This window comes from Mixophyes fleayi, chromosome 1, assembly GCF_038048845.1.
Source record: "Mixophyes fleayi isolate aMixFle1 chromosome 1, aMixFle1.hap1, whole genome shotgun sequence".
Lineage (NCBI taxonomy): Eukaryota > Metazoa > Chordata > Amphibia > Anura > Limnodynastidae > Mixophyes > Mixophyes fleayi.
The window spans coordinates 454,777,546-454,849,634 of record NC_134402.1 but is presented as its reverse complement, the minus strand read 5'-3'; the positions used below and the strand labels follow the sequence as shown (position 1 = coordinate 454,849,634).

Genomic DNA, 72,089 nt, shown 5'->3' with positions numbered 1-72,089 from the left:
TTAGATGGGCCAAGTCTCTTTGCTTCCGCTCTTGTTATTGTACAGTCCTGTGCTTGGTGTCCCATTTTAGTGCATCTAAAACACTTTCTCAACTCATGTTGTTTCTCTTCTTTTTTACAATCTCTCCTAATGTGTCCTTCTTCTCTGCAATTGTAACATCTCACTATTCTGGGTTTCCTGTTATGTGGGTTGTATGCTGGTGGTCGGGTGTGCAGTCCCTCTAGTGCTGGGATACTTACTATCATTACCCTATCACTTAGTGTCTCTTTCTGTTTGTTTATACTTTTATCATGTTCTATAGATGACTCCCTGAAAGCACTTACAGTGGTTACTTTCCAGTATGGTAATGAAGTTTGCACCCTTCTTTTCAAGTTTTCCCTGAGGCCATCCATTAGAACTTTAACAGCAACCTCTCTGTAATATGGATTATCTTTTATGTCTGGTACCCCAGTATATTTGACCATCTCCATCAGAGCCCTGCAAAAGTAGTCTGTTGCCTTTTCACTATCTTTTTGCTGGATACTAAAAATTTTACTCCAGTCCACTATCACCGGGAAATATGTGGCCAACCGTGTGATTATTTGTTTAATATTGTCCTGATTATCATCCTCGGTTAAGGATTCATCCTCCTCCAACATACAATCCTTAATGAACTTTTGTATATCAGTATTGAGAGGAAGACAAGCCTTCAATAATACTCGCCAATCGTTATTAGTTGGCTCATACACATTACCATAATATCTAATAAACTGCTGACATTTGGTCAAATCTTTCCTAGGATCAGGGAAATCAGACAAAATTGAAAATGTTTCAGACCTAGTGCATGGATCATGCTTTGCTACATGTTTTAAGGGAACATCACTATTCCTGTCTGCTTTCCCATTGGGAACTGCTGCTGTGCAGACAGGATGTAAGTCTACCAAATCACTAAAACTAGTTGCTGAAATTGCTGCTGCAGTACAATGGATGTCTCCCTCTGTGTTAACCTTTTCATTATTCTCACCACTTTCAGCAGCTGCCCCTGCTGGTGGGACCGTTCCTCTTCTTTGTCCTGAAACATTACTTTTAACGTTACTTAAAACAACATACAACTTACTAGTTATAGTTTTTACATTTTTGGTATTGGCTGTACTTCCTGCCCCGACCGAATTTATCGGGGGCGTGTTTGCGCTCAGTTCGCCACGCTTTGCAACGCACACTTCCGGAATGCTTGTTTCCGGTACGCTTACTTCCGCTGAACACGTGTTTTTCCTTACACTCACTTCCGCTGTGCGTTCGCTGCTCTGCCACGTGTTACCTTCCATTTGCCACGATTTTAAACAATGATTATGTGCATTTCTCACTTTCGTTGACTTAATCAACCGTACTTTATCTTTTACGGTATTTAGCACCTCTGCATTAAAACTCCCTGTTGTTGGGAAAGGCCTATCACAATCTTTGGTCATTTCGACCCACGTGTCACAATACACAGTTGCGTATGCACCATATTTTGCACACATGAGAAATCTCGCTGACTCAATAAGACCTTCCTTAGGCAGTAAATTGGCAATCTCTAGCGTATACCTAGCACCCATGTTGAACAATATACTTTCTACCCGGAACACAGACACACCGCAATGCTCTGTTCCTTCCGGCCAAATGTGAAATACAGACACACCGCAATGCTCTGTTCTTTCCACCAAATAATTTCAACTCTGTTGCTATACTCACCACTAGAGATCTATAATGCTCGGTGAACGTATTTCCTTTAGCCGCGTTCACTCGCTTTGCTCGCACCAGGCGAGGATCCCTAATACAGAAATATCACTGTGGGCCCCAAGGGCTATCAGCTCCTCGATACCCTGGCTCAACCACAAAAATCTGCTGAGTTTATTATCGCTGGGAGCGCAAGTTGATACAATCAACCTACCTTTCCAGTATAATTCCTCCTAGCTGCTTCACCAATTCGCACTAACGGTGCGATTGGATCGCACTGCCTACCAATACTAATTATTAGCAAACCTTGCGATCTATTGGTAGCGCTTTTGCGAAAACTTCGTTTTCGCATTCGGTATACCTGCCCTGTATACCGTCCTTCAGTTGGGCAATCCACCTCGTCAGACAGCAACTGAGCACCTGAACAATAAACAGTGTATCTACGTTACAAAATCACACACTATACACCTTTTCTGCGCAGAAAATCAAAAGTTCCCAACAATAGTAATAATGTCTCAGAGGCTTTCACAACTAATTATATTATGCATATAATAACTATCAAAACGATTGTTCAACCACGTGGCAAATCTACTGGAAGTTTGCGTACGCACAGCAGGAAATACACATACGCTATGCAATGCAATACACTTTAAACGTAAAACGACAATAAAAAGAAACATTTTTCTTTCTTGTCCCTAGATTCTAATTAGCGTTCCTTCAGTCTATGCAACAACGGACATTCGGTTTCGCAACACACAGTGAACCACAGGTCTTGAACACATTACATTCTTTCCTGCTTTATGCGACGCGTCCGTCAATCCACCCTTTGTTGAGGAACCGAATATCATAAGCGTTGCATACCTGCCCGTAACGTAACTCCTAACTCACGAGCCCCCAAATTATTAAAGTAATTCTATCGTTTTAAAATAAGCATTGCCCAATCAATTGAATGTGTGTCCAAAGCACAAAGTGATTTATTTTAGCAGATGTAAATAGTCAACAATTTCAATACATTATTATATTATGAAAAAGTACAGTACAGCACAGCCAATACCAAAAGATAAGTACATACCAATGCAATTGCTTGCGCACGCTGCGCACCCACGGGACCCGATGGACAATATTCTGTATAGAATATTGTGTCAGAGTTGACTGAGGCCCCAGTGAGATGCAGCTAATATATATACAGTCAGTGTTTCATTGTGAACAATAGAGATAACGTAGATTGTTTCTAAAGGTCCAGACGTTGGGTGGGTCCAGGCCAGACAGGTAATAGGTTGATTCAATCTAAGGAATCCAAAGGTGGGGGTCTTCTCTCCAGGGGGTCTGCTCCTTTTCATAGCCAGTATCATACAAAGGTTTACTTTCTAATATCAATAACTAAAGTATGCAATGTGCGATCTCTTCGCCGACTGCACCGGACAGCTGCTGATGATTAGGGCTTCAATATGATATCAGGTATGACACCTTTCCTATTACCTAAACCTTTAATAACACTACAATGTACATATAATCACTATATATATATATATATATATATATATATATATATATATATATATATATATACATATATATATATATATAGACTAATAATAAACCGAATACTATCTGCTCCTGAATTACAGTGTAACAGAACCAATATGAAATTATATAAATAACTAACTGTTGTAATGCGAGTGTGTGCGTGCGTATTTTACCATGCGAACGCACCACGCCACGTAACACGTGGCGTAAGCTTCGCAATACGCACGGCAAACCAATATTAAACCAATATACTTTCGTTCATCCAATTATACGACTTCAACATCCTGGGTCAGTATCGTGTACAGCTATAACATGTGTCTGCAGTCAGGAGCAACTGTAACAATGTATTTTATGTACAGTAGACATTAAGGACAGACTAATAAATGTTTTTCAATGGGGAAAAAAAAAATTATAATTTATTTTTTTTATACGGTTTCCATTTCTAATCATAAATGACTATATTATTGACAGGTAACATTAATTGAGTAATTTTTTTTTTCTGTGCGTTCTTTTGAGATTTCATATTCCATATACGTATTGTACGCACCCTGCAGTGTCTGGTCTAGTACAGCAGAGTGAACCTACACCCGTAGTCATCACCACACGTATCTTGTGATCCGCTTCTTGCTGGGAGCATTCAGAGCCGATTTACGTGCCCTTGCGAACAACCGCACGATGAGCTCAGTATTTGTGCGTACAGTGACTCAGGCCCTACATGTTCAGTAAGGGTACATTCAGTAAACCTCTGAATGTGCCCTTACTGGACATGCCCCCCTACCATGTTCCACCTCTCTAAGCATACCCAGCAGAGACTGAAGGATGTGTCTGAGTCTGCACAGGGACATATGCGTCCGCATTTTTCGTACATGTGCGCACTATGGTAATGTGTATTTTATGACAAAAAAGACTTTCTGACTGATGCCTTAAAGACTTGTCCTAATCGTTGCACTCATCACATAAAGAAATGATTGAACCTCATAATAATGAGACTCCCTTCTCCATGGATCAGAGGCCCCTCCAGTGCGTGGGCCGCAGCGCCTCTCTGGTGCACTTTTGATTCTCAGTCTGGAAAGGCGCACATATTTATCTCATAACCTGCACTGAAATTAGGGCTGTGACTGGCTGTGTAATATATAGGGCGGCAATATGTGCAATGTATGGCTGGTAATGGTCATTCTTTCTAGCGATGACGAAAGCGGTACTACCGTCTAATTAATGACTGTAAATCGGTGGGGGTGGGGTCCTTCTATGCAATATATGGCTAGATATTTGTGAGTAATCTTCTATGCAATACATGACTGTCACTGGGGCGTACCTGTCTGTGCATGTCTTAGACACACTGGCTCCCACCACTAGGAAATCATCCAGGTAATGAGCGATACCTTGATGTCCCATCAACACACCAATGAAGGAATGAACTGAAGCATTAAAAAAATGCACATGAAATGGTGCATCCCAGGACAACATAGAACCCATCGTCCAACTTAAACCCCATGAACGGGAATGAATTGGGGGGCAATGGAAGTAGCAGACGGCAGATTCTATAACCATCTTTGCCAACCGGGCTCCTTGACCAAATCCTCTAAGCATCTCTAAAGTTGACTCAATGATTGATAAATCCCCCTACAAAATCTATCCTCGATGTCGTCATTAACAGACCCCAATCCTCAGAAATGAAAGGTGCTGAACTCTCCAGCCACTTTCTTAAGTAGAACCCCAATGGAGGCAATAACAAAATCCTTAAATGGCAGATCCAGGAATGGACGGCTCACACTCCTTAATAAGACCTCCTTGTTGACTTCTGAAGACACTACTTCTGTAAACACACAGACGAGGGGTGGGGATCAGCGCTCCATGTTTGTGTAGTAACTGACACAGTTACTGCCTTAGGGGACGGTAAGTGTTAAAGGGAAGTTCCAGCCCTTACATGGAATGTTAAAGAGGTAAATCCCCGGAGCTCAGTAGTATACAGTAAAATGATAAAGCTGAAATGCTAGGTTAGCAAGCACAACCAATAAGTGCAGTTTTATTGCTTAGATCTATAAAAAAACAATCTTAATAAGGGTTGCAACCTGTTATAGCAATATGGTAGATTTCCATTATTTCAAAAGATGTCCTCTATCATCATATTGTAAATCACCAATATTCCTGCTAATATTCCATTAAATCCAAGCAGCAGATAAATTAGTCCATGATACCTCAGTCTCTGAGTAGAGACAACTGTTGATGTATAGTCCAGAATGTGGTGGCCCCTTATTGTAAGGACTAATACATAAGTCCTCAATGTGAAACATATGATGATAAAGGTTTTACACAGTAGCAAGTCCAATAATTCAGAGCCAAGCTGGTACACAGCATAACAATATTAAGTAAACGAGACTAAAAGGGGTTAAACAGCAGCAAGTCCATAAATCCAAAAGCTAGATGAGAACATAGAATAACGATAGCATAAAATACAGAGGCTGGAGAAAGTTAATACAATTATGTAGTTGTGTTTGCATGGAGAAGGGCTTCTTATATATTATTCTGTCAGGTGCATCTTCATGACGTCAGCAGAAGTTCAGAGATTGAGATCGGAAAACTGCGTATGCGCAGAACCGCCGGATCAGGATGCCAGATAACGTAGGATGCCAGAGTGAGACTTCCGTCAAAGAGCCTGAGCTAGCCGGTACCGGAGGAGCGTCTTGCCCTGAGAGGTAAGTAGCGACGTGTCCGGAATGCAGACGAACATTCTGCTGCTGCAGTCCCTGCTGGCCATGACATAATGCCTAAAATAACTAAATGAACTGTCCTAGAGTGTGAATATGTCAAATAAATAAATAATAAATAAATAAAATCTACCTCATTTACTTTCATCAAGACAGTGTCAGGAGCCGCGTTGGCCGAGGGCACCGGCGCGACTCCACGCCCCTGGACTCTGGCATCCCGGCCATCACTATGATGACCAGGAGGTCACTTCTGGTCTGAGTCCCTAGGCAACAACCGGGACGCTTGCATCTTCCTGCCGCCGCGTCTGGCCAGCTGTCAAACAGCCGGGCGTGCGCACAGGGCTAGTTAGTTCAGCCTTGTAGGGCTGATTGGAGGCAGTCCTTGTTGCAGTCATCTGGCTCATTACTATGCAGCTGGGCACTGCTTCTACATTGGCGGCCAGGGCCATTAATTAATTAAGCTAATCCTAGGGATGCCTGCAGGGCTCAGTCCTGATTGGCTCTTAGCATTATTTAAGGCAGTGAGGACTGAGCCTCACTGTCAGTTATAGCATTCTGTTCTCAGTATTGCTGCCTGCTTCTGTGCTGTGTTGGTGTTAAACCTCAGACTGCTTTCTCAGTGTATGACCTCTGCCTGCTCCTGAATTCTAAACCATTGCCTGTGACCCTGACCTCCTGCCTGTACCCGGACTCTGAACCATTGCTTGTGACCCTGACCCTGCTGGTATCTGACATCTCCACCGGTGCTCTGTCCAGTCCGCAGATCTCTGCCCTGTCTCCACTCCGTGTATTCCTCCTGTACCTGTGCGACGCTGTGTGTGCATAAACATTTACTACACTGAGCTTATTTCCTAAGGGCATCCGGGTACCTGTGAGCATAACCAGCCTCTGGGGGAAAGGCGGCTGCTAAAGGTGAAGACCTCTTCTACTAAAGTTCTATAAGTTTATGCCTCACTGGTTGCCATAACAGACAAACAGTATGGGCCCACTTTTTCCAACAATGGTAACTTTAGACCGCTATATCGGTACTACATGTACTTTGCTGTTATTAGACCTGCATGAACAGGGGCACCCGTTTGCTAGTCTGTGGTGAGATCGCAGGGCCACCTACAAAGGGCAGGCAGGAGACATGTCATGCGCTCCATGATTTCTGGGGGCTCGTGGCTATTTTTGCAAAACCTTACATTGTGAGGAAACTTTTGATAAAGGATGTTACATTCTAACTCAACAATTGTTTCCTTTACATAACCTAAAATATAATAAAAGCATTCTTATTATATTAATGTTATTAATTTGATGCCGAGATAACATTTTTCAAACATAAGTGGGCCCAGGATCAAAAATAGTCATTTGGTCCATTCTTCTTATGGACGACCATGTGAGAGAGGCTGCTCTACAGTCATATGACCGAAGTGTGTTAGGTGTAATAGAGAATAAACCTACATCATCCACCAGGAGACCAACGGGCTGCGCACGTAATAAGGCACTTCTCTCTCTCATCATTGATGTAAGACATATATTAAGCTACGTTCCTGCTCAGTTGAAAAAGAGAAAAGTTATAATAAATGAAAGCGATGACCAGCTGGACTTTGATACGACCTTTCTAGTGCTCCGATCTTACCCATTTTCAGGATGATCCACCAACTGGCACATGTAGACACTGATTGCATTCACTGGTTTGGTCCCAAAGATAGGTAAGTGTACATGAAGAAGAATCGGGGCCCCACACTTTGAGCAGTTCAACGAATCCAATATAAAATTCTTCTACTAACATACAAGGTCGTCAACAAAATTGCACCGACATACATCTCCTTACTTGTCTCAAAATACCTCCCAACTCGACACCTCCATTCTGCACAAGATCTATGTCTCTCCTCCACTCTCATCACATCCTCCCATTCTCGGTTACAGGACTTTTTTTGGGCTGTGGAATTCCCTCCCTCGCACAGTAAGACTCTCCTCTAGTCTCCAAACCTTCAAGCGTTCTCTGAAAACCCACCTCTTCAGACAAGCTTATAATATTCCTCAACCACCATCTTAATCTCCCCTATTACCACCCTCTACACAACTAACACAAGACAACAACCCTCTGACCAACATTGGTACACACACAGCCCACTCAGTACTTTTACCTTCGCATTCTAGCTGGTCCAGTGTGCAATATGATGTAGCACATGCCCTTGTGTTTCAAACTCCCATTGTCCCATAGATTGTAAGCTTGCAAGCAGGGTTCTCTTACCTCTCTGTCTGTATGTATTACCCAGTATTGTTTAATTACTGTTTGTTACCAATTGTAAAGCGCTACGGAATTTGCTGGCGCTATATAAATAAATGATGATGATAATGATAAATGATCCAATTGGTGACAAAATACAGCATGTTGTCAGGTGACAGGAACAGGGAAATACAGGGATTAAACACGAAAACTAAAAGATCAGCAAGTTGATGGTAAAAAGTCAGCACACTCCAATACTTGTTTTTTTTATGCGTTAATGTAATCACAATTTATTTTTTTTCTGTTTATGTTCCACTTTGAGTGTATAAGTAAAATTATTTTGATGGGAGCGTGTGACACTCCCTGATACTGCAGGAATGTGCAGCGCTATGTGACACGATTAGCCTCTAGCTGTGACTCCGTCTTCAAGCTCTGTAGATAATATAACTAGTTGAGGGAAGTATCATTGAGATTTTTGCTTAATTCGAGTTTTGCAGTGGACAAGGCTGTTCTACAGAGAAGTGAAGTTCCAGTGAAACAATCATTAAGTTAAACTTTTGCTTCCCCAATGTGAGGAATGCAACGCTGCACAGCATTTGCAAATGAGTATTTTGCAAAATTTTTAGTCTATGAACAGTGCTGGGGTGATGCCAGTCAGTTGATTCCTCTGTGCAATGTGGTTAGGGCAGGATTGGGTACACTGAAGGTCAAATTCCGTCTGCGAAATGTGCAAACTTCACCACCCAATTCGGAAGGAGGCGAAATTTCCGCAGAGCAGTTTTGAAAAATGTCTCCAACCTCTAATTATACCAATGATTTAGACTGTAAGCTCCAATGAGGCAGGGACTGATGTGAATGAGTTCTCTTTATAGCGCAGCGGAATCAGTGGCGCTATATAAATAAATGATGATGATGATGATGATGAAAGATATAGAGCCACAATAATCTACATTTTTTTATGGATATTGAAGTGATGAAAGTCACCATTCATACATAAGTTTGTACATATCTAAATATAATTTGTGTATTTTATATGAAAATAAAACATTACATTATATATGTCTGTGTAATTACAAAGTACTTATCATTATCCAAGGCACTCATAGGATACAGAATAATAATAAAAATTAAGGGGCTGTTGCAGAGTGGTCTGTACGCCGGTTTGTGTAGCGCATCTTTTGTGAAATCACTCTGTGCATGCCTAGGATATGGGCAGACATGCTTCTATGAAGACTTGTGCGATTTTGCCACTTAAGCCCACCTGTTCCTGGAGAGGCGGGACGGGCAATGGAAGGGGCGTTCCAACATTGGCTGAATGCATTAAAGGCGGGATTATGCAAATATGGCTCATGCACACCTACAGAATACACAAATTTCTATTGCACCAGAACAGGGCAGGTGCAAATACTCGCTGATAATGATGACTTGTTGTAATCCCGGAGCATACGCTGCTGATGGCGGACGTATCTTAAGATGTGTACGACTGCATATAGGTGGAAATACGCATTTTTTCAGTAATTTACTCCCAGTTTGCGTCCATCGCTGCATCAAGCCCTATATACTGTGTTGTCACGCGCACTAGGAGTTCTACCCAGGATTCACCAGATGATAGTGCTTACCAGAGGGGCGGGATTTACACAGCAATCCTCTGGGCAGTAGGGTGAAAAGTGGGAACGTACCAGTCAGGTATTCACTGGAGCCCCTGATGGTGGGGACAGACTGGGCTGCAGACTGGCAGAGGGTCGTGAAGTGTGCACCGGCTAGGGAGAACCCAGGCCAGCAGAGTGGAGTCCAAGCAGAGGTCAGAGGCCGGCAGCAGACAGGGAGGTAAGTATTCAAGCCAGAGGTCAGGGTCACGAGATTCACAAGCACGGTCCAAATTCAAGTCAAGGGTCATACATGGGTAAGCAGTAACAGGGTCCAATAGACAGGAACAAGCAGGGAGCAGGCTAGCAGACTGGATACAGAACTATAACCGGCAATGAGGCAGCAGACCTCATTGCCTTAAATACCCAGCTGAACCAATCACAGGTTGAACACACTCCTGCAGGTTAATAAAGCAGTAACCAGCAGAGCCAATCAGGGCTTGCCCCTGGCCTGCACAGTTGCAGGCTAATGCCTGTAATTGCCTCCCATAATCAGCCCATATTAATTAGCCCACAGGCTGTAGAATGAACGCTGCGCCCGGCCTCCTCTTATTGCTGGGACTCAGCGCTGAAGCGTCTCCTAGTTGCCCCGGCAACGGCCGGGTTATGGCCAGAAGTGACGTCCTGGTCGCCATAGCAACGGCCGGGATGCGGGTGAGTGAGTCGCGGCGGCTGGGCACCGCCGCGGCTCGTAACAATAACAGCAGATGGAGAGAGAATGCCAATAGAATAGATGAGAGTCAGCGACTTGTAGCTATACTGGTAGGAGAGTCAGCGACTCAACCAAGGAGAGCAGAGTGGATGTGAGCAGGTGAAGGTAGGTAGCGGAGGAGTCAGTGGTCTGCGTAAAGCAAGATGTACCACTGCTGTGAAGGGAAGACTTGTCCAGGTGCAGGTAGGTAGCGGAGGAGTCAGTGGTCTGCGTATAGCAAGATGTACCACTGCTGTGAAGGGAAGACTTGTCCAGGTGCAGGTAGGTAGCGGAGGAGTCAGTGGTCTGCGTATAGCAAGTTGTACCACTGCGAGGAGGTGAGGACTTGTCCAGGTGCGGATAAGTGGAGAAGTAGTAAAAGTCTATGACTGTATGTATACAGCCGGAGAGCAGGAAAGCTTGTCCAAACAGATATGCGGGGTAACAGGTAATAGTCTATAGCGGGTATGTATACCGCTGCTGAGTAGAGAGGCTTGTCCAAAGCAGGTATGCAGGATAACAGCTGATAGTCAATAACAGGTATGCATACCGCTGCTGAGTAGAGAAGCTTGTTCACACAGATATGCAGCGTAACAGCTAATAGTCTATAGCGGGTATGTATACCGCTGCTGAGTAGAGAAGCTTGTCCAACGAGGATATGCAGGCACAGCAGGAGGACTGGGAGACTGAAGCGGGTATGGGAACCGCAGGTGAGCAGAGCAGGTAATCCAGCAGGCAGCTGAAGACACGAGCAGGAGAACTAGGAGTCAGTAGCGGGTATGGGAACCGCCGATGAGCAGAGCAGGTAATCAAGCAGACAGCTGAAGAGACGAGCAGGACACAGGAGTCAGTAGCGGGTATGGGAACCGCCAGTGAGCAGAGCAGGTAATCCAGCAGGAAACTGAAGATACGAGCAGGACACAGGAGTAGCCTCCCGTCAGAGGGGGTAGAGGCTGTAGAGCAATTTAAACATGCTTGGGATAGACATAAGGATATCCTTATAAAGAATAAGGGATCAAATAACGTTTAAGGTTACCATAGGTTAATAAAACAATGGGCAGACTAGATGGGCCAAGCGGTTCTTATCTATAGTCAAATTCTATGTTTCTATATCTTCACTATAAGTCACCTAAAAACTAATTGTATTGCATATCTATAAAGTCAAACTATGTCCTATATTAAAATCCAATAAATATTGAAAATATATGCAATGTGAACTATGTGTGATAAGGTGAATATAACCGTGACTTGGCGCCTTATATATACACTATTAAAGTATATTATTTAAAAGCTTTGTAGTTTTTGAATAAAATTAGAGATATAGAAATCCACCAATAGTTAACTATTTAATAATCTTTTCATTTATAATATGTCATTTTTTTTTAACAAACCTTTATCTTTTTGCATCCTCTGATTTTATCCATAAAACATTCATTGCTTGGATAGTATCAACATATTTTTATGGATAAAGGACCTTCTCACAATAATCAGGGACTCAAACCATCAATCAATCAAAGCTTATTGAATTGAATTATCCAAATAACCTAAACGGTTAAAGCACCATTAGCAAAAATGTTGTTAGCCTGTTGTTTGTTTTTGTGTTCCTAAATCACAAAGTCTCAATCCATAAATTATATTGTATCATGTGCTTCAAAAATTTTTAGATTAAAAAAAAATTGTTATATCGGCAGCTTCATAAAAATGAATGAAAGATGTGTATTATCAGTTTGTTGCTCAGAAATTCAAGCAGGCTATAATGGGTTAAATGTAACATAATATCTAAATTATACCAAGCCTAGATTGGCTTTCATCTAGCCTGCAAAATGATCAAAGATAGAGCTGTGTTTCTCAAGGCTACAGAAATGACAGCCAACCCGGGGCTGATTCAGCTATTCAACATATGACTATTACCGATAAAATACTTGAGATTTACTTTAACTAGTCAGCAACCGAATTACTGAATCCTTCCACAGAGTGTTTGTTATGTCCAGCATTAAAATCCGCAATAGCTATCATTGTATAAGTTCTTCTCCAGTATAAATATATAGGGTCTTATTCATCAAGACTTGTATCTGCTGATTTTGAGCGTTTGGGGCCTGATTCATTAAAGAGTAAAAAGTAAAACAAACAAATTAGTAACTTTGAACCTTGACAAAACCATGTTACAATGCAAGGGGTGCAAATTAGTTTATTATTTTGCACATAAGATAAATATTGTCTTTTTTTTTCATGCAGCACACAAATACTTAATAGCTTTATTTTTACATAGCAATTTAAAGTTTATCTAGGACATGCCCTACCCCAACTATACATCTGTCCAGAGCCATAACTTAGAATTCTAGCGCCTGGGGCGAGAAAGACAAATGCCGCACCCCCTAGCGCTCAATTTTAACCAAATGAACCTAAAATATTCCTAAATTGCGCCCCCCTTCAGCATTTCGCCCTGGGCGGTCGCCCCTTTCACACAGCCCTAGTTACGGCCCGGCATCTGTCCCAAAATTTAAAATTTACCTTCCCCTCCAATGCAAGAAGATACCTAGGGCCTGAATCATTAAGGCATGCAAAACAAACGTAAATTGCATTTTTTGAAAGCGCAAGTAAATAAGGTATGTGGAGGTCTGTATTCAATGAGGAGCAGATCTGAAGACACGCCTGTTGTTTAAAACGGATCTAGGTGCGCTCTTCTCTAACAGACAATAACCTGCAGGATAGGTCCAATACATATAATATAAAGTCCAAAATGAACGCACAGAAAAAAAAAGTTATTGTTGCCTGTCAATAATATTGTAAGTGATATAATATTTAAAAAAAATCGAACTAACTTTTGTGAGTTACAAACATGCAAAAATATGGCATTTAGATGGCATGGTATGTTGTAATTGATTTTTTGCATAGTAATAATCATATTACAGCCCTATACAGAGAATATCTCGCCATTGACATCAGTCCCAGCCCCATTGGAGGTTACAGTCTAGGCTCTAGGGTCTGTTTTGTCAGAAGCAAATTAACCTACCAGTATGTTTTGGATTAGTGCTGTGAGTCAGCGATACTCACCACTGTGTCACCCAGCATGTTGCAGACACACATCCTTGCACGTATTCTGTGCTGAAAGTATTAGGGCTCATCTCACCCCACTAGTGTGGTGGGTGCAGGGCATTATAGAGTTGAGAAAACAATATATTTTTTATTAAAGGTCCCAGCCAGCGCTGGCAGCCTCTAACTGCTGACACTTGTAGAATCCAGAACATGCTGGGACTTGTAGTGTACCGTAAAAATACACTGAAATAAGAGCACACAATAAAATTCTTTATTAAGAAAATGACATCCCGACACCCTCATTTTCCCATTTATTGCTAACCTAATTCCATTGAGCTTCCTCATCTGTATTCAAGCTTGAAATCCATTGAAAAAACAAACAAACAATTGGCCGACTAAAATCTGTTCTTTGTTAAAGTGTCACCGGCTCAGCCTGTCATAGCTTAATGCTGGTTTTCTGAGGGACTCCATGCTATTCATTCACAGCTTGATTAAGACTTTGGGGGGCCTGGGGCTACCAGACACGGAGGCCCCTCTAGTTAAAGTCATATCAATGATAAAACATAGCAGTATTGTCCCCGTGGTTACTGTCTGAAGTGAGAAAAAGCCCATTCTATTTACTAAAGAAATGTTGGGCTTACCTGCCATCCTTAGATTCAATAATGTTTTGTTGGTGTTATGGCCACCAGTGCGTCATAAACTTATAGAACTAGCGGAAGAGGTCTTCACCTATAGCAGCTGCCTTTCCCATAGAGACTAGTTATGCTCACAGGTACTTGGATGCCCCCAGGTGTTACACTCAGTGTAGTAAAAGTTTATGATCACACAGCAGCACTGCTGACTGGAAAAGAGATGATAATGTCTGACAGGGCACAGTTGGAGACGTGAGATACAAGCAGGGTCAGGGCCACAAGCAATGATGCAAATCCAGTAACAGGCAGAAGGTCAGGGCAACTAGCGATGGTTCGGAGTCCAGGTAACAGGCAGAAGGTCAGGGCAAGTAGCGAAGGTTCAGAGTCCAGCTAACAGGCAGAGGTCATACACAGAAAGCAATCCAAATGTATTCACTAAACAGCACAGGAGCAGGTTAGCAAACTGGGAATCAGAACACTATAACCGGCAGGGAGACTAAGCCCTCCCTGCCTTAAATACAAAAGATTGCCAATCAGGGCTTTGCCCTGAAATCATCCCCAGGCAATATTAATTAATTAGTTGGATGTTTAATTAGCCCGCAGGCTGTAGGAGTCCCTGTGCATGTGCCCGGGTGCCCTGTGTATCCGGGGCGTGCACATCTGAGAAATCAGTGCCAGCCCGTTGCCTTAGCAACGGTTGTGCCGAGGACCGGAAGTGACATCCCGGTTGTCATGGAGACGGCCAGGATGCCAGAGACATGAGGTAGCGAGTCACGGTGGTGCCCGTGGCCACCACGGATCCTAACAGTTGGTTGTTCAGCTGTTTGTCCTCTTGACTTCTGATTGGCAGCCTATACACATCTACAAGAGGAGGAAGGAAAGGTGAAAAAAGGCAGACAAGGAGAAGGTGTGGTATAAGAGGACAGTGGGTTGTGGGGGTGTTGGCGTGGTCCATGGGTATTTTATACATACCTTGCTGTACGCTAACTAAATAGCCGATGATGATATACACTCCGTCTCCGTCTCTCCCGTCTCATCCATGTGTCTGTCTGTCTTCCCCTCCCTTTAGATTGTTCGCTCCTTTGAGCAGGGCTCTCCTACCTTCTGTTTCCATCACTTTTAACTGCACTCTCCAGCTACTCTGCTCACCTCCTCTCAGTCCCTCTGCCCTCTGTCTCCTCTCGCTTCTCTCCGCTCCCCTCAGTGACTCTCAACCTGTCATCCGTGCCCACCCTCTTGGGCCATAGTTACCTGCCTGTACTCACTTTTCCCCTCCCTCCCTCTCTTTCATGCTGTGCCTGAGCCCCCAGCGTTATAGTGCTTACTGTTACTTGTACTGTGCTGTTTCACCTTGTACTGTGCCATTGTTTGTCCTTGTACGGCGCTACGGATACTTTGTGGCGCCCTATAAATAAAAATTAATAATAATAATAATAATAATACACAACACACCTTACCTTACACTCCCAGTTTCTCCAGTTTCTTACTCTGGGGAGATTGGGACAGGTGTGAAGGTACTATTAGTTGAATAGTGTTATCGGGAATAAGGAAAGCTCTATAAAAGAGATGGGTTTTTATAGAGCGTCTAAAGATTCGCAGGCTGTGGGAAAGTCAGATTGAGTTTGGTAGGGATTTTCATAAGTCAGGAGCAGCACGGGAGAAGATTTGTAGGCAGGAGTGAGAGGCAAGAGGCCAGACAAGGCACAGATCCAAGGAAGATGTAAAAGGACGGGAGGAGATGTATGAAGGGGTGGTGTGGTGGCTTTGTAGGTAGAGGTGAGTAATTTTAGTTGGCTTCTGGAGGACACAGGTAGCCAGTATAGGGATTTGCAAAGCAGTGCGGCAGATGTGGAGCGGTGAGAGAGAAAGAAGCAATTGATATGGATTGAAGTGTGGATTCATGGGTGTCAGGATGGCCATATAGCAGGAGGTTGCTGTAGTCAAGACAGGAGACGATGAGAGAAGTGATAAGATTTTTTTGTAGCATGTTGGCATGTAGGGCATATTCTGACAAACTTTTTATCCATAGCAAGTCAGCTACTACTGCATCTCCCCTGCCGCCGGCTTCTCAGCGCTCCTCGGGCTACCGTGGCTCACTACACTGTTTGCACACACCATCTAACTTCTACCAGAGTCTCCTCCATTGCCAAAAACCTGCACTTTGCAATTGCCACAGCTAGTCTAGGTTATGAGCGCTTGTGCTGTTCGCACTCCTGGGGGGGGGGGGGAAGCACACTCATTTTTTAAATGTATTATATAGTTATTAAATATCATCAAGATGACAATGACAACGTTTTGGTTTTATACAGGTAACATACTGTACAGTACCCAAACTTAGAGGGACTCAGTCACATTATCTGTGATCATTACCATAGAGTTTTATCAAACTCTATTTACACATATTATTATTATTATCGTTTATTTGTTAGGCGCCACAAGGTTTCCGCAGCGCCGAACATGGTACAAACAGTAGACTATACAGGGTAAAACAGTACAGGACAATGAACACAAAGTACCAGTACTTCAGAAACTCCAAGCAGGCAGATACAGTAGAGACGGAGCAGAAGAACAGGTATGGAGACAGGAGGGAAGAGGGCATATCCCATGTGTATTAATACCCAGTTATATCACAACAGACCAATGAGTAAAATACTGATTGCAGCTTTATCATAGTGCTATATAATTACTCCTCACCGGTTATTTTATTGGAATACATAGAGAAAAACACATGAACTCTTGTATCTGTGCACCTTGCATAGTGTATTTGCTGAGCTGGCTAGATCAGAGGGAGACGGTGATAAATGATGGGACAAGTCTGTGCACATTTATCTCTCAAGGGGATTAAATGTATCAAATCTGTCCAATCTCAGCTGACACAAAGTAACTTTAGAGATGTCTCTAAGCAAAATGCTGTTTGTGTTATGCATCTATGTAACTCTGCTAATAAGTCATATTCTCGGCATAGTTGAAAACTGTCCATAATCTCCAGGGAAAATCCCAGGTTTAGACTTATCCCTGAACAAAAGTCCCAATAGTTTAGTATTAATCAACTGCACAATTACACTTCTATTTTTCTGCATGCTAGATGCAATTCTAGGCTTTACTATTCAATATTTATGGCAAGGAGTGTTTAAAATATGCACCATTATCCCCTTCAGTAATCATGACATGATGGGGATTGTAGTCCTCCCAGGTCTGGTGAGCACCGGCATAGGAGGAAAGTGTTTCTGGAAAGTATTCTTAAATGCTGGCAACTATATGAACCATATCATGTTACACATGCTTCTATTATGTACACAGTCCCAGGAACCTGCAAGAAGATAAAACACCGTGCCGTGGGAAGTTACACATATAATAACACATTACTAGATGTAAAGTGAGATAAGTCCCATCTGCCGCATAAGCCTGGGCTCCCACCCTACATACTTATTTGGTATCTTATCATTTTCTGATCATAATTTGTATGTTGTTTATGAAGTGACAGCATATTCTGCAGAACTGTAGAATGGGGACATCAATCTTACAATATACGGTTATAATACAGAACAGACCTTGAGACAAAAGCAATGATCAATATGGTTAATCTTATAAAATCATCTTCAAACCCTATCTCTTTGTGCATTAATGTACTCAAGAAATTCATGTCTTCAACAGCTATAATACAAACAGCAAAGCCATCCCCTCACCCAAAGTGCATTAATATAATTATCCCATAACTCCATAAGGGACAAGCAAGGGCTCATTAATGCTCCTTATGTACTATAATGAGAGGGCAGTAGCTGCAAATCAATGCCTATGAGGGGTATCAGTAGCAGTTGCCATGCGGCTGATGATGACTATGTTGGGTGTAAAAAAAATATGTACCACCCCCCAAACCAGCAAACCAGCCCTTGTGCTGCCAGGTTAGACAGATACTGGCAAAATCGGGTGACAAAAAGTGTTGGGTTCACCCATAATTATCAATACCAGTGCTACAAGCACCAATACACCCATAGCTACCAAGTCATTCTTGTACTTGGTGAACTCGCTTGTCCTGGTGCCCAGTGACCGCTGAAACATGAGAAAAGGATAAATAAATATCTTGATTGAATAAAAACATCCCCAGACATCCCTCCTTCATCCTCTTTATTGCTCACCTATATCCAGGCTAGCACCGCTGGCTTCCTCTTTTGTAATTATAGGTCCAAATCTTGGCAAAACAAGAAATCATAAGTAACAAGGCTGGACTAGAGGTGCTAAGATCACCCAGCTCTTAGTGGAGTTAGTTTTTGCTCTTAGCTGAGCTTTTAACATAGGATCTTTATTGTATTGCGGTCACTAGAATGCTCTATGTAATTTATATTGGTCACTAGAATGCTCTATGTAATTTATATTGGTCACTAGAATGCTCTATGTAATTTATATTGGTCACTAGAATGCTCTATGTAATTTATATTGGTCGCTAGAATGTTCTATGTAATTTACACTATATGGATAAAAGTATTTGGCCACACCTGTTAATTATTGAATTGAGGTGTTTCAATCAGACCCGTTGTCAGAAGTGTATAAAATCAAGCACCTAGCCATGCAGTTTGCATTTGCAAATATTTGTGATACAAAATGTGTCGTTCTGAAGCATTCAGTGACTTTAAGCGTGGTACTGTGATAGGATACCACCTTTGCAATAAGACTCAGTATATCTGCCTTATCTGGTCCAGGTGCATCCTGCATCCTTGTTGCCGTAGATACAGTATCTCCACTAAGCACTCTCTTGTCAAGTCCTCTGTGGTGCCCACCTACCTGAGTTAAGTTATCACTACTTGAGAATAAATCTTGGGGTCCACCGAGTACCAGCGAACATATCTGGTTCCATGGGAAAGGGAGTTGCTAAAGGTGAAGCTCTCATCAACAACAGGTTCTGATAACTCAACTCGTAGGGTGATTTGTGACACTGGAATATGGTTATGGGAAGTAGAGAGGGGGGGATAGCAAGGCCCCCATACTGTATACTAACATGCAAAAATATATGATTAAGTGAGTATTCACAATGCGAGGTCACTTATGAAAGTGTGTACAAAGCCTGATGGAAGATGAGGGGGTGATGGTAATCATTCTTGAGAAAAGTATCCAGGTCAAAATCTAGATTGAGGCCATTAGAGTGGAGGGTATGGAGATCATATATCCCCCGTGGCTACCCCACCGGATATACTCTTTATATTATCCCCTCCTCCTCATTTTTTTTTAAACTTTTTTGATGCCAAGAAATTTCAATGCAGTGGGGTCGTGATTCTGATATTTTGAAAAATGTTATGTTGTGTCTCAGGTGATTTGTTTTCTTTGAATTTGAATTCCTTCTATGTTTGATTGGAAGTGAAGGACCTCTCTGTCTGTATGTACTACCCAGTATTGTCTTATCAGTGTTTGTTCCCAATTGTAAAGCGCTATGGAATTTGCTGACGCTATATAAATAAATGTTGATGATGTTGATGATGATGATAGACCTTGTGGAAATGCAGTCGGTGGCTTTACAGACTATGCAACGATTGCAGTAGAAGAAAACTGTTGTCCTTTCTCCTAGCGATGTGTCTGTTTTGTTTGTGTCATCCTGTGGTATGAAACTTGAAACCAATTTGCTCTTTTTAAGCTAGGTGCTTTTATATAGGTACATTGTGGTACTGCGGGTAGTATCTGTGCTTATTTTTCATCTTTCAGGAGAACTGGCTGGTGTTGTTTGACAATCTTTTCAAATTGCTTAGAGTTATATTGTGTGATAATGGTGAGTCTGTCTATAAATAACTTATTATATAAATATATTTACATTATTAGTGCAGTGCACCAATTGATATCATTGCAAAGGAACTGATTTTGATACTATATTATATTTGTGTATTGGGAATGGACTGTAGCCATGGTGGAGGAAATGTGTTTCTGTAAGAAAGGAGGAAGGGAAATCCTAAACTAAATTAATGAATTCTTTTCATCTCAGAAGTGGCAAACACCTGCATTTTGGCCTGAATGCCCGGGAAGGGGTTGTTACCTGTTAGCATGTCATGTTAGAGAGACAGGAAACCTCCTAACAATATAGACAGCAAATTTAAGGAAATCAGGTTGGTGTGAAACCTAAACTGTTAAATACAAGATTAGATTATATCCTGATGTTAAATGATCTAATATAATATGAGATGTTGTGGTTCCGCTAGCAGCAATGTAAAAAGGTGTTAAAGCCCCCCCCCCCCCCCTGAGTTATGGGCCAGATGGATGAAGCACCTGGTTTGGTTAGAGAGGCAGGAGGCTGCATTACCTCCTGCCAGGGTATCTCTGTAAATCTGTATAAAAAGCAGACTGTTTGACCATGTAGTATCATTATTTTACCATCTATAACTTCTGGAAAGATCGCTAGTACCACAGACTGACATGTAACTGTCCTTATTAGGACTACATGAGCTAATTAAACATCACTGCTTCAAGATCCTGCTTAGACGACTACTTACATGTGCTGTAATTCCTGTGACCTACAGATTAGACCAATCTAATCCGTTCTCTGGATGTTCAGAAGTTGGAACCCTGCATCTAGTATCAACGCTCTGCCCTCTACCTGCAGCTCTGGCCAGTGTGATAGGCCAGGGGGAACTATTAACAGCAACCCTGATCTAAAGGCAAGAGTTCAGAGTTCAGGTGTACCAGCCAGGTGCCCAGCAAAGTGGTGCACTAGCAGAAAGAGATAACCAGAAGGACACAGTTCTAGGTGCTGGTGAAGGAGCCTAGTGGTGGCAGCAGGAAAAGCCCCTCCTAGTGTGGTTAGAGGGTGCATTTGGGATAAAGAAAAGTGGACAGTGGCAGGCAAGCCCAGCCAGCCCCCAGCAACACAACAGACAGGGTGGCATAGGAGGTCCATTCTGTAACAGATTTCTGTTTACAAACGACTGATTTCACATTAAAGGACTAAATGCCAATCACAATCAACTGATTCAAGGAGATGAGCATCTAATTACCTGTGCATGAGGGTTTATAAACCTAGACATCTGTATTACTGCTTCACATCTGAGGAAACCAGCTTAATTTGTGGGTGAAACCGTTGGTTATACATTTCTACCATTCATTAACCACTTATGAGGCTCCCACACTAAGGATTACCTGATTGAACACATCGCCTGAACAAATTCCTGCTTGTTCGCTTGCCAGGACATAGTAGATAAACATCAGGGGCCTGATTCCTAAAGGATCTTAACTTGAGAAATTTCTTATTTCAGTCTCCTGGACAAAACCATGTAACAATGCAAGGGGTGCAAATTAGTATTCTGTTTTGCACATGAGTTAAATACTGACTGTTTTGTCATGTAGCACACAAATACTTGATAGCTTATTTGTACACTGAAATGTAAAATTGATATTTGTGTGCTACATGAATAAACAGTCAGTATTTAACTTTTGTGCAAAACAGAATGCTAATTTGCACCCCTTGCATTGTAACATGGTTTTGTCCAGGAGACTGAAATAAGACGTTTCTCAAGTTAAGATCCTTAATGAATCAGGTCCCAGATAGCTTTCCGTACCTGGCATAAAGGCTACATTCCTACTGAGCATGCACAAACTCCTGATGACGTCTTGAGATCGAGAGGCTGAGCATACTAGCTGGCCCCTTCTGACACAGGGGAGGTAAAGGATACAATCCAGCAAGAGACATTTAAAAGGAGGATCATCGGTACAAAGGAGATTTACAATCCAAACATGAGCTAGAAAATCCAATATCCCTCACTTTTAGTCAGACAAAAACTATGATATATACAATATACAAAGAACGTTGGTTATCCAGAAATAGGAATACTTTACCTTAAAGACTGAACGTATCTCACTATCAAATCTTTCGCTACAAAAGATTATCTGTTTCATTTGCCTGACTTGTGATATTTACGTCATTTGCACTGGAAATTGGACAGACTTAGAGACGATTACAAGTTCCAAATCTTATCATATTTTTATCATATATCCACCTTTTTTTTCAGAAAACTGATTTTTTTTAAGAAACATAGATAATATAGTGTGCACTTTATTTGAAGTAGGATATTACTTTTTTTTTAGCATGGTATATGATACATTGGTGTTCTGACCGGAACATATATATGTGTAATACACTGTATATTTCATATTAAACTTTTTGATTTTTATACACAGGTAATCCCTGTAGACATATTGATATATAAAATACACCTTATCAATTTCCACTAGCGCCTAGGAGTTCTTGGGCCTGATTCATTAAGGATCTTAAATTAAGAAGTTTCTTATTTCAGTCTCCTGGACAAAACCATGTTACAATGCAAGGGGTGCAATTTAGAATTCTGAATTGCACATAAGTTAAATACTGCCTGCTTTTTTATGTAACACACAAATACTTGATAGCTTATTTGTACTCTATAATTTAAAGTCATTATATATATATTTGTGTGCTACATGAAAAAAACAGTCAGTATTTAACTTATGTGCAAAACAGAAAACTAATCTGCACCCCTTGCATTGAAACATGGTTTTGTCCAGGAGACTTAAATAAGTAACTTCTTAATTTAAGATCCTTAATGAATCAGGCCCCTTGTCTTTAAGTGAATGGAATGACTCTGCTCTCCGAATTAAATTCCGCCTAGGACAGTCTGACCAGATTAAGGACTCGCTTGTTCAAAACCCAACACCGGTTTCTTTGGAGCCGCTCATGCAGTTCGCCTTTGAAATTGATAGATAGTTTAAAGAAAGGAGAGTGGAAAGAGAATCCTGCTGTTTAAATTTACCTCTTCCTGTTTCAGTGGACACATCTGGAACTATGCAGCTGGTGGCCTATAGATTCTCTTCTGAGAAGTGGTCCAGGAGACGTTCCTTAGGCCTTTGCTTATACTGTGGCAACAAGGGTCACTTGGTTCCTTCCTGCCCTATAAAGTAGGTAAAAGATCAGGCTTAGTGGATAACTAGGATATCCATCTAGGTCTACAGTTCATCTCCTCCAAAAATTCCTTTCTTGTTCCTGCACAAATCTTCTTCAAATACCTATCTGCTGCATCTTATCTCTGTCCTCTTTGACCAACTAATCAAGGCCACCATCTTCTACAAAATTGATCTCAATGGGGCATACAACCAGGGCCGGATTAACCATAGGGCTAACTGGGCTACAGCCCAGGGGCCTATGGCATCTAGGGGGCCCTTGAAAGTGCTCAGCAGCAGTATTGATCGGCCGGGGGCGCCCCCGGCACGCTGTAGTCTCCTTACTGAGGAGATCTCGTGAGTCTCACTCTCATGAGATCTCCTCAGTAAAAAGCGTACAGCACGCCGGGGAAGGAGGTAAGTGCCGGGGGGGGGGGGGGGGGGGCGCTGGCAGCTCGGATCACGGGGGGGGGGCCTCACGGGGGAATGGAGGCCCCCTTAGCCCAGGGGCCTCCATTCCCTTAATCCGGCCCTGCATACAACTTCATTCGGATAAGAAATGGCTTCAAGTGGAAGACCGCTTTCAACACCCAGTTGGGTCACTACTAATATCTGATCATGCCTTATGGTTTCTGTAATGCCCCAGCTGTTTTTCAGGACTCGATTAACGATGTCCTCCAGGATTTTCTGGGCAGGTTTGTTGTTGTGTACTTGGATGACATCCGGACTTACTCCTGGTCTTTAGTGCAGCACAGATTACACGTCAAAGAGGTTTTCCTTAAACTCAAAGAGCACCTATTCACTAAACTTGAGAAGTGTGGGTTTGAGGTTAAAAAGGTCACCTTCGTAGGGAATGTCATCTCTTCCCAAGGTTTCTCTATGGACTCTAGTAAAGTTCAGGCCTCTTGGATTGGATACTTCCAACTAACCTAAAGGCAAAGTTTCCTGGGATTTGCTAAATATTATAGGAGGCACATCTGCTTCTTCTCTGTCCTGGTGGCTCAGATTACCGCCTTGACCAAAAAAGGGGCTGACCCCTCCAATTGGCCACCTCAAGCAATAGAAGCCTTCAGAATTCTGAAACAAGCCTTCACCTTGGCACATGTCCACATGCCATAATCCAGATCCAGAGATACCATTCATTGTCGAAGTTGATGCTTCAGATGTCAGTGCCTGAAGAGACTTAACTCCTGCCGTGGACAACAAGAAATTTGTTTTCTCGTGTGAGATATGCGCCAGAAACAGATCTTTCAGGAGTATTCCTTCCAACCAGTTGATTTACAGTCCTTACATTTTCGTGACAGATTTGGACCCACATCTCAATGGACTTTTTTGTAACTTACCATGTACCACATGTAATAATACCAACTGGGTAGTGATAGATCACTTTAGCAAAAATGGCCCACTTCATTCCTCTTGCCAAGCTTTCTAGTGCCCAAACATTGGCCAGCATGTGTTCCGTCTCCACAGCCTACCTGTCAACATTGTCTCAGACTGAGGATCCCAGTTTTGCACAATTTTGGAGATCTTTTGTACCTTGCTTGGTATTAATGTCAATCTTTCCTCTGCATACCATCTGGAAGTCCAACAGGCAGACAGAGAGTGTCAACCATTCCTTGAAACAGTTTCTCTAATTTTACGTTTCATAATGACAGGGCAGCATTACTACTTTGGGAGGAATTTGCTTATCACAATGTCTGTCATACTTTCACTAACTAATCCTCATTTTTCTGCCTAGTGCCAAATCTTTATCTGCCATCACTTCTACCAATCTTCCTGAGGTGCGTCACACGGCTTCTCTCCTTAAAATTATTTTGAAGAAAATCCACTTTGTGTCATGCCTCCTATCAGTGTTCGATTGACACCGCAGGAGTTTTGCCTTCAAAGTGGGCGATAAAGTCTAGCTTCGACAGCCTTGTAGGAAGTTAGGAACTAGGTTCACTGGGCCTTTTGTAATCACTAAACAAGTGAATACCGTGGCCTTCAGGGTGAGACTTCCTAGCTCACTAATTATACCCAGCAACTTCCACTGCTCTTTTCTAAAACTCTGTATTCCATCCAACAAGTTCAGATCTCATTGTTCGGTAGACCGTCTGCGGTCAAGGTTGATGGATATTGTGAATTCATAGTTGAGAAAATACTAGACTCCAAAAAAGTGCCTTTCTTAGTCCATTAGAAGGGATATGACCCGGAGGAAAGGTCATGGATTCCACAGAAGCATTTGGATGCTGAAAGGCTAAAAAGGGAATTCTTAAAACAGTTCCCTGGGAAGTTAGGATGTAGGGGTTCCTTAACCTCTCCATGGTGGTGGTGGGTACTGTCACGAGCAGTCGTGCTCTCCTGCAATGGTTCGAGTGTTTTCTAAGGCTGCCGTGTCCTTGTTGTTGCCCAGGCACCCCGGACATCACAACCTGTCTCCTCATCCCTTGCCAATGCAGGGGTAACCGGACTCCTGGGCATACTTTCGCCCTGGCTGTTAACAGACAGCCAGAGCACATGTGACTATACAGGCATGGGCAAGTGCATTCTTCCTCTTCCTCTGGTTGACTCTCTTTAGTTTAAAATGCTTAGCCTCCCTGCCGGTTATTGCATCCGTACCTTGCAAAAGCAGAACCTGCTCCATGTTCTGGGAATTACTGCTTGATTAACTGTTTTGACCCTTTGTTTGTTTCCTGGACTTCACTTGTTTTCTGATTTCCCCTGACCTCTTCGTTTGTACTTCTGAACTGCTCTCGCCTTCTAACAGACTACCATCGCTTGCCTCTGGCTTGTCCTGGTTATTCCATGCACTCTTGCTTAGAGTTGCCTCTCCAACCTCCTATTCTGCGCTACCAGTCTCAGTTATCAGCTTTTACAACTCTGGGATTGAGTCTTAGCTACACTAGTGGCTGTGCGTATGGATTGTGACACATATGACTGAGGAATATATGAGAACACACCAGGGATATTTGTGTGTGCACTGTATTCAGCAGACACACCATGGTATACCGTTAGAATAAGGACGGATTGATATGCTTTATAGCCTGAGCTGCACTCACAGTATCTTATTGCTAAAACTTCTCCCAATTGCTTTTAGATGTAGGAAGAAATCACATTCAGTGATACATCAATACCCCCAGTTCTTGGACAGTCACTGAACATCAAACCACATATTTCTTGGAATTCAGCTCATGATCAACCCTGTGAACAGGGATTAAGTTTTGCCCGAGGTAGGGCAGTATAATCGCTGCAGGGCACACTTCTCTGACACACCCAGCTAACAATATGATCAGCTGTACTGTGCAAACACTCCCCCTCACAGTCCTTATAGAGCATCCAAAGACACATCCATTCTCACAGCAGCTCCAGAGCAGCAGCTAAGGTAAGGCCACTGTGTGCTATCAGAGGGGGGTGTGGATAGGTCAGTTATTGGACTGTAACTACCCTGGAATCCAGCATCAGGATCCTCAGAGGCAATCTGAGACCTGGACACAGTCACAGATTTAAGATCTACTCTGTCACAATTATTCTGTAAAACCAGCACACTAAATGGGTATGACTTTAAAATGTTATAACTGTACTGCTTACCTTATATTTATTTGTGTAAAAGTATAACAGACTGTCTATATTCATTGTTACATATTTATCATTATAAAGTGTGAGCTCTTCTGGTTAAGCAGACATCTTATTAGTATTGTTAGCATATGCTTTGTCAAATATATTTACCATCAACCCTAAAGCTGTGCTCCCTGGCAAGGGAATATTTAAGCCATTACATCCTATAGAGTCCTCTATGTAACGGTTCTGTAACGTCCAGGCTGAAGGCTGTGCAGAGAGTAGACTGCAGGATACAACATGCATGCACACAGTAACATGACATGATTAAATGAAGCATACATTCTGTTTTACATGTGACATCAGCATGTGGTTTGAAACATTTTCTATTTATGAAGGGTTTGTTTGTACTGGAAAAACAGAAAAATAAGTTACATCTGCTCACTTATAATACCTATATAACTTACGTCAAGAATTTTGCTCATCAATAAACCACGGTACGGTCTTATGATAAAACAAAGATTGTTATATTAGTATATATAATTAAGCAGCATAAATTTGCATTAAAATAAGCGTGCTCCACTATATCAGTTACTAGTAATAAAATAAGCATGATACAGTAATGTAATTAATTTAGACACATATAATAAAACTTTGTCACAGTTAAGCATTGCATTATTCTTAATAATAGTTCCTTACTGAAATGTCCAGCAGTCTCTATATTGCAAGCTGACCCAAATACCCGACACACCCATCTATATGAACAGCATGATTGTAGAAAACAGTATCTGCTGAGAATGTTCAATGGAATATACAGGAAGCTGATCCATCTTTACTTTAGATTTAAATTCAGCTCTGTTTTCTTGATAAGAAACTTTAACTGTTACTTAGTTTTGTTTGTGGGTAGAATAATTTGGCATGTGGAGCTGTAATTTCTTTTTCCTCTGAATCTATTATCTTTCACAATGCATTTCACTCACCCAATGTTTGATTAAGCATCTTTATTTGGGGGGAATCTTGATTTGCTTGTATTGGAACCATTTATATCTGCATTCCTTATGATTTTAGGTTAAACGTTATACAAACTGCATGTATACTTGTAAAATATATCCTTATATTTGGAGAGTGGGGAAGGCATTCCTGTAAAATACAAAATATAGTTGGAAAGTAATTATTTAGTAAGGTTGAAAGAAAATCACCGGTCTATGAAGTTGACGCTTTTAGAAATTCCGATTGTGTTGATCCAGATGAGGGACAAACAGAACCCCCAATGTCTGTCTGATAAATTCCCTGGATCAATCTTCCCCATAATGCGTTCGGAGAAAAGCAAAAATAAATGATGCAAATTTACTCCTGGACAAATCCAGTTTCAATGCAAATGGTGCAAATACATTTGTTTATTTTATTGCAGGGCTACTGTTGCATGTAGCACATACATACTGGACAGCTTTACTTTTACACTGCAGCACATGACCCTTTCCAACTCTAAGGGGTATATTTACTAAACTGCCTATATTGCCTATAGCAACCAATCCAATTCTAGCTGTCATTTTGTAGAATGTACTAAATAAATGATAACTAGAATCTGATCTCCACTTTTTCAAACCAGCAGTTTAGTAAATATACCCACCAATCTGTCCTAACATTTGGAATTGGCCTCTGCCTCTCCGCAGTGCAACATAGTTTTGCCAAACAGGCAAATTTGCTGATTTTTTTTTTGCCTTACTCCTAACTGTAAATGAGATATAATTTCCTGTAAGAAAGGCTGGGATCCACTTTTACATTTTTGAACTTGCCATCACCACCTCATGCTGTAGGGAATATCACAGCCCAATTACCCCCTTACTTTAAAGAACCCCTCCCTATGCTAAAGGTGAGACCTTCTTTCTTGCACTTACCCCCTGTCCTCTGCATGGCCCTTGGTATGAAAAGTCTGCTAGACTAATCTTTCTATTGACCTCAAACATATTCATACAAATTAATTACATGACCTCTAGAAATGTGTGAAACTTCAAAACTGTTCATGAGATATTTGCCTCGTTCAGCACTTGACTGAAACTTTGCACATTTTGCTGTCAGAATTTGTTCTTCAGTGTTGTCAGCCCAAACCTGCTCACACTATACAGTGGAGTGAATTGGTTGGTGTCTCTCTCAGTTTTATTCATGGACTAACATTTCTGAAAAATTACAAGTACAATATGGAATTACAATCCAAGCAACGCTGTTTCTATGGTTGGCATCTCACTCCTCTGAGAAATGGCCAGTCAGGGGTGGCTGTCGGGCACTGGTGATGATGGTGGGGGTGGTTGGGTCCTCGATCCCATACGTCCATTCACGGACCCATCTGAGCCGCCTATTGATCTACATGGTCACCCCCCCTAGGGAGTAGAAGTGTACTTTTAGTTCACGCCGGACTGCGCAGGAAGCACCAGCTTTTGCCAAGGCTGCGTCCACAGCGCATAGGGAGACGACCAAGAAATGGCTGCACTGGTTCCTGAGGTAGCTTTCGATGGCAATGTGACATGTTCCTCATATCGAATCATCTTTTTAAGGTGTCCTTTTCCAAACTAAACAAACCTGGATTTTATAATTTTTTTTCTACTCTACCCATTCCTTTCCCTTTATTAATGAGGTTACCTGCATGTCAGCCCTCTCAAATTCTCTTATACATAGATGATGATATAGATAAAACCCTGTGTTTTCTTGTACCTCAGTCAGGGGCGGATCTAGAAAAATGCTGTACCCGGGGCAAGATAGGGGGGGGGGGGGGATTTAGGCTCCGCCCCCTTCTAACATCTTAGGCTGCTGACAGCTGCACACTATGTGCAGGTCCGTCCAGCCGTGACAGGCAGGGATAGTGTGCTGCCCGGCTGCTCCGATTGTGTTTTAAACACAGTCAGAGCAGCCGGGCAGCACACTGTCTCTGCCTGTCACGGCTGGACGGACCTGCACATACTGTGCAGCCGTCGGCAGCAAGTGTCTGGATCCGCCACTGACCTCAGTTGACTGTAATCCTTGTATTTTCACCATATGTATCTGCAATTTGTCAGCATCTAATTACCTGTGTTAAACTTTTGTTATCAAGTCTAACCCTCAGCACATATGTCCATTTAATCAGCCGACAAATCACGTGGCTGATTTTGTAAATAGAGTTACAGTATATGCTGAGCTGCACACTAGGACACACCAACCAAGATTTGCGAATATTGAATTTAAGTAATAGTTCTTCACAGTGTGGCACAGGGACATCACACTGGGGTACTGACCACACCCGGGGGAGTGCTTGGTACTTCTGAAATGCTAGGTCACCACTCCCCTCACCACCCTAAAACCTCCCATGCTCTGCCATGCAAACCACCAGTGAATAGGTCAGAACTCCAAAAATCAGAGCTACAATGCAGAAGGTCAGGATAGCGGGACAAACCCTTCATATTGTGACAGCATGGAAGTATGCTATGATTTCCTTCCTAAGTAACAGTCTTACAAAGTGCTGGGAAATCAATTAAACAACAGAGTAGGACAAATGGGGAATATTATCTCAGATCAATCAGCAACAATCTTCATCAAACACATACAGAAAGTGCACTTCTCCATTCACTGCCCCGGACAATGTAACTTGCTGATTTTATTTCTCTCTTTAATTTAATTTAGATTAGTTGATTGCCATTTGCTCTTTAATCCCAAAATGTTTACCCAACATTCTATCCTTCCATTGTGTTAGCCTTTACCCTTCATACATATTGCCCTCACTATTTCACTCCCCTTTAATTAATTCTCCTTTCCTATTTGTTCTTTAACTGTAATTCTTGACCTGTCATCACATAAACAGATCTTTTAAAGCTTACAATAATAATTTTTCACCTCTCAATCCGTCTGCTTCTAGCAGCTTGTGATATATCCCTAAATCCAGATCCACACCCTCCTGCCTACCCCACAACTACCATACATTTTATTCTGATTCAGCACACAATAGTAATCCAGAGAGCTTCAAACAGAGCACCTGCCTTTCATTACTTTCAAAATCCTATTATTGCGCCTTTTGGAATACATGCTCTATCCATAACAAACTAACCTCCACCCATAACCTCTAAGCCTTAAACAAACTCAAAGCACAAACATGGCTGAAATGATCTGGCCACTACAGAAAAATATATTTCCAATCTCTCACCTCCACTCAGGTGTGTAACCCAGAATCCACTTTAATACATTTAAACATTTTACAATCAACCACACCAGCCCCTCCGACTACCATCACTGCCCAAGATTGTGTTTCCCACATTAAGGAGAAGATTGACCAGATGAATATCCTTTTCATCTGAGCAACAACTTGATCCCACAAATTAAGATCGAATCACTAGAGCCATTCTACTAGTTGTCCGCTCAACCATATTCCCTCACAAATTGGCCGATTGCTATCTTTGTGTTCAGCCCATCGCTATTGACATCTATAATCTCTATCCACTGGTATATTTACATAATTATACAAGGGTATGTTTATTAATGTAATTCTAACAAAAAATATTCTAACCCAGACCCTCGCTGATTATCTTGACCTTTATAAACTCCCATGTACCTCCAAGCTCTTGAGAGGCTTGCCAAAACTTGCGTCACACAATCTACTTGATTCTTGTTTGTGTGATGCAAGTTTCAGTCAGGATTTAACTACCAACACTCCAGATACTGTTCTGACTAAGGTGATGATTTTATCATCATAATCATCATCACCATGTATTTATAGAGCGCCACTAATTCCGCAGCGCTGTACAGAGAACTCACTCACATCAGTCCCTGCCCCATTGGGGCAAACAGTCTAAATTCCCTAATATACATACACACAGACACACACATACACACAAAGACTAGGGTCAATTTGTTAGCAGCCAATTAACCTACCAGTATGTTTTTGGAGTGTGGGAGGAAACCGGAGCACCCGGAGGAAACCCACGCATAAACAGGGAACATACAAACTCCACACAGATAAGGCCATGGTCGGGAATTGAACTCATGACCTCAGTGCTGTGAGCCATAAGTTACATTAGTCGATTGTAATTCTCGTGGACTTCTCTGCTGCATTTGACGCTGAACACTCACTTTTAATGCAAACGATATATTCCTTAGGTCTACAAAACACTGTTCCATCCTGGTTCTCATCCTAATTATCAAACCACTCCTTCCGTGTTAATTTCCCTGAATCCAACTTCTTTCTGCTTCCTCTGTCAGGTGAAGTACCACAAGGCTCTGACCTAGGCCCTCTGCTCTTCTCTATTTATACCACTACCCTTAGAGAACGAATAAGTTATTTTGGACTTCATCAAAATTTCTATGCGGATAACACCCAAATGTATCTATCTTTCATCATCTGTTTTGGACTGCATTGCTGCATTGCTGAATGTCTTTCTGCCATTTCATCTGGGATGTCCTACTAGGGGTAGCAGAGGGAGGAAGAGGCAGGCCAGTTCTGAGCTAGGCAATCCCAGCAGATTTGCCAGATTGGATGAAGATACTGGGGAAGGCAGTTCAGAATTGGTAGAGTTGGATGAGACTGCTTCCTCTAGCAACCAGGGGAATGGTCTCTCCAGCACAGGTGCTCGGGCTCGGCATATTGCGGATCGGGTGGACAGATTGTTGGGAGGGGCTGGGAATGACCCAGCGGTTTTGGTGCATGTTGGCACCAATGACCGAGTTAGAGGAAGAAGGGGTGTCCTAAAGAATGATTTCAGGGACATAGGTCGCAAACTTAAGGCAAGGACATCCAAGGTAGTATATTCGGAAATACTACCTGTGCCACGCGCTAGTCCAGGGAAACAGCGGGAGATTAGGGAGGTTAATGCGTGGCTAAAAGATTGGTGTAAGAAGGAGGGTTTTGGATTCTTAGAGCACTGGGCTGATTTCTCGGTCAGTTGCCATCTTTATTGTCGTGATGGATTGCACCTGAATGAGGAGGGGGCTGCAGTGCTAGGGGAGAGGATGGTTAGAAGGTTGGAGGAGATTTTAAACTAGGCTCTGGGGGGGAGGGGCAAGCAAGTATTTATGGGATAGACATTGAGAGTAGTAAGGAGGAATTTAACAAGAGTAAAGGGGGTGGAGAAGGGGGAAAGGGAAGCATAGCCGATAAGGAGCGGCCCTTTTTAAAGCAAAAAGAAATACCTAAGGGAGGCAATAGACTTAAGTGTATGCTTGCAAATGCAAGAAGCCTGACAGGTAAAATGGGGGAGTTAGAACTAGTAGCAATGAATGAGCAGTATGATATTATAGGTATTACTGAGACCTGGTGGGATGATACACATGACTGGGCAGTCAACTTGGAAGGCTATTCTCTCTTCAGGAGGGATAGGGTAAATAAAAGGGGAGGAGGAGTATGTCTTTATATTAAGCCAGAATTAAAACCAAGTATTCAGGAAGTTATATACGAGAATATTGGTGATAATATAGAGGCATTGTGGGTGGAAATATCCAGCGGAGGAAAAAGTTCAGAGAAGTTTCTGATAGGGATATGCTATAAACCACCAGATATTAGTACGATTGAGGAAGCCCAACTTCTATTCTACAGCAAATTGAAAAGGCTACACAACTAGGTCAAATTTTACTTATGGGGGATTTTAATTATCCGGATACTGATTGGAGTACTGAGACCTGCGGTACAGCTAGGGGAAATAGGTTTCTGAGCACGCTAAAAGACCATTACATGTCCCAATTAGTAGAGGAACCAACTAGGAATCGGACTATACTGGACCTAGTAATAACAAACAATGTAGACGTAATATCAAATATTCAGGTAAAGGAGCACTTGGGAAACAGTGATCATAATATGGTCTCATTTGAAATTAGTTTCCAGAAACAACAGTATAAGGGATCAACTAGGACTTTAAACTTTAAAAAGGCAAATTTTAATATGCTAAAGGAGTCTATAAAGAGCATAGACTGGGACAAAGCCTTTGAAGGAAAAAATACGGAAGAAATGTGGGCTGTCTTTAAAATGTTGTTGGAAGCATACACGTATAAGTTCATTCCTATGGGAAATAAATGTAAAAGAATTAAGTCTAAACCAATGTGGCTAAATAAAAAGGTAAGGGAAGAAATGCAAAGGAAGAAGCGTGCATTTAAATTGTTTAAGTCTGAAGGGTCAGAGGAGTCCTTCCATAGGTACAAGGAATGTAATAAAACATGCAAAAAGGAAATTAGATTGGCTAAATTAGAAAATGAAAGGCACATTGCAAAAGAAAGTAAGACAAACCCCAAAAAGTTTTTTAAGTATATAAATGGCAAAAGGATTAAAAAAGATAATATAGGACCCCTAAGAAGTGAGATGGGTGAATTGATAAATGATACTAAGGAAAAAGCTGAGGTATTAAACACGTTCTTTTCTTCAGTATTTACCAGAGAGGAACAAATGGCAGGAGTAATACATAAAAATGGAAATGAAACCATGCCATTAATTAATACTTGGTTGTCAGAGGAAGAAGTCCAAAGGCGACTGAAGAATATTAAGATAAATAAAGCTCCAGGTCCAGATGGCATATACCCAAGGGTCCTTATGGAGTTAAACTCGGAAATAGCTAGACCGCTATTCTTAATTTTCAGAGATTCAATCTCATCAGGCTCAGTACCAAGGGATTGGCGAATAGCAGATGTGGTGCCGTTGTTTAAAAAGGGGACGAGATCACAATCAGAGAATTATAGACCTGTAAGCCTGACATCAATAGTGGGGAAACTACTGGAAGGTATTTTAAGGGACAGTATTCAGGATTACTTGCTACGCAATAAAATTATTAGTGGGAATCAACATGGATATGTGAGGGATAGGTCATGTCAAACTAATCTAATTAGTTTCTACGAGGAAGTTAGTGGGAACTTAGACCAGGGCAGGACAGTAGATGTGGTCTACTTAGATTTTGCAAAGGCCTTTGATACAGTGCCACACAAGAGGTTGGTTTACAAAATAAGGGAACTGGGTCTAGGAATCAAAATTTGTACTTGGATCGAAAACTGGTTAGAGAATAGGGAACAGAGAGTTGTGATAAATGGAACATTTTCTAATTGGTCAAAAGTCTTAAGTGGAGTACCTCAAGGTTCCGTGCTGGGACCACTCCTTTTTAATATATTTATTAATGACCTTGGTGATGGTTTAGAGAGTAAAGTTTCTATTTTTGCAGATGACACTAAACTCTGTAAGGTAATAAAATCAGAGCAAGATGTAGCTTCTCTACAGAGGGACTTAAATAAACTGGAGGATTGGGCGGCCAAATGGAATATGAGGTTTAACACAGATAAATGTAAGGTTATGCATTCAGGGATCAAAAACAAGAACGCAATCTATAAATTAAATGGAATTAATTTAGGAGAATCTATAATGGAAAAGGATTTGGGAGTGCTCGTAGACAGTAGACTTAGCAATAGTGCTCAATGTCAAGCAGCAGCTGCAAGGGCAAACAAAGTATTGGCATGCATAAAAAGGGGCATAGATGCAAGGGAAGACAGTGTAATTTTGCCACTGTATAAATCGTTGGTAAGACCTCATCTTGAATATGCAGTACAGTTCTGGGCACCACTCTATAAAAAAGATAATTTGGAACTAGAAAGGGTTCAGAGAAGGGCGACAAAATTGATAAAGGGTATAGAGTCATTAAGTTATGAGGAAAGGTTAGCCAGTTTAGGCATGTTTACTTTAGAAAAGAGGCGTCTAAGGGGAGATATGATTACTATGTACAAATACATTAGGGGTCAATACGGAGAGCTTTCATGGGAACTTTTTACCCCAAGGACCATACACAGGACACGTGGTCATCCCCTAAGGTTAGAGGAGAGGATATTTCACAACCAGCAAAGGAAGGGGTTCTTTACAGTAAGGGCAGTCAAGATATGGAATTCATTGCCAGGGAAGGTTGTGATGGCAGATTCAATAGATATGTTTAAGAAAGGGTTAGACAAATTTTTAGCGGAAAGGTGTATCCAGGGATACGACCGTTAATTTAAAATAAAGGATAGTAGTGGATATAGGGTGAAAATTGAATTGCAATATTGAGTCTGGGGGGATTTTCAAAATTGAAACAGATTGGTGGTTGCTTACTCTGGATTAATTTCAAATATAAGTGCAGGATCGCAGGAGATCCAAAATAGGTTGAACTTGATGGACTGGTGTCTTTTTTCAACCTCATCAACTATGTTACTATGTTACTATGTTACTATGTTACTATGTTACTATGTCCTCTTTCAACCACAAACTCAGTCTATCAAAAACTGAGATAATAATCATTCCTCCAGTTAAAAGAAGCTATCAATCTAACACCTCTATTTCTGTCAACAGCACAACAATAAATGCTCACATAGCCTATTGTAATACTTTTCCTACTGGTCTTCCCTTAACCAGACGTCCATTCATACAAACCATTTGAATGCAACAGCCAAACTAATTTTCCTCATAAAAGTTCTTCTAGTGCTGCTCTGTTCTGTCATTCTCTACATTGGTTTCCAATATAAAATACATCTAATATACAACGCCATTACCAAGATGGCAATAATATACATCTCTTCATATATCTCTAAATACATCCCAACACAAATCCTTGCATTCTGCCCATCCTCACTCATTGCTTGCGCCCATTCCTGGTTTTGGCACTGCACCCACTCTGTGGAATTCCCTCCCTCATACAGCAATGCCTTCTCCTAACCTCCAGACCTTCAAGTTGTCACTACTGGAGCAGTCATTCTCTTGGTGGAAGTATCTTAGCTACTATTGAATGGACATCCCCCAATATTAGCCAGTAGTTATTGAGGTGTGTCAGATCAGGAATAGTCTACTCGACTCTCTTCCCTCTTCACTTTCTGTTACCCAGTGATGTAATCAGTGACCATAGCGATGTCACTTATAGCACATGACCTGCTATGAAAGCTTTATTTGACATAAACCACGTCAAATCTTTTCTGTCGATTCTCATTTGCACCATGCTGGTGTGTTGGGACATAAATGGATATAAGTGATTGTACTAAGGATTTCGTTTAGATTAATTGAGGTCTAGACATAGATATTGAGTCACAGAAGCTTTCTCTCACCACACAGGAACAATCAGGTGCAATTAATTGATTTTCTTGCAGATCTACTGGAAACATGTCGGATGCGATTGCAGAATGCGGAGATTATCTGCCGGAGGGATACAAGAAATGTGAGTCTTCTTGTCACTAAATATCAATCTCCCTCCTTTTTTGCTGTAACAGATATGTGGTATTAGGAATGGTTGTTTAGATAATAATAAAATGATGTGGAATAAAAGTGCAGGAATAATTACTCCTATAATATTTAACTTCTCAAAGGATGTGAAGGAATGCAAATCATTAGTATCTCTTAAACTGATACAGTCCAATCACTGGATAAATAAAGCAAAATAATTACAATCAACACTGATCTTTTCAATCTGTAAGTTGAATCTCTTCCATCTATACTTTAAATTCTCTTGTTTTAGTTTCTTATTCTTATTGTTATTCCATTATTTAGTGTACATACAGGAGATGAATATTTGAAAGGTGTTTAAATGAAGGATCACTTTCACTTCACAGTAATCTCCTGCTTTCTGCAACACAGGACAAGCTGAATGGTGCACTTCTATTCTCTGTAGTGATGTGGATCTGCTCTGATTCTTTGTGGCTTCACATTGGAGTAAGGGGGAAAGGACAAAGGCGCTACCCTTGTATATTATCCTGTATTTAAAACTTTTTATTGCAGCTAAAATTTTGCACCCACATTTATAACATTTATATGAAACAAATATATCTTAGAATCCCCATGAAGTTGCCTCTACTGTGTGGATGCATTAATGCAGCGTATCAATCACAGGCAAAAGAAGTGTATGTCTCAGAGATTCAGAAAGTTGCAACTGTTGTGTATTTCATACAAGTTTGGGCAAAAACGTTTATTTGCAAGATAATCCACCAACGTGTTTCAACCTGTATCGCATCTTTTTCAAGGCGGGTACACGACATGATATAAATACCTTCTGTTCCACTATTTGACCCAGAACCTACATCACCTGTGTTTTATGAGGGTAGATAGTTTCTTACATATATCTTACCACATTGGCACTCCAACAGATAAATGGCAATCCCACTATACAACTATTACATGATGTTTTATAGTAATTAAACGTACACTCATTAATTCTTTATATATTATTGCTATCTATTATTTGGGGAGATCCTAAATGCTTTACAAAGGTTCCACCTAAAGAAAACTGTACTTAATTCTATTTATCTTTGGATAATCTAGATAAGCACTTCTAACTAGATGATTTTTTTAAGCTGGGGGCTCTACAATATATGAATTTTGAAGCTTTTGGTATAAGATTCTTTAAAACTTGGTCTTTCAAAAGGATTCCTCAGTGTTTTTTGAAGATATGTTCAATGGTTTTATGTTGATTAAACAGAGTTATAAAAGCAAGGTCATATTCTCTTATATTTTTACTTTTCAAATCTAAAAGTTCCTTCCTCTCAATAGGACTAACCTTCTCCAAATATTTTTCTGACCTTTGTTTATTATAACTTTTCATTAAATACTGCTGAGTTCTGGTTGTGCATGGAAAATCTGCCCTTTAGAGTGGTTTATTCTTAACCTTCTGAACTGACTAACCAATTCCTAGGGTGGTGGCATTGAGCAGGAATATAAGAATTTCAATTTCTGGACTTGATAACATTTTTGTAAACTTCTATTTTGTAGCAGTTATGATGAAGGAGATCAGAGAATTTATTTAAACTTTTTTCATCCCCACTCCAAACAAAGTACATTTTCTATATAGCAATTTCAGGACACCAGATAATCATGGCTCTAATAGACATTTTTTGACTGCTTCAGACAACTCTCTGTGGTCACAGAGATCGGTTAGTCTATCGGGGCAGTAATTGCTTTGACCCTATCATAGACGATCCTATTGCCAGCATAGAAGTACTATATTGTGCACAATTTTATAAAATAGGATCACAGATTAAATTTAGGTATGCACGATCATTTGTAATCTACGCTATTAATTACAGAGAGTTAACACCTGAGAGATATTGTGCAACAATAATTAAGATATTATAACTAAGGTATTATTAATACTCTTTACCATCCGAAGTATCAATTATCATTAGGGTCTTATCCTGCTATGACCTCAAGGATGTGTGTGTAACTTATCATTACAGCAGCCAATACTGTTATATTAATACTTATCATTCTAATAATTTCAGTGAGAATACAAGCGACTTGCAGTAGAAACTGCAATTTTATTTTCACTTTCCTCACTTTGTATTTATGTTAATATTTTCGCTAGTTGTATCCAGATACTACATTTTTAATGAATACCAATAAAACGTAATTTTTAACACTCCATACCCCGGAGTGCCCCTATATACACTCTCTTTTTTCTCTGTTCGATACTCCTAAACTATCAGTGTAAGGGTGCACCATCTATTTAAGATAATAGATTAATTCAGGAACTAATGAATGTTCAGTAATATAGGGGTTATTGATTATAGATATCTTTGACAAACTTAGTGCGGTTATCTTTGTAACACATATCCATAAGATAATTAATCCCAGCTGTAATGATTTGGAGGTTTGGACAATGTCGGTGTAATACAATCTTGAATTGCTGCATTGTACTTTGATTAAGTATACCAAAAAGCCACACAAGTGATTGAAGGTTCTGGTATAATTAATGAAAATAAAGGTAAGTAATTTGTGTTTCGTTCATATCCCCACCGCCTTGAAAAACATCCAATAAGGGTTGAAACATGTTGGTGGAGAATTGTGGAGATAAACTTCTTTCCCCAATTTGTATGTATTAAACAAGTGGTCATTACAGATGAATTCCTGGGACTGATTGTCAAACTTCAAGGGGATAATAGGATATGCATGATTATATATATATATATATATATATATATATATATATATATATATATATATATATATATATATATATATTATATTGTAAATGTAAGTACATTTTAGCTATGATATAAAGTTTTAAATAAAGCATAAAATACTGGGAAGGCTCCTTTGTCCTCTGTTCCTTTTTCTCTGCGGTGAAGGCACAATGTGAATCCAGCAGATCCACATAATTAGAGAATAGAAGTGCACCATTCAGCTTGTCCTGTGTTGAAGAAAGCTAGAGATTACTGTGAAGTGAAAGTGATCCTTTTTTGAGGCACCTCGGACATATTTATCGGCTGTATGTGTATGTAGACTACATAAGGGGATAACATAAGAAGATAGAGCAAGAGATTTTAAAGTCTGGATGGAAGAGGCTCAACTTTAGTGTCTACAGTCTGGGTCATCTCCTCTCTTACAACAACAAAGACTCTACAAAACCAGTGGAGGATGCTCCCGAGAGTATGATCAATCCACCTGTTGATAGGTTTCAATCACAAACACAACAATTTATTCTAAAGGATGTAGAGGATACATCAATTTATTTTTGTGAGCTGACAGCTATTGTCTGCTCCATTACTGCCTTGGTGGGTATGAAGTCGACGCTAGACATTCATTTGCTTGACATTAAGAAAGTCAAAAACATTAGGTCAACAGTATTATAGGGCCGACAAGTCAAATGCCGACAGTATTACATGGTTAGAGTTAGAGATAGCGTTAGGATTAGGGGTATTACTGTCTACCAAATAACACTGTCTTCATTCAAATTGTCGACCTAATAATACTGTTTACATTTGAATTGTCAACTTAATAATACTGTCAATGTTATTATTGTTGACTTTACAACCCTGCCTATATTATGGTGTTGACTAATTAAATGTTGATCATGTAATTGTCGAACATATGTATCACCCCCCCTGGAGAATGCTGCAAAATCCAAAAATCCAAAATTGGCAACTGTATGACACTATTACAATCCCTGCACACCTCATTAGATTTCTAGGAATGTCTTCCGAGGACGGACAGGACAAATTATGAGAGTGACAAAATCCCAGTGTACTATGAAAAATATTGTGTTAGAGAGTCCTTTAAATCTCTGCCAGGACGGATGAAGCTCTCAAATCAGCCCTCTGAAGACCTCAATATAGTAAGAAATCTGTGCAGAAGGACCCCTAAAAAATAGTATACTGTGTACTATTTATAACTCATGACGTAAATTTGTGATCAAATATAATACACTCACCAAATTTAGGATTGCGTGTAGGAATTTGCTTCCTTGTGCAAGGGACATGTGTTCTAGTCCCAGGTCCATGTGAGTAACCATCACTCATGTGTAGTGAGGTAATCATTACCTGGGAGTCAAGCGATGACGTGAGATCATGGGATTGTGGGAAACTAATCTTTGCTAGTCAAGTGACGCAGACAAGTGACAATCGAGCTATAAAGCTCTGAATTTTAGCATATGGAGTATTTATAAACACAGCAGAAGCTTAAAGTGGAAATAGCCAACACCCCCAAAAGAAAGTTAAAGTGTGAACTGGACTATCTGAAATATCAATTTTGAATATTATTTGGGGTACCTGAAGAACTCAGAAAATCAATTAACAATTTTCCACTCATTGAGGCCATGTTTAAAGTGTCTCACTCATCCAGAGTTGTTGGCTTTCATTAATAAACTGCCCCAGTAGAAGCGATGCTTGCTTCCCCCTTTATTTACATGGTGCCAAAGAAATTATGCAGCGTTTTACAGAAAATGTTTAATCATTCACATCCGCCCTTGGCCCAGTCTAAATTCTCTAACATACCTGTTCAGAGAGCAAAGGAAATGCTCTGATCACAAACAGCAAAGTATCGCCCAGTTTGAGATCCTCTAGCATCAGAAATTCAGTCAAAAATTAAACTGGGAGGTTTGTCAGCTCTGTTAGTGACCTGTATTACAACATACCACTACCAGCATGACTGCTTTTCATGTCTCTCCACACTCTCTCTTTCTTCTTATCCTACCTCTCCTCTCTTGTTCCCCAGCTGCCCCATCCTCCCTGCCCGATATTCTTCACTACTTCAATCTGCCCTATCATCATTTCATCCCACTGTTTAGCCTCCTATTCCTCCTCTACCTGCCTAGATTTCTAAGCTTAATGTCCTCTTAAATCCTATTGACTCTCCCTTTCCACTGCCTCTGGAATGTAACTTCTCATGGGCCAGGTCCTCTACCCACGGCCAGATTAAGACATTGTAGGCTCCTGGGTTACGGGTACTCTGAGGCCCCCATTTGCCAAGTGACTTTTATCCCCCCCCCCCTCCTCATAACACACATGACCCCCCCCCCCTCCTCAGCCCCAATGTATTAAAGCACTTCAAGTACACTCAAAAAAGTCCATCTGGATGTAGCAGGGGAAAACAGTTATTTGGAAAATGCTTTAATATAGAAGCAAGGTGTGATCAAATCTATTGAATTCCTTGTTTAAACTTTAAGTATCCAGGGAGTTTCATAGCAACTAAAATATACATTTCACATACATATTAAATGACTGTGATCGAGACCGTCCCTGAAATCAGAAAATTGTATTCGAAAGCTAATTTATCACGTTTGGAAAAATAAAGCTTAATAAATTTGTATTACATTGGAAGAACATTGTTAAAGTCCCCTAAATATTTGGTAAGTGAGCTATTTCACCTGAGACTCATTGTGTATACCTTTCAAAGGGTTAAAATGAGATCTGGAACATGATGTATATAAAATATTTCCTGAAGAATGCGGATACAAAGGTATTGTAAATGGACTTATTGTGCATGGTGGGGGTCCTGCTAGCAGCCTTGATATGGCAGCCAAGGCAGGTTGAAATAGTGACGATGGAATAGATCTAAGCACTGGCAGCAGGTCAGCTAATAGCATCAGATTTGCCCAAAGCCCTTGAGCTGTAGCCCAGAAAGTCCATTGTGTTAGCCGGCCCTGTCTCTACAAGTGTATCATGTCTGTCTACTCTCCATCTTTCTTGTTTCTTTTTGTCATGGTCATATGCTGAATTGTTCTGTATGCTATGTGATTTGTTCTGTCAATTGCATCTGTCTATGGTGCCCTACAAATTACTGATGGTGATGAACAATTAAACTTGGGGTTGGTTGAAGGATAGACAACAGAGAATAGTAGTAAATGGGGTCCATTCAGAGAAGGGAAACGTCTCCGTTGGAGTACCCCTAGGTTCTGTGCTCGGGTCTGTGTTCTTCTATTTCTTTAATTCCACCTAAAACAAAGATTTAGGTGCAATTATGTGAGATTGATAGAATAACAAATCATACTTACCTGCTGTTCCCCAATACAAAGAGTCCTGCAATGTCTAATGATCAGAGCAGGGTAACTGGAAGGGGGTGGTTGGACCTTTTATTCCAGGATGGTGAATCTTGGCTTTTTCTTTCTCTAGACACAGATCCTAACGTGGATTCCTCTGAACAGCCAGGCGGAGAAGCCACTGAGGTGGCGTCAGGAACTGCTGAAGCGGTGAATAGCACTGGTGAAGTCGAGACAGGAGCCGGTGAGGTTCCCAGTGGCGCTGCTGAGGTTCTAAATGGTACCGGTGAGGCAGTAAAAGAACCGGAAATAGCAGTTTGTGAAGCGCCAGCTCCTGAACCGGAAATAGCAGTTTGTGAACCGCCAGATTTTAAACCGGAAATAGCAGTTTGCAAATGGGCAGCTCCACAAGCGCCAACAGAAGTAAACGTAGAGGTAGTGGTAGAAGCTGGTGAGGTGGCAACAGGAGCCAGTGACGTGGCGACAAGTGGTAAGAGTGAAGGTGAGAACATTGCACAGACCTATATAGTTCTGTTATTTGTGTAAAGTAGATATTGAAGTAACACTTGTGGTCACCTTGTGCTCTTATTTCAGAACCTGCTGTTGACTCTTCTGTTTCATCTAGTGAACAGCCCAAAGAACCTGAGACCCCTGCTGGTGAGAAATCAACACATAGGGGCCCTGTTATAAAAACAATAGTTCATGGTGGATTAATTAGTCCCTTTTTGCTTTGAATAAGTCACACAGTTCTGTCTTATGAGCTCTGTGTTGCTGAATATCTTAGCATCTCACTCTATCCTAATAACACTGCAGATATTTTACCAGGATCCCCAGAAATTGTCTTTATAAGCTTGTCAGGGTCAAGTTGGCTCAGGGTATTATTCAAGAATTAAAATTTTCGGGTCTATTTATCAATAAACAGTTTTGCACTTTGTTCTATATACTAACAGGGTTACAGGAGATTATAACCCCAATTGTATTGGCTATAACTGCCCCCATAAAGCTATATAGGAATGATGAAAAGATGCTAAGAAAATATGCAGAAAATTATGGCACATTTTCATAGCCCCTGTATGGTGACATTGAAGGATAGCAATAATGTGGCTACGCCAGCATAGATAGCTGTGGTGGTGATAATTTCCATAAATAGGCCATAAATTATGTTACAAAGCAGAACACACATTTGATTCCTCTGGACTGCCGAATGTAGAACCATTGTTAATGGGCTATAGTACAGTAATTTTGGCATTACATTGGACTTGGCATCAGATTCCTCTGCTCTACTAAAGTAGGAATGAATGGTAAGAATATAGCTCTCAGTCATTAGTCATAGCCAGTAGCCTATATCTCTTTGTGGTGCGTGCACCGAATTAATGTGGAAGCAAGTCATTATCATGTAAGGTTGGTTGTTCTCCTGTCACTCTATTGCTAGTGTAGAGTCTTTGTATATCTAAGGTGTTGCTTTAGTAGTTTGCTTGTTTTGTTTACTATTTGATTTTTTTTAACTTCTCATTCCAATCACTTAAGAATATGTTGGTGGGATATAATTGACTGATAATCATAACTTGTTATCATTAAACAGAAAACCTCACTCCTGAAGTTTGTGAAGAGTCGCCAAAAATAGCAATTTGTACATTTCAAGCTCCAGAAGCGCCCATAGAAGTAGAAGTAGTGGTAGAAGCTGGTGAGCTGGCAACAGAAGTTTGTGAAGAGTCGCCAAAAATAGCAATTTGTACATTTCAAGCTCCAGAAGCGCCCATAGAAGTAGAAGCTGGTGAGGTGGCAACAAAAGTTTGTGAAGCGCCACCTTCTGAACCACAAATAGAAGTTTGTGAACCGCCAGATTTTAAACCGGAAATAGCAGTTTGTAAATGGCCAGCTCCGAAAGCGCCAACAGAAGTAAACATAGAGGTAGTGGTAGAAGATGGTGAGGTGGCAACAGATGCCGGAGAGGTGGCAACAGGAGCCAGTGACGTGGCGACAAGTGGTAAGAGTGAAGGTGAGAACATTGCACAGACCTATATAGTTCTGTTATTTGTGTAAAGTAGATATTGAAGTAACACTTGTGGTCACCTTGTGCTCTTATTTCAGAACCTGCTGTTGACTCTTCTGCTTCATCTAGTGAACAGCCCAAGGAAACGGAGACCCCTGCTGGTGAGAAATCAACACTTAGGGACCCTGTTATAAAAACAATAGTTCATGGTGGATTAATTAGTCCCTTTTTGCTTTGAATAAGTCACACAGTTCTGTCTTAACTTCTCATTCAAATCACTTAAGAATATGCTGGTGGGATATAATTGACTGATAATCATAACTTGTTATCATGTAACAGAAAACCTCACTCCTGAGAAGGTGGAGACCTCAGATTTCTCCAAGCTGATTTCTCTGCAGAAGGAGGATGGCTCTTGGGACCCCAGTTCAGAATTTGTATCGATTCTGGGAGTTTCAGAAGATTTCCAAGAACACCGTAATGATTCGGTAACATAAATGACACAAGTAATTTAAGGGCTGATGGACACTTGACCTTGCCCTCTCCCATTTCTGCTTCATCTCTAATTTCTTTAACTTGGTATTCCTTCTCTCCAACCACAAACTCCTTTACTTCAACCTCACCTTACCTTATGCCCCCTTCCTGCACTCAAATCCACACACATTCACCTAAATACTCGACCCAATTCACTTCTCATTGTCTCTAAAACATCTAACTTTGTCCCATGACTACACTGTCCTGCCCTGATCAGGCTGCCTCTTTCTACAACAAAATACTCACTTCAGCCCTAGACAATGCAGCTTCAGCCATATAGTCCCCAATCATTGCAAACCAAGCAGCCCCGCTACCTGCAAAAGTGCTCTTGCAATGCTGAGTGCCACTGGAAGAGATTTTGTTCCTATCCTGATTAGGAACCCTTCATACTTTCATCTTTCAGCACTCCCTTATCATTACCAAGCAAACATACTTCAAACCTTTAATATCCACCTAGTCTTCTAACCCACATCATTCGCATGATAATATGTAATGATATTAAGATTACTCAGCGACATATAGAAGAGTAACAACGGATTTATTAGTTGTGCTTTCTAATTATTTCAGTATTTCTATGATTTTAGTGATTTAAAAAATGTATGGATTTATGTCGAGCCTGTCTATTCTGAGTAAAGGTTAATTCTGTTGTAAGTTATACATTACCAGGTACTTGGCAGAAGACTGTACACATTAAATTAGAATGCATCTGTGTGCTGCACTCTACAACACTGTTTGTTATTCGATCTTTGTATTTTATATATTGGAAATATCAGCTGCTGGGTTTGCCCTTTGTTACAAGTTATCACAGCGCCTGCATTGTTGAATATCTTTTACTACTAACGCTGTCAATCCACATCACTACTCTCTCATGGGGTGTTAGCATCCACATACGTCTAGTGCAAAGTCAAATACTACTGTTTTTAAGCAGAGATGCCTGTTCTGTTTAGAGTTTCTTACGTTTATTTCAGGATGGCCTTAAACCAGGGTTTCCCAAACCCAGTCCTCAGGACTCCCCAACAGTGCAGGTTTTCCATATCTCCTTGCTGGAGCACAGGTGTCTTCATTACTGACTGACACATTGTAACAGATCCACAGGTGGTCCTAATTATGTCACATGTAATCCGGAAAACCTGCACTGTTGGGGAGCCCTGAGGACTGGGTTTGGGAAACCCTGCCTTAAACAAATAAATGTACTGAGAAAAACATTTTATTTTTTTTTCAGTACAGGTTTCTATAAAATATGTGGGGATTTTATTTTCTGGGGAGTAGATAATACTTTCATATAGCAAAAATATATACCGCTATATTTTTATGTATAGGGGTTCTTTTGTTTGCTTTGTTTAGTTTTTTAATAGTAGAAAATTAAATCTGGGTATACAGCTCCCCGCTTGCAGCTGGCACCTTAGTAGAGCAGAGCAGGAATCTCTGGAGCTCTGCATTGCTCCTCGCTCAGGATACCCTTCGCTGTGGCCGCTGAGTATCGCTCATCTGCCTCTGTGATAAAATATTGGTAAATAGTTATGAAAAGTGATTGGTTTAGTTTTTCATTTACCTATGCTATCCATAATAAGAAATCACCTTTTTCACCTCGGACAGAGGAAATTAATCTTATAGGTTAGCGGGAAAATAAAATTGAACGATATCTCTCTTCTTCTCTAGGAAGTGGACCCATCGGTGTGGGCAACGCTGCTGGCTGTGATCTGGCTTCACCACAACCATCTGGAGAAAAAAGCTGAGTGGGAGTTACCCGAGGGGAAGGCGGTCTCCGTGATAAAGTCTAAAGCGGGTAAGGAGTAAGGAAACAGCAGCTGAAACAGGCCCAGATAAACCACAATATCATCTATGTTGCCCATAGGTGTGTCAATATCAATGGCCAGTTGGATAATGTTAGCCGGAGTTGGAGTGTCGCTCCTAAATAATAGCATGCCGGTTAAATGGCAATAAACCCTTTGACTCAAATGCTTGATGACTGGACATCTATAGTTTGGACCATAACTTTAAATGATTTAACCACTGATGCAGCTTTAAGAGACTAGGAAGATTGACCAGGTCTTCCTGCATGGTGCCAACACTAAGGAGGTGCCCAAAGCCTGATATGGCCGGGGTGGAAGAGGAAGCGTAGAGGTTCTAGGACATGGGTACTGTTTGTCTGACTGCTCTGACATCTATGCAGGTCATCTTGGAGATCAAGATCAAGAGCTTGTTGAGTGTCATAAAGATCAGCATAAATCTGTGAGAAATGATACGGTGTCTTTGGTCCAACAAAACTTATTATTATTCAGGAGATGATGGAAAACCAACTTTAATGTATATACTTTGGCCTCCACTTATCTTCTTCAGAGCTTTATTGCACATAGATTTGTAGACTTGTTTCTTCTTATTGCAGCTGAAAAATTAGGATCTCAAAATGCCGCTTCTCACCAACTTCAGATTAAATAAACCAGGAGGTGACACAGTGGTTTAATTTAACTAATAATATGGTCCATAGTTAAAGCATAATATAAACCAGTAGGTTGAGGTGTGCGGTTTGATGATCTTGATCCCTCACTTTTTTTTCTTTTTATCCTTTTGCTTTTTAGGGGAATTTTTTATAGATGTAAAACCAAAACATTCTATAATTTGTTTTATTTAATCTTTATTTCTGCAGGCTCCTCCTTGGACAAGTCAGTCAAAGCCGGAAATAAATTGCTGAAATCTAAGGTGGAACCTCATGTGTTTGGTCTGTAAGACATGGAATAAACTCCATGCCCATAGACACTGGCCCTACGGATCTTGCTGTATCTGTTGTGGGTTTCTTTCCCAGAAGAGATGAATCAGAATATGTCTATTTTTTCCAAAATGCTTATTTCAGAATCTGCCTGATGATTCGGAGCCTCGCTACTGTCCGGCCTATCTCTTAATGAATGGTGTTGGGGCATCACCATTTTATGCATATGAAGCGGTCTTTCTCTGGGGGTGGAGGAATGTACTGTACGCTTTCTATCACTTTTGATATCAGTCAATCATGTGAAATTTGATGTCTTAAAAGTATAAAATCTGTCAATTCTCTGTGCCAGGTTTGATCTAAATAAAACTCTGGACTTTCTCTAATCAATTACAGTCAAATAAAGTAGTTAATAATGTGAATGCAGGACTTTTTAAAACAACATTTTTGCTGTAAGTATTGTATGATGTCATTGCCTTAACTTATTTTGTTAATTTCAGTACTATTTGTGCTCCAATAATCTGAATACTTGTTCTGGCAAGGACATTTCATATTGGGTAGTAGGTGATTGTAGGCACACTGACTGTCTTCTAGATAAATTTGCATTGGTTACTCTGTCACATGGAACTCACTCAATACTTCAATCATTTGTGAAATGTCAAGAAAAAATCCATCATGTTTTGCCACCTTGAGGATTGCCCCGCTGCTTCCATCTACAGCCACCAACCAGTGACATAATTATACAGTGGCTGTTATAGGAGGTGCAGCGACTATGAGGTCCAAGGTCTTTATCTTTCATCAGGAACAGCTACAGCATAAGAAGAACAAGCTTCACACAGAAAAGGTCAAAGCAACGTCACAGCTGCCCGTATTGAAGAGCTGTAAACAATTTTAGAAGCTACTGATTTCCCATGATCCCCAGATGGATACAGGCTGAACTAGAGGAGAGATCGCATCATCTGGAGAGATATATAGGTAGATGATGTTAGAGTGTAGTGGGGATCGTACATGGTCTGCGAATGCTCTTCTGTAGATCATGACACTGCAGTGGGACAGAGAGCTCTCGGGTCCCCAATACAAGTAGAACACCAAAAATTTTGTGACGTCAGACTTATTATGCTATTATGATACAATATGTCTCTTAAATATTTCTTGACAAGGAATTATTAACAGCATATACCATAAGATTAAAATTTTCTATTTATAAAACAATGTTATTCACATACAATTTACTCTTAATATAACTCGATGCCAATTGGATATACGATGTGCTCTTCTTAAAAAGAAAATAGAGTCAGACAATAAAAACGGATCAGACCTGTGCAATATAAAAGCAAACACACCACTACTGTAGTATTTACAGTCACTTCCACTGTGATATTCTGGTTCCAAATAGGTGTGAATCAAAACTCAAAGGAAGAAGTTGCTATGCATCGCTAGCTTTATTTATCACAGTTTATGAAAATTGCACAGAGGAGTTAAACATGTTTCTACAGTTCTGATTGTTTTATCTGATGTGCTAAAACAATTACTCTTTTGCTTTCTATATGAACAATCAGTTGTGTTTGTGGAAATTAACATTGCTAGGTAATATGGATGCCAACCACAAGATGGAGAATGTCTCTGAAGTGACAGTTGGGTACAGTTAAAATGGAGATTCTATGTGATTGTGATATAAGAGTTTCTGTTCTTGGACACACATGATATTTCTCTAGTGATAAATCATAACTTTCAGCAAAATGTTCAGTACATTTCTTCTTATAGATTGAGAGGAATAAATAATACTGATTTTCTGATAACTATATGAAACTATTTTCTGCGTTTTCCTGTCAGAGTAACTGTCACTTGCAAACAGGTTAATATATCTCACTGTGCATTCATTCACCATCTCATCCTCTTCTGTTATCTCTTTATCAATTTCTCTTCATAATGCTATCTTTCTCACACTTTTTAATGTCAGATTTCTTCCCACTGTGTCTCACCACCTCTGGTCACTGTTGCTCCTCTGTCACTCTATCAGTTCTCCTGGTCACTGCTGCTGCTGTCAATCCAGTTAGTTAGCTGTATTTTTTCTATCCGATTTCCTCTATTTTCCCTTTTCACAAGGCTCCTCAGCCCTCTCTCTGTTACCTTGCTTCCTTGCGGAAATCACTGTCTTCACAGTATCATTTTCCTGAAAAACATAAACCAGACCTTTCCAGCAGCCTCACAGACTGGATTTTCTCTGGGTCCTAGAGTAGCTCCTGTATCATGCTGTGAGTCTTGTTCCACGGGGTACCAATGTCCTGTTTTCCGGGTATCCCATTTGTTGTACCGATAGACTGTATAATAGTCAAATATACGATCACCCTGCTTTATTGCTACTATCTGTAATATCTTCCATTATAGGCCTAACCCTGTCTGTGTCCTGAAGGCGACCTATTATCCTACAGCTTTCTGAGCATCATTGCTTCTTGCTCGCAATGGTACCTTATGTACAGAGACTTATATCTTAGAATTATGGGCCTGATTCATTAAGGCCCGCAAAACAACCGCATTGCATGTTTATTTAAAAACATACGTACATCGGACATATGCACGTCCGTATTCAACAAGGAGCAGATCTGAAGATACGTCTGTTGACGAATATGGGTCCAAGTCCACACTGCTACAGACAAGACATTGCAGGATACATCCATTTGTGGAATATAAAGTCACAAAATAAAACACATTAAAAAACTCTTCAATTATTGTCACCTGTGGGCTTTTTTTCATTTGTTTTCCCCATAAAATACATTTAATAGATTGTTATACATGTCAACTGTACACAAAATGCATTTTTACAGTTGCTCTTGATTGCAAACATATGTTATAGCATGAATAAAACACTTGTAATCAGCATTTAAACTAGACCTGTAGCTGGTGCAAATGATGCAACAGAAAAATGTGCTCCTTTAAGATACTTTAATGTATTTCAATTTCATTGAAGCTGGTAAGTGTAATTTAACAAGCACCCAGCAGTTTTAGAGGGAAAATTGCAATCAGCCAATCAGAAATGGTAAGCTACTGCAGGCAGTTGTCATATTCATCATCAGTGCGCATAATACTGCTGTGAAAGGTGTATCCACATCTGCATTCAGGTCTGCATTAGCTCGCAATTCCACCAACTGGCCCTTACTGTACTCCTCCTATGTTAGAATACCCCATCCCTCCCCCGCACGCCTCTAGGGGCGCAAGAAGACGCAAGTGTGGATGTGTGCAACTCTGCATCATCGTGGGTACTTCAAGGTTTTTGCGTGGGTATGCGCAGAGTGAAAACATGAAACCGGATGTAAGTTCAAATCTGCATTAAGCCCATTGGGCTTTAAAATAAGAGCGATATACAATATTACATTTAATTTGTTACACAAACTTAGTTATCCATCAGTGAGTACATACCCTTGTGAAGATAAGCAATCCCATGTTTCCATGTTTCATTTAATAGCACAGAGGTTTTATTATATTTTACTCATACCACATCCACTGTTTGGTGGCCAACACACTGCTTACAGAATTTGAAGACAGACCTGGGGCGGAGGCACTGAAAGCGCCAAGACTAAGAAAATATTTATTCACCGCCTTGGAACCACCTGCACAGGGGCTTATGATTGGCAATGGCACTACACCATATCGTGCTTGATTACAGGATGCTGTATCAGTATTGCTTAGAACTTGATCATAAGAGCAACACAGCAGAATACACAGACTGGAGGACAACTGTGGGATAATCAAGGAGGACTCTGCACAGTACACAGGAATAGAACTGTCCTATTTTTATAAAGAGAGGAGGCACACGTAAAAAGGAGGGAGAGAGGAGGCACACGTAAAAAGGAGGGAGAGAGGAGGCACACGTAAAAAGGAGGGAGAGAGGGGGCACCAGAAAATGGGAGGGAGAGAGGGGCACCAGTAAAATGGAGGAAGAGAGGGGGCACCAGTTAGGGAGGGAGAGAGGGGCACAAGTTAAAAGGAGGGAGAGAGGGGGCACCAGTAAAAAGGAGGAAGAGACGGAGCACCTTTTCAAAGGAGGAAAAGAAGGGGCACCATAAAATGGAGAAAGAGAGGGGGTATCAATAGAATGGAGGAAAAGGGGGGCACCAGAAAATCGGAGAGAGAGAGGGGATACTACAAAATGTGAAGCGATGAAGAGAGGGGGCCGGAGTAAATGAGAGAAAGAGGTGGCACCAGAAAATGAGGGGGGGGGTGGCTGGAGAGAGGGTTATATTAAGAAATGCCCACAACTTGTCTCTCCCCTGTTGCTAACTATTAGTATGATTAATTTATCTAAGTTACATACATACAGCATTAAGTTGTTTATTACATTTTTGTGGGCAGGAGGGAATGTGAGAAAAAAGCTGTTTGACAGAGGGACATGTTTCAGAAAAGCAGGGGGACATTTGAACAATATCTAGCTAGGGTACCTAGGGAAAGGGGTGCATATAAAAGAAAAGCTAGTGGGTAAGGGGCATGTGAGAAAAGCTGGTGGAATGGAGGTGGCATGTGTGACAAGATCTGGTGGGTATGGACGGCATGTGTGAGAAAAGCTGCTGGGCAGCGGGTACATATCACCATGTAACAGGAGAGTAATTCTTTCTGATTTGTTCTAAAACGTATAATTTGGAGCCTCCCCTTTATGTATCCTGCATTTGCTCCTGGGCAGAGTGAAGCCTGGGCAGCATTCTGCGTCAGACATTAGTGCATCTGGACATCAGTGCATCTGGACATCAGTGCATCTGTACTGCAGCTTTACCAGCCAGCTAGGAGGAGGTAAGTGTTACTTTTTTTTTTTTTTTTTTTAAATCCAGTATTTTTATTGGAATTTTTCAAGGTACAAACATACCAAGCAACAAAAAAGAAAAACAAAAGCAAACAAACAATACAATCGTGTACAGGTCAGTATCCAAGGACAAATTTACAATACATCAGTAAAGCAAAGTAACAATATATGCGTTACACTTGTTTAGGATCATACATCAAAAATGCTCATACATGGAAAGTTTGCGAATAGAAGGTTCACCCTCTAGACTTAAATATTTACTATACGAACTAGAGATGAGCGCACTCGGATTTTGTGAATCCGAGCCCACCCGAACCTTTCCGATCCGAGTCGGATCCGAGACAGATCCGGGTATTGGCCCCAAATGAAAACTTGAAACCGAGGCTCTGAGTCATAATCCCGCTGTCGGATCTCGCGATACTCGGAACCTATAAATTCCCCGCTAGTCGCCGCCATCTTCACTCGGGCATTGATCAGGGTAGAGGGAGGGTGCGTTAGGTGGTCCTCTGTTCTGGTAGATCTCATGCTGTGCTGTTTAGTTCTGTGCTGTGCTGTGCTGTGTTCTGCAGTATCAGTCCAGTGGTGCTGTGTGCTGTGCTCTGTCAATTTTGAGTTCAGTGGTGCTGCTGGGTCCTGTGTGCTGTGTCCTGTTCAGTCCAGTGGTCCTGTGTCCTGTGCTCTGTGCTTCTAAGGGCATAGTTATTTCCCCAATATTCCTAAGTGTTTAAAAAATTAAAAAAAAGTTAATAAAAAAAAAATACAAAAAACTAATTACATTTTTTTTTAATTACAACAAAATTTGCCAAACCAATCCTGCAGTATAAGCCCATTGGTACTGCAATATTACCAAGTTCACACATTCAGCAGTAAAAGTCCAGTGGTACTGCTGCAATATTACAAAGTTCACACATTCTGCAGTATCAGTCCAGTGGTGCTGTGTGCTGTGCTCTGTCAATTTTGAGTTCAGTGGTGCTGCTGGGTCCTGTGTGCTGTGTCCTGTTCAGTCCAGTGGTCCTGTGTCCCATGCTCTGTGCTTCTAAGGGCATAGTTATTTCCCCAATATTCCCAAGTGTTTAAAAAATTAAAAAGAAATTATAAAAAAAAATACAAAAAATTTTTTTGAAAATTTTTTAATTACAACAAAATTTGCAAAACCAATCCTGCAGTATAAGCCCATTGGTACTGCAATATTACCAAGTTCACACATTCTGCAGTATCTTGTGCTACATATAATGGAGACCAAAAATTTGGAGGATAAAGTAGGGAAAGATCAAGACCCACTTCCTCCTAATGCTGAAGCTGCTGCCACTAGTCATGACATAGATGATGAAATGCCATCAACGTCATCTTCCAAGCCCGATGCCCAATCTCCTAGTACAGGGCATGTAAAATCCAAAAAGCCCAAGTTCTCCAAAAAAAGCAAAAAGAGAAACTTAAAATCATCTGAGGAGAAACGTAAAGTTGGCAATATGCCATTTACGACACGTAGTGGCAAGGAACGGCTTAGGCCCTGGCCCGTGTTCATGACTAGTGGTCCATCTTCACCCAAGGATCTTAGCCCTCCTCCTCCTCCCCCCCCTACAAAAAATTGAAGAGAGTTATGCTGTCAGCAACAAAACAGCAAACAACTCTGCCTTCTAAAGAGAAATTATCACAAATCCCCAAGGCGAGTCCAAAGGTGTTGGTGGTTGTCAAGCCTGACCTTTCCATCACTGTACGGGAAGAGGTGGCTCGGGAGAAGGCTATTGATAATGTAGCTGGCGCTGTGGAGGAACTTGATGACGAGGATGGTGATGTGGTTATCGTAAATGAGGCACCAGGGGGGGAAACAGCTGATGTCCATGGGATGAAAAAGTCCATCGTCATGCCTGGTCAGAAGACCAAAAAATGCACCTCTTCGGTCTAGAGTTATTTTTATCCAAATCCGGACAACCAATGTATGGCCATATGTAGCTTATGTAAAGCTCAAATAAGCAGGGGTAAGGATCTTGCCCACCTAGGGACATCCTCCCTTATACATCACCTAAATAACCTTCATAGTTCAGTGGTTAGTTCAGGAACTGGGGCTAGGACCGTCATCGGTACAGGGACACCTAAATTCCGTGGTCCAGTTGGATACACACCAGCAACACCCTCCTCATCAACTTTCTCCACGATCTCCATCAGATTGAGTCCTGCAGCCCAAGTCAGCAGCCAGACTGAGTCCTCTCCAATACGGGATTCATCCGAGGAATCCTGCAGCGGTACGCCTACTACTGCCACTGCTGCTGTTGCTGCTGTTAGTCGGTCATCTTCCCAGAGGGGAAGTCGTAAGACCGCTAAGTCTTTCACAAAACAATTGACCGTCCAACAGTCGTTTGCCATGACCACAAAATACGATAGTAGTCACCCTATTGCAAAGCGTATAACTGCGGCTGTAACTGCAATGTTGGTGTTAGACGTGCGCCCGGTGTCCGCCATCAGTGGAGTAGGATTTAGAGGGTTGATGGAGGTATTGTGTCCCAGGTACCAAATCCCGTCGAAATTCCACTTCACTAGGCAGGCGATACCAAAAATGTACAGAGAAGTACGATCAAGTGTCCTCAGTGCTCTGAAAAATGCGGTTGTACCCACTGTCCACTTAACCACGGACATGTGGACAAGTGGTTCTGGGCAAACGAAGGACTATATGACTGTGACAGCCCACTGGGTAGATGCATCGCCTTCCGCAGCAACAGCAACAGCTGCATCAGTAGCAGCATCTACAAAATGGCTGCTCGTGCAAAGGCAGGCAACATTGTGTATTACAGGCTTTAATAAGAGGCACAACGCTGACAACATATTAGAGAAACTGAGGGAAATTATCTCCCAGTGGCTTACCCCACTTAGACTCTCATGGGGATTTGTGGTGTCAGACAATGCCAGTAACATTGTGCGGGCATTAAATATGGGCAATTTCCAGCACGTCCCATGTTTTGCACACACCATTAATTTGGTGGTGCAGCATTACCTCAAGAGTGACAGGGGTGTGCAGGAGATGCTTGCGGTGGCGCGCAAAATTGCTGGACACTTTCGGCATTCAGTCAGTGCCTACCGCAGACTAGAGGCACATCAAAAAAGCATGAACCTGCCCTGCCATCACCTCAAACAAGAGGTTGTGACGCGCTGGAACTCCACCCTCTATATGCTGCAGAGGATGGAGGAGCAGCAAAAGGCCATTCAGGCCTACACAGCCACCTACGACATAGGCAAAGGAGTGGGGATGCGCCTGAGTCAAGTGCAGTGGAGATTGATTTCCCTGTTGTGCAAGGTTCTCCAGCCGTTTGAACTTGCCACACGAGAAGTCAGTTCCGACACTGCCAGCTTGAGTCAGGTCATTCCCCTGATCAGGCTGTTGCAGAAGCAGCTGGAGAAAGTGAGGGAGGAGCTGGTAAAGCATTGCGATCCAACAAAGCATGTAGCTCTTTTGGATGAAGCCCTTCGTACGCTTTGCCAGGATCCGAGGGTGGTCACTCTTTTAAAGTCAGAGGAATACATTCTGGCCACCGTGCTCGATCCTCGGTTTAAAGCGTATGTTGTGTCTCTGTTTCCGGCGGACACAAGTCTACAGCGGTGCAAAGACCTTCTGGTCAGGAGATTGTCCTCTGAAGAGGACCGTGACATGCCTACAGCTCCACCCTCATTTTCTTCCACATCTATGGCTGCGAGGAAAAAGCTCAGTTTTACTAAAAGAGCCGCTGGCGGGGATGCTGATAACATCTGGTCCGGACTGAAGGACCTGCCAACCATTGCAGACATGTCTACTGTCGCTGCATTGGATGCTGTCACAAATGAAAAAATGGTGGAGGATTATTTTGCTGACACCATCCAAATAGACATGTCAGACAGTCCATATTGTTACTGGCAGGAAAAAAAGGGAGTTTGGAAGCCCCTGTACAAACTGGCTCTATTTTACCTGAGTTTTCCCCCCGCCAGTGTGTACTCGGAAAGAGTTTTTAGTGCAGCGGGGAACCTGGTCAGTGAGCGGCGAAGGAGGTTGCTTCCTCACAATGTTGAAAAAATGATGTTTATAAAAATGAATAATCAATTCCTCAATGAAGAACAGCACTGCCCTCCAGATAGTACAGAGGGACCTGTGGTTGTGGAGTCCAGCGGGGATGAATTGATAATGTGTGAGGAGGAGGAAGTACACACTGTAGGGGGAGAGGAATCAGAGGTTGAGGATGAGGACGACATCTTTCCTCAGTAGAGCCTGTTTAGTTTGTACAGGGAGAGATGAATTGTTATTTTGGTGTGGGGGCCCAAACAAACCAATCATTTCAGCCACAGTTGTTTGGTAGGCCCTGTCGCTGAAATGATTGGTTTGTTAAAGTGTGCATGTCCTATTTTAACAACATAAGGGTGGGTGGGAGGGCCCAAGGACAATTCCATCTTGCAACTATTTTTTTGGCATTATGTGACCATTCAACAGTCGTTTGCCATGTTCAAAAAGAAAATGTCAACAAATTCAAAGAATTTAATCAAAAGTTAAATGCCCTGTCATTATTTAAAACAAGAGGGTTTGACGTGCTAGAATTAGTGTAGTGTTAATATGTTATAAACACTACACTTGGAACTTGGAGGAGGTATTGTGGCCCAGGTATCAAATTTAGTACCGGGGCCACCCCACTACACAGTTCAGAATTTTTTTGGGGGAAATTCAGAGCCGTGGAGGGTTTTTTATTAATTATATTGTGGTGACCACTCCTCTACGCAGTCCAGATACATTTATTGGTGCGAATCATACAAGTTCAGGGTTTTTAAATTATATTGTGGTGACCCACTCCTCTACGCAGTCCAGATACATTTATTGGTGCGAATCATACAAGTTCAGGGTTTTTAAATTATATTGTGGTGACCCACTCCTCTACGCAGTCCAGATACATTTATTGGTGCGAATCATACAAGTTCAGGGTTTTTAAATTATATTGTGGTGACCCACTCCTCTACGCAGTCCAGATACATTTATTGGTGCGAATCATACAAGTTCAGGGTTTTTTAAAATTATATTGTGGTGACCCACTCTTCTACGCCGTCCAGATACATTTATTGGTGCGAATCATACAAGTTCAGGGTTTTTAAATTATATTGTGGTGACCCACTCCTCTACGCAGTCCAGATACATTTATTGGTGCGAATCATACAAGTTCAGGGTTTTTAAATTATATTGTGGTGACCCACTCCTCTACGCAGTCCAGATACATTTATTGGTGCGAATCATACAAGTTCAGGGTTTTTTAAAATTATATTGTGGTGACCCACTCTTCTACGCCGTCCAGATACATTTATTGGTGCGAATCATACAAGTTCAGGGTTTTTAAATTATATTGTGGTGACCCACTCCTCTACGCAGTCCAGATACATTTATTGGTGCGAATCATACAAGTTCAGGGTTTTTAAATTATATTGTGGTGACCCACTCCTCTACGCAGTCCAGATACATTTATTGGTGCGAATCATACAAGTTCAGGGTTTTTAAATTATATTGTGGTGACCACTCCTCTACGCAGTCCAGATACATTTATTGGTGCGATTCATACAAGTTCAGGGTTTTTAATTTATATTGTGCTGACCACTCCTCTACGCAGTCCAGATACATTTATTGGTGCGAATCATACAAGTTCAGGGTTTTTAAATTATATTGTGGTGACCACTCCTCTACGCAGTCCAGATACATTTATTGGTGCGAATCATACAAGTTCAGGGTTTTTAAATTATATTGTGGTGACCCACTCCTCTACGCAGTCCAGGTACATTTTTTGGTGCGATTAAGACCAGTTGATGGTTTTCTTATTATATTGTGGGGACCACTCCACTACGCAGTCCAGAAAGATACCTCGTTGCAACGTTTTGGACTAATAACTATATTGTGAGGTGTTCAGAATACATTGTAAATTAGTGGAAATGCTTGTTATTGAATGTTATTGAGGTTAATAATAGCGTAGGAGTGAAAATAAGCCAAAAACTTGATTTTTGAACTTTTTATGCTTTTTTCAAAAAAAATCTGAATCCAAAACCTTAAATCCGAACCAAAACCTTTCGGCAGGTGTTTTGCGAAACAAATCCGAACCCAAAACATCGCGAAAATCCGAATTCAAAACACAAAACACGAGACACCAAAAGTCGCCGGTGCACATCCCTAATACGAACTGCGGGGACCAGACACCTAAGTACCAGGGACGTCTGCACTCAATGTCATCGGATAGAATGGAGACTCAAACCATCTGTACCATATACCCTCAAATTTTTGCAGAGCCTGTTTGCTAGTATAGACAAGTGTTACTATTTTTATTTTACAAATGTCTATTGTGTGAGGGGCTGGGAAGTGGGAATTGGGGGGAGGAGGTGCGTTAGGCTGAAGCTTTGCCTAAGGTGCCAAGAAACCATGCATTGACCCTGGGTGGCTGAGAGGGGTTTTGAGGTAAATGAAGGGTCTGAGTGGCAGGTAGGGAGATCTCAAGAGTAAAGCATGGCCCTTTTGAAGGTTAGAGGGCCACACATGTGGCCTTGGAAGTGTATCAGGTTGCACTGCACTGCTATACAACATGTTATATAATAATGCACTGTATTCTCCCAGGCAAATGATCAGTGGGTGTTTTTTATTTGTTTTTTGCATAAAATAATAAAATGAGACTTAAAATAACGAATAGCGGGACAGCCAGGGGCTCCGACTCTTCTGCCACCAAGAGCCCAGGTCCGTCCTTCACAGATTTGGGCTGCTCTAACAGATTTATTTATTACCATCTGATTGCACATAAGACAAAACATGGCACACAAAGCATTACTATATCGCAACCGCATGATTACTCCATATGCGTTTACCTCAGCGCACTTTCCATGGGTTACATATTCCTTCAGCTTTAAAACGTATTATAATAAACCATCCAGTCTTGTCAGTGATGCAGGACAATAGTGACTTTTGTTTGACAGCAGAGAAATTCAGACTCCCATCTGTTGCATTGCAGAAGTGTCTGGTGTTAATTTCAGTAAGGAAAAAACAGAGACAAATTCCCCCAGCACACTGCTATAGCCAGCAACAGATCTGCTATTTCTACTGTAGATAAAAATGCAAAAGTCTCAGTTGCACACATTTGCAAATGTATGTTGAAGCCATCCACCACGCCAAGGTGCTTTTGCTAATAGGGTGGTCCTACTCTAAACAATGAGAGTCCCATATATTTGGGCCAAATGTGTGCAACAAAGACTTTTGCATTTTTATCTACAGTAGAAATGGCAGATCTGTTGCTGGCTATAGCAGTGTGCTGGGGGAAAAATGTTGTGTGTATGTTCCTTGCAGGATAACCCCACCCTTTCAAGCACCTGTTATGGCCTATAAATTGATTTGAGCATATATGTATGGCCCAAATATATGGGACTCTCATTGTTTAGAGTAGGACCACCCTATTAGCAAAAGCCCCTTGGCGTGGTGGGTGGCTTCAACATACATTTGCAAATGTGTGCAACTGAGACTTTTGCATTTTTATCTACAGTAGAAATAGCAGATCTGTTGCTGGCTATAGCAGTGTGCTGGGGGAATTTGTCTCTGTTTTTTCCTTTTAGGATAACCCCACCCTTTCATGCACCTGTTATAGCCTATAAATTGATTTGAGCAACTACCAGTTCTGTATTTGTCTGAGAGGCATGTTGGTGTCAGTAGCTGAGGGGGAGTACTGACATTGGATTGCTATTTGGAGGTCTCTGGGGTACCTCTTTGGTAAGTTAGCTCTCAATTTAAAAACACATATGTATGGCCCAAATATATGGGACTCTCATTGTTTAGAGTAGGACCACCCTATTAGCAAAAGCACCTTGGCGTGGTGGGTGGCTTCAACATACATTTGCAAATGTGTGCAACTGAGACTTTTGCATTTTTATCTACAGTAGAAATAGCAGATCTGTTGCTGGCTATAGCAGTGTGCTGGGGGAATTTGTCTCTGTTTTTTCCTTTTAGGATAACCCCACCCTTTCATGCACCTGTTATAGCCTATAAATTGATTTGAGCAACTACCAGTTCTGTGTTAATTTCAGTAACCCAGCCTTAGGGCTAGAATAAAAGCATTAAAGAAACTTAAATGAGAGTACCACACGCACTGGACTGAAATGGAAAAAAGCCAGTTACAGAGAGGCACAATCTTATCTCTATAGGATCTGCTCATGTCCTGATACAAGTACGATATAAAAACGGGAAAGTTTCCCATGATTGAAAAGTCCATAAGGATTCTGTATGTTACAGTCAGATTCTGTAAGAACAGTGAGCAACAGTATAATCTCACCATTATATAAGATAAATATATTTAAAAGTGCTTCTAATGTTATAAACACAGCGGCCAATTAACCTTCGGATGTAAGACAGGTTGCGTGCAGTATCTTGCATGAAATTGCTCTGCTAATCAGAGCAGCACTTTACGCCAGTGAGCGCAATTTCATACAATTCATGTGCAAATGCAAATGACACTTTTGACTGGCTACATCTTAAAGAGCGGAATGGGGTGAGAAGGAGCGGATGGCAATGTACAGTAAGGGCGTGCCGAGGGTCGAGTGCACACACGTTCTGCTGTTTCAGCTACACCTGGGGGGTAAAGGTATCAAGCTGAGAGTTTTTTTCCGGCATGTTTGAAAAACCAATCAGATTCTAGCTATCATTTATTTAGTACATTCAACAAAATGATAACTAGAATCTGATTGGTTGCTATAGGCAACATCTCAAACCCCCCAGAAAACTCTCAGCTTGATACATTTACCCACAGGTGTAAGTACCAAGTGATAGCGACATATATGCAGCCCAGAACATGTGTTTGCATGTAAGAAACTTTAAAAATATCCATTTTATGTACAGTACATAGTAAGAACATCCTGATTTATGTATTTTATGTAAAAAAAATCATATATATTTATTAATGATTATAGTATTGATAGTTGCAAATTATTTATTTTTTTGGGCATGCATTCTAATGGGACTTTATATTGTACATGTGCTTGTGTGTATCGTGCACTTGTACTGTCTGTCTGCATACGGCAGAGCATAGTTATACCGATAATGAAATGGAAACGTTTCTTGAGATTGTACATGCGTGTAAGTTACATCCAATATTTTTAATTGCAAATTGTTTTCCAATTGTGTTGAAAGATGAGTCAGTGTCTAATGGTGAACTCAAAGATTTTATTAAATTAAATTTGTACTGTACCCAATATTTCATGTTTAGTGATTAGTTGCATCATGCTGTATTTGTGATTTTTCCCCAACCTTTCCTATCTATGCAGGTTACCTCCCATTCCCGTATTACGAAGTGAAAGAATCAATTAGCAGGTGCATTTGTACCATGATGTGTCATCACCTGTATACCAATCAGATGGTACAATTGTTATTTACTAATTACACCACAGAAAGTATATCTCCCAAGTGTACTAGATTTGGACCCAAGTCCTCCTGTCTTTCAAGGCATTCTCCCTTGTGGGTCTTATATATAGATCTGTACGAATACATACTTTAAATGTTGCAAAAAGTGTCTGTTCAATTCGTATAGTTACAGGGCACCCTGATAATGCTCAATTATCAAACCACCCACCCCTGTGGCAACAGTGTTTCCCTTTAGATCAACTGTTATGCTGACTAGACGTAATCTGTAGAAGGCTCAGTGGCTGGCTGTCAACTTTTAGCTGCTTCTACCACTGGTTTGTCTAATGCGGGTGTGGTCCATAGAGCCATTGAAACAGATGAAAAATTGTTATGTCAAAGAGCTATAATCAAATACCACACTTACCTGCCCCATCTGACAAAGCAGAGACTATTATAGTGACCTTTATACAATACAGGGAGCATTACAGTGACCTATAGCCATTCTAGTGATTGATATACAACACACAGAGCATTCAAGTGTAATATGCTATTAATCAGAATATTTTTCTTAAAAAAAACACTAATGTTTTAAGTTCACTTGAGACAGAACTAAATGACCTAAATCTTACCTTTATCCTTCCAATAAAACATGTTTGGTGGAAGGCATACTGTCTGGCACAGCTGACGGTGATACTGTTATACGGCTAATGTTCGACTTGATCATTAGATGCATTCTGTTGTTTCAATTCAGCCTGCCATGCACAGGATTATAGTTTATATACTGTTGCAAGATTGGGTTAGGGGTACCATCTCCTGGAGTTAGACGGCTACATGTAATACACATCAGCCAGGCCCATCACGCCAGTCCAGGGTCTTCCTCAAATAGCCTCAGCTAGATTTATTCAGCAGCATCAAAATAAGCAAAACATAAATAAAATTCCTAACCTGTGTCACGGGCACTAGGAGTCTTTACCCAGGGATCACCAGGTGATGGACTTACCAGAGCAGTATAGTTGGTAATATGGTACTCTGGTAGCGGGGTGATCACGGAACAGGAGACAGCAGATGATAGAGAATGCTCGTGGAAAGTCTATGACTAGCAGCACTGGTAATATGTAGGTAATAGTACACGAGGAACTGGATGGACAAGGAAACGTGAGGGAAGTCAGTGGTCTGCGGATAGCAAGTTGTACCACTGCTATAGTGAGGAGGAATGTCCAGAAGTAACAAGGAGGGATGAGAGTCAGCGGTCTGCGTATAGAAAGTTGTACCGCTGTCTAGGTGAGGGAATGGAATCCAGGTGGAGGTATCCGGGAAGTCAGTGGTCTGCGTTAGCAAGTTGTACCACTGCTATGTGAAAGGATACTGGAAACAGGTGACTCAGGAACAGGGAACAGTGGTCTGCCTCTAGCAAGTTGTACCACTGAAATATATATGTGAGGAGGAGCACGGGGAGGTAAATGCAATGCAGAGTATACACGGGCACACTGAACTTGATCCCACGATGATATGCACAAAGTAGTAATGACTGAACAGCACTGCACAATAATACAAAGTCATAAGAACTATCCAGGCTAAAAGGTAACACAGTTAAATGATGGCAATAGTCTCAGCGGATAGGAAACTCCAGAGGAGAACAACTCAGTCCAGCAAGATATGCAATACACCAGCACAGTCAATGATAAGTATGCATACCGTGGTTCAGGAGAGCAGGCTGTCAGAGAGACGTGCAGAGATACCTGGACGGCTGGAGGCCGGCAGGATACAAAGTCCCAGGAGGGTAGAAGCGGTAATCAAGTAGGTGCAGCGCACAGGTAGGTAGACCAGCAGGGATGGAAACAAATACTCAGGAAGCAGTAGTATATAGAACTGGACACCTGGAGAACACTGAAGAGTAGAGATGGTCTAGACGAGATGGAAGCAGCGGAGCGTTGATCCAATGCAGACAAGTGAGTTGACACAAGCGGAGACACTGTAGAAGCACGGAGAGTGGATCAGCTGGCTGCAGACACGAGGAGTACTGGAGGGTTGCGATGAGCAGGGAACTGCAGATACCCGGAGGCAGCGAATAGGAATCAGCTGGTGCAGTCACGATGAAACACGGGAGAGTTGAGGTGAGCAGGATACTGTAGATACACGGAGGCAGCGGATAGGAATCAGCTGGAGCAGTCACGATGAAACACGGGAGAGTTGAAGTGAGCAGGATACTGTAGATACACGGAGGCAGCGGATAGGAATCAGCTGGTGCAGTCACGATGAAACACGGGAGAGTTGAAGTGAGCAGGATACTGTAGATACACGGAGGCAGCGGATAGGAATCAGCTGGTGCAGTCACGATGAAACACGGGAGAGTTGAAGTGAGCAGGATACTGTAGAGCACGGAGGCAGCGGATAGGAATCAGCTGGTGCAGTCACGATGAAACACGGGAGAGTTGAAGTGAGCAGGATACTGTAGATACACGGAGGCAGCAGATAGGAATCAGCTGCCACAGTCATGATGAAACACAGGAGAGTTGAAGTGGACTGCAAACTGAAGTAGCACAGAGGCAGCGGATAGGAATCAGCTGGTGCAGTCATGATGAAACACAGGAGAGTTGAAGTGGTCTGGAAACCACAAACGAACAACAGGAATCAGCAGGAGCTGAACACACGAGGAAACACAGGAACACCTTTAGAGGCTCATGGGGAATGAGACTCCAAGATCAGGCAATGAGGTATTGACCTCAGGTGCTTTAAATAGGGAGTGTTGCCTGATCAGCCAATTAACTAAAAGGAACATGTACTGAAGGTTTGAAAGGGCTGCACATGCGCAGACCCTCAGGATGGTGGACGGCCACGGTTCCTAAACACACGAGAAGTAGCACTCACAGTCCGGTGAGTGACAACCTGTCTGGCTTCTAACTAACACACAGGAACAGCCTCTCTCAAGTGAAGGACCTTCTGTCCCACACACACAAAATATCAGTACTTATTGGTCACAAATTTGAGTGTCTCTCTCTGCAGGCATCTGACCAGCTCCAGAGGCTGAGAGACAAAATGAACTGCCTGGCAACCTTTTAACAGCACCTCATCAGGTGCAACTCCTGATTACCAGCAACTTGCTAGTTGGTTGGAAAACCCGAAATGGGCCTTATGAATGGAGCCCGCCATCTCTCTCCATTCATAACCCCAGGGATCATTTCTAGTTTTTCCTTTAGCTTAAGACAACCTCTAGGAGTTTTTCCTACACACAAACAATATTCCTGGGGTTTAAACGCATATAAGATAGAAAGTCTTAGATATACTGTATATGACTTCCATTTGCCACTTTCCCACTGCATATGTAACAATACATATAAACAATAATGTATAGATGAAAACACTATTGCACTCATTTAATATGGAGAACCTCAGAGAGACGAAACATAGATTAGAACATAAATCAAACCACAGATCTCAGATGACTTTATAATACATAGCGCCTCTCCTTTCGCCACCATTGCCCTAAACTCTGTTGGTGATAAAAATGATGCCGCAGATCTCTGGTGGAATTATTATACATACCCCACTCCCACCCTATTCAGTTGGTTTTCTTACTTGACTTTTTTGCCAACAACACTTGGAACCTCCTGCCTCTGGCAATCACTGGATGTGACTAACCTTGGATGAAATAGAATCTCAGGTAAAGAGTGTTCAGAAGTGTTTCACAAGATAAATAATCATTTGTTCTTGATTATTGTGAACATTAAGATGGAAGCAGCACATTTAGTGCTAGATCACATCTACATATTCAAGAGGACCCTGAAAAGACTACTGAAAATATGTGTTTTGCACATACCGTTGAATAAATGCCAAACCACAGGTTAACACATGAAAAAGAAAACATCATATACTTTAAAACAAAATGCACCACACCTCCAATATGAACATGTGAGCTGTTTAGAAAAATGAGGGTCAGTTAGGAAAAGTGGTGCACTATTAACTGCAAAAAAATGTAAGATATCTACACGAACTGATCTACAAAATGACCATAGTTGGTTAATGATTTTGTGACATCTGAGTATAATAAATAATTATTTCCATTCATTTTGTGCTAAAAATCAGACCCTAGATCTCTGGGGACAATGCAATTATATTACTTACCCTTCCTGCTGTCCCTCTGTACACTGTGCAGACCCATTAGACCACATGCTGCACTCTGATTGGTGGATAATCCCAGTCATTCACAAATCAGTGTGTGAAGACCTCATTCTGCTCTCTACTGATCGTGTTTAAAATACAACTGGAGCACACAGGGAGCATCATCTGCCTGTATCTCGGCCGCCAGGCACGTCCATGCAGTGTGCGGCTGCAAGCTGTCTGCTGGCACCAAAATATATAAATTGCACTGGCCGTAGAGCAGCTGACCTCCAGCACAATGGGCCCAGGCCACCACTAAACAATGCTGCAGTTTCTAAGTGACAAAATAGCAGGATTCTGCTCTAACAATGTATATAAACTTTCAATAATAGTACTGATAAAGTGTACCTCCCAACATGTTACTGTCCAAATTGGGCCATCAAAATGTGATGTTCAGGCACGCCATGCCCCCCCTGTGCTAGGCCAAACCCAAACCTTCTCCCCTCAATATACTCCTGTACTGCACATACACCTTCTGGGGTATGTGAGAGGATGTGCAGCTCCTAACACTTCCAACAGTTGGGACAACTCCACAAGTCCACCTGATATGGGGACTGTCCTATCTAAATCAGGACAATTGAGGGAATGCATCAAATTACTTAAATTCCACTATATGTCACTGTGCTTGAAAGCAACCCTCACAATTTCCCCTATATTATAAAGTGCCACTATAAAGATGGACCATTGTAAAGGCATCTACTCTTTCCTCCTGCAGGGTCCTGAATTCAGAGTGAAGCAGGATAGATGAGCAATGCAGATTATGAACCTGATTTGATCTCAAAGTGCGAGACAGTGATAGGAGTTTATTAACAGCACAAAAGGTGTGAATCACATAAATATAAGCTTTAAAAGATGAGCAGTCTAGAACTGGCATAGAACAGTGTGTACAATCTACTCCTTGTTTCAGCTTTAAAGTCCAAACAATCTCAATCCGAGCTGGAGGTAGGAGCAGATCTAACACGTTGTCATGGGTAAAGAAGAATAGAATCCCCCTTCAAACTAGCTCCAACCAGGGTGTTTGGTTGCCTGATTCTCCAGACGATATCAAATATTTTGTGAATTTTTGGCGAATTTCTAAAACTCTGCCTAACAAATTGGCCAAATCAATTTGCTGATCTCTAATGCAGCATGCATCATCTGCATGTGCTAATGGCCTGTCCTGCACTGCATGCTTTCTGCATTGTTTGGATGGTCTCTTTACAGTCTGTAGTAGGGACATTCTAGTACAGCGGAACTCTGCGGATTGCAATGGACACACACGTGTGTTCATCAGACAGCCATATAGCAGTAACATGAGGATTTATTACATTTCAAATATATGTAGATTATATATATATATATATATATATATATATATATATATATATATATATACTGTGTGGAGTTTGTATGTTCTCCCTGTGTTTGCGTGGGTTTCCTCCGGGTGCTCCGGTTTCCACCCACACTCCAAAAACATACTGGTAGGTTAATTGGCTGCTATCAAAAATTTACCCTAGTCTCTCCCTCTCTGTCTGTCTCCATGTCTGTCTGTCTATGTGTGTGAGTGTGTGTCTATATTAGGGAATTTAGATTGTAAGCTCCGATGGGGCAGGGACTGATGTGAATGAGTTCTCTGTACAGCGCTGCGGAGTTAGTGGCGCTATATAAATAAATGATGATGATGATGATGATATATATATATATATATTAAAGGTATCTTTATATGTTCCAATTACTCAATACTCTTTATATACATATTTTGTTTATACCTATATCCTTGCAATTCTACCTACAGTCATTGTACAGTCTTGACCAAAAGTTTTGAGAAGGACACAAGAATTGGTTTACACAAAGTTTGCTATTTCAGTGTTTTTACACCCTTTTTGTCAGATGTTGCTGTGGTATACTGAAGTAAAATTACAAGCATTTCATAAGTGTCAAAAGCTTTTATTGGCAATTAAATTAAGTTTATGCAAAGAGTCAATATTTGCAGTGTTGACATTTCTTTTTGAAGACCTCTGCAATTTGCCCTGGCATGCTGTCAATCAACTTCTGGGCCACATACTGACTGATGGTCGCCCTCTCTTGCCTAATCAATGCTTGGAGCTTGTCAGAATTTGTGGGTTTGTGTTTGTCCACCCGCCTCTTGAGGATTGATCACACTTCTGCCGCTCCCCCTTCATTCCCCTTCCCTGCCTCCGTTCCCCCTACTCTCCCTCTCTCCCCTGCGTCTCTCTGTCTGTCCACCCCACCCCTTAGATTGTATGCTCCTCTGAGCAGGGCCATCTCTCCTCCTGTTTCCACCACTTCTAACTCTGCTCTCCAGCTACTTAGCCCTCCTCCTCGAGACCCTCCACCTCCCGTCCCGTCTCGCTCCCACCTCCCCCCTCTGAGGATTTCCATGTCTTCCGCGCCCTCCCTCTTGGGCTCTGTCGTATGCGGATCTTCCCTCTCCCTTCCCCCGCCCTCCCTAGCTGTGCATTGAGCTTACTGAGTTACTGTGCTTACTGTTTACTGTACTGTGCTGTCTCATCCTGTGTTGTAATTCCTTTGTCCCTGTACGGCGCTACGGACACCTAGTGGCACCCTATAAATAAAAATTAATAATAAAAAATAATAATAATAATGTTCTCTATGGGATTAAGGTCTGGGGAGTTTCCTGGCCATGGACCCAAAAATTCGATGTTTTGATCCCCAAGCCTTAGGGCAAGGTGCTCCAGCATGCTGGAAAAGGCATTGTTCATCGCCAAACTGTTCTTGGATGGTTGAAAGAAGTTGCTCTTGGAAGATTTTTCGGTACATTCTTTATTCATGGCTGTGTTCTTAGGCAAAATTGTGAGTGAGCCCACCCCCTTGGCTGAGAAGCAACCCCACACATCTCAGGTCTCAGGATGCTTTACTGTTGGCATGACACAGGACTGATGGTAACGCTTGCCTTAATCAGAGAAAATAACTTTACCCCAGTTCTCAGCAGTCCAATCCCTGTACGTTTTGCAGAATATCAGCCTGTCCCTGATGTTTTTCCTGGAGAGAAGTGGCTTCTTTGCTGGCTTTCTTAACACCAGGCAATCCTCCAAAAGTATTTAACTCACTGTGTGTGCAGATTCACTCAAACTTGCCTGCTGTCATTCCTGATCAAGCTCTGTACTGGTGGTGTCCTCATCCCTCAGCTGCATCAAGTTCCCGCAGCTGAATCAAATTTAGGAGACGGCCCTGGCGCTTGCTAAACGTTCTTGGGCGCCCTGAAGCCTTCTTTACAACTATTGAACCTCTCTCCTTAAAGTTCTTGATAACCCGATAAATGGTTGATTTAGGTGGAATCTTACTAGCAGCAATACCCTTGCCTGTGAAGCCCTTTCTGTGCAAAGCAATGATGACTGCACGTGTTTCCTTGCAGGTAACCATGGTTAATAGAGGAAGAACAATGATTTCAAGCACCACCCTCCTTGGAAAGCTTCCAGTCTGTTATTCTAACTCATTCAGCATGACAGAGTGATCTCCAGCCTTGTCCTCATCAACACTCTCACCTATGTTAACGAGAGAATCACTGATCTAATGTCAGCCGGTCCTTTTGTGGCAGGGCTGAAATGCAGAGGAAATGTTGTTTTTGGGATAGCGTTCATTGTCATGGCAAAGATGGACTTTGAAATTAATTGCAATTCATCTGATCACTCTTCATGACATTCTGGAGTATATGCAAATTGTCATCATAAAACTGAGGCAGCAGACTGTGTGAAAAATAGTATTTGTGTCATTCTCAAAACTTTCGGTCTTGACTGTATGGGGTGTGATTGTCAGTGGATGTAAAGGACGCCCGGTTGTGGAAGAGAATTATGCTTGGAAGCAGCAGATGAGGAAAGTTGGGATTGCAACTGGTATAATTGATGGAAACTAGTAATGATATAATCAATGTAAATTATCACTGGTGTAATCAAAGGAAGCCAGTACTGATATAATTAATTGAAGCTAGCGCAGGTAGACCGGGGTCTGTCGAAAGGCTACGTAGGCTTGTGATATTTGTAGCTGTGTATATTGTGATGTCTTTATAATAATTAGTATCTGGAAAATTGCCAAAGTGCATGTCAATGAACTCATAAGATAACGTGTCTTTTCTAACAATTGATCTCTCCCTCTCACTGCTTCCAATGTTGAGACGACTGCAGTATGGGTTTATGTAATAATAATACTATAATATATTGATAACACTATAATATAATATAACACTCTGAGGAGCCGGTGCCGCCATTGGAACATTTGAAAATGCTGAACTCCCATTTATCTCGCCAGAGTAGAGCCCCGGTCACAATCGGTATTATAGTACAAGTGGCATATAATGAAATCAATACTTTGTAATGCACATATTTTTAATAGAATTTACATGGTGATAATCTAACTCCAGATTTGTCAACCGTCAGGTAAGTTTGCATTTAAATGCTCTGGTTTTCTCCCACATTCCAAAAACATATTAGTAGGTTAATTGGCTGCTTTCAAATTGACCCTCGTGTGTGTGTGTGTGTGTGTGTGTGTGTGTGTGTGTCTGTCTGTATGTATGTTAGGGATTTTAGACTGTAAGCTCCAATGGGGCAGGGACTGATGTGAGTGAGTTCTCTGTACAGCGCTACGGAATTAGTGGCGCTATATATATAGCTGATGATGATGATCAATATTTTGCAGACACACTTTGTCCTCATTATTATCTTCTAATTATAAAGAGCTGACATATTATGCAGCGCTGTACATTGAAGGGGTCATGACTTAAACAAATTACATAGAATTATATGAAGCAAAAGGGAAAGGTAGCCCTGCCCAAAAGAGCTTACAATCTAAGAGGTGGGGAGAACACTTAATACACAAGGTAGCGGAATATTATGGTTAATTGAGGGCAACATTTGGTTGTGAAAAGTTACATAGAAAAACATGTAACATGAAATAGCTAGTTATATAAGTTTATGAAAAGGTACTAGACCTACAACAAAGTGGCTCCATAAATCACTATAGCATTGATGTCCGTGTGGCTCTAATGTTCTGGGACTTGTGAATATTCAGTGAAAAGTTATTTTTCCATATAATTACTCTGGACCAGGACTAGTTCCCAACATTGCTAGGAAAAATACTGTATTGCTAAATACATTTACTATTTCCAGACAGAAATGATAAACATTTTGTCGTAAAGCTCCTGGGCATCCCCCTGAGGAGCTCTGCCCCGGGCACATGCCCACTTGGTCTACATCATATGTCTGCTTCAGTTTCCACACTGAGCCAGGCAGCATGGAGGGACCTAGGACCGTGAATCATTATGGTGCAACAAGATCGCAAAGTAAAGATGAGGAGGAGAGGGGGGGGGGGTCATTTATCTACTACCTGGCAATAACCTTCATATTTATATTCTATAAATCAATTAAATTTAGAATTTCTTATAGACTGTTCAGTTGTATATTTGATTATTTTTAAAATAAATAAATATGGAAGCTCTGACTAAATACAGATGTTATAAAAGCTATTATTCTCAATATGGATAAATAATAACCACATTTTATTATATAAATAACAAATCAGGCATAAAAATTAACACAACGATAAAAAATAATAGATAATTCCTAATGTCATCACGTTGATCGCTACATAGAGGCTTTCTAAAAATATTGCATTCTCAATAATTAATGTGCGCAAAAATCAATTTCAGTCCCAAGAGGGGTGCTAGGAACGTAAGCAGACCAGCTAATACTCTGCTCACTCCTGAACATAAAGTAACTGATATAGGATGTTTATGGGCAGTTGGATATATATTCAGTTACAGATCCAATGGGGAAAATTCAATTCTAA

At 41.3% G+C, this 72,089-nt stretch overlaps 1 protein-coding gene across 1 annotated transcript; it reads left to right on the top strand.

The window, feature by feature from the left end:
• The first annotated feature begins 26,339 nt into the window (after positions 1-26,339).
• LOC142110135 (uncharacterized) lies at positions 26,340-48,372 on the top strand. The gene is made up of 9 exons (XM_075193751.1): positions 26,340-26,394; positions 36,660-36,727; positions 42,888-43,256; positions 43,349-43,411; positions 44,337-44,753; positions 44,846-44,908; positions 45,087-45,232; positions 46,938-47,064; positions 47,926-48,372. Exons 2-9 carry the CDS (start codon positions 36,673-36,675, stop codon positions 48,003-48,005), a joined length of 1,320 nt encoding a protein of 439 aa, XP_075049852.1. The 5' UTR covers positions 26,340-26,394; positions 36,660-36,672; the 3' UTR covers positions 48,006-48,372.
• The last annotated feature ends 23,717 nt before the right edge of the window (positions 48,373-72,089 follow it).

What these genes read in the sequence shown, in the direction of transcription:
- LOC142110135 (XM_075193751.1), top strand. Translation starts at nt 36,673, where the DNA reads ATGTCGGATGCGATTGCAGAATGCGGAGATTATCTGCCGGAGGGATAC. An exon ending in GACAAGTGGTAAGAGTGAAG is followed by an intron (nt 43,257 to 43,348) that starts GTGAGAACATTG and finishes CTCTTATTTCAG; the next exon opens with AACCTGCTGTTGACTCTTCT. An exon ending in AGAACCTGAGACCCCTGCTG is followed by an intron (nt 43,412 to 44,336) that starts GTGAGAAATCAA and finishes ATCATTAAACAG; the next exon opens with AAAACCTCACTCCTGAAGTT.